This window comes from Ruditapes philippinarum, unplaced genomic scaffold (assembly GCF_026571515.1).
Source record: "Ruditapes philippinarum isolate M1 unplaced genomic scaffold, ASM2657151v2 ctg2715_1_1_1_1, whole genome shotgun sequence".
NCBI classification, from domain to species: Eukaryota; Metazoa; Mollusca; class Bivalvia; order Venerida; family Veneridae; genus Ruditapes; species Ruditapes philippinarum.
Genome location: NW_026856692.1, coordinates 299,896 through 371,984, shown reverse-complemented (window position 1 = coordinate 371,984; position 72,089 = coordinate 299,896). Strand labels below are relative to the sequence as shown.

At 30.9% G+C, this 72,089-nt stretch overlaps 1 protein-coding gene across 9 annotated transcripts; it reads right to left on the bottom strand.

Moving 5' to 3' along the window:
- Positions 1-11,793: 11,793 nt before the first annotated feature.
- On the bottom strand, positions 11,794-55,311 carry LOC132747378 (limbic system-associated membrane protein-like). Of its 9 annotated transcripts, none has more exons than XM_060736735.1 (14): positions 55,232-55,311; positions 54,587-54,640; positions 51,437-51,647; positions 36,243-36,284; positions 28,264-28,370; positions 26,109-26,313; positions 25,462-25,611; positions 23,520-23,585; positions 22,819-22,896; positions 21,278-21,406; positions 18,883-19,037; positions 16,830-16,974; positions 14,903-15,187; positions 11,794-12,907 (listed from the first exon to the last, which is right to left on the bottom strand). In XM_060736735.1, exons 3-14 carry the CDS (start codon positions 51,483-51,485, stop codon positions 12,783-12,785), a joined length of 1,536 nt encoding a protein of 511 aa, XP_060592718.1. In that variant the 5' UTR covers positions 51,486-51,647; positions 54,587-54,640; positions 55,232-55,311; the 3' UTR covers positions 11,794-12,782. The 9 variants fall into 9 exon arrangements, with proteins under 9 accessions (XP_060592718.1, XP_060592717.1, XP_060592724.1 ...); XM_060736734.1 differs by lacking the exon at positions 55,232-55,311 and adding an exon at positions 55,051-55,186; XM_060736741.1 differs by lacking the exon at positions 55,232-55,311 and adding an exon at positions 55,051-55,180 and having other exon boundaries at positions 14,990-15,187.
- Between the last annotated feature and the right edge of the window lie 16,778 nt (positions 55,312-72,089).

The window sequence follows — 72,089 nt, the reverse complement described above, 5'->3', positions numbered from 1 at the left end:
TTTTACAAAAGTCAATCATTATTAAAAACAGTAGCATCGCTAGAATAAACATGTAGATTAACGGTCTTTTCTATTAAGTATTGAACAGTGACCCCTCTTTAGAGCTATTAAATCTTTACAACAACAGAATCATTTCTTCCAAAAGTAAGAAACAAGAGCCAGTAGCAAAGAGCCCAGGAGGACCCCAAACAAAAACAGGACAGGGCACAAGACAAGCATGGGCAGGCTAACCACTAAAATCATACATAAGAATAAAAGTCTTCATCTCTAGAGCAAACCTCACCAATAACTAAGCATAAGGCGTTAAAAGATCAGTGTGACACATTAGCAAGACCTGTTAAATGTTTGGGCCGAACTTTCGTATAATTTTTAACACTCTTTATCTGCAGCAGGCTTTCATTTACAAGCAAAATACTTTATATTATTTAAACCAGAACGTTATTTGACGTCCCTGAAGACAATTATTTGTTAACAAGTTCATTCTACATATAATATAACGTTTCCATCAGCAAAGTATTATCATTTATTGAGCTTTTTGTTTTGTAACCTATTATTGCAAAGCCATCATTTATTAAATATCAAGAATTAACACCAATAGTCATACAGTATTAAACAATTAAAATGACAAGAAGAGTAGTTGCGTTTTACTTCGTAAGTATGTAATTATGAAAATTCTGATACTATTGAGCATCCTGCTGATACTATTGAGCATCCTGATTGATTCATTTGTCGATGCTTTGTAATCAAAGATATGTTTTGTACGCCTTTCATTGACAACAGTGTGAAAACTTAATAAAACCAAATCATTCGTTACGGAGGAACTATACATTACAAGAAAAGCAGTCGTTTACATTTGGTATTTTTATCAGTAGATATGAGAAATATTGAATCAAGACTTAAGCATGCAATATACTAAACGAATTTTATTCATATTTGGAATGAAAAGTATATCAAATGGACTGTTTTAAGGTGGTTCAAATAATTGAGAACCGGTATCCAAACTGACTTAAGACAGAAAGCGTTCTAACATGCCTAATATTTTAGAAAATTAAAGAATGGTGATGTGAATGTCCACGAGTTGGTAATCAACGGGGTTGTATTTAGGATTGAGGATGATTTGTGCAAAATTAATGCCACATCTGTCAATTTGCAATGTCGGTCAGAAAAGGGAGAACGCACAGTGTGCAAATAAACATTGAATAACATTAAAGAACCATATTTCAGGCAACTTAATGAAAAGATAACGCGTTAATAGCTAGGGATGAACTGCTTTGCGATGCATAGATTCATTAGTGTGATACATGCATTAAATATAGTTATATATTTAAATAGGCAACAATAATGCTAAATTCGATAAGCAATTGTTTTTGTAGACAGGCTACTTCTCACCTGTTTTATTAAATGATCGTTTATTCTAAAATAATCAATCAAAATGTTCAACCAAAGGTATTTATAATAATAAGAGAAAAAACAGTCAATGAGATTTGAAAGGACTGAAAAAGAAATTGGTAGATATTGCTGATATAACCGTTTTGCAAGAAAAACATACATTATTTAACTTTACTTTACTGTTTGTGTATGTCTGAAAGTTGAAACAATGAAGATAGACACTGATCTTGATAAATGTAAATATAAGTATATTTGGCAAAGGTCTTCATCATTAACATCAGTTTTTGGCATTGTTATCGAATATCTAACTACACTTCTGTCTGTCATTTGTGGATATCGATTTACCTATTTTTAGACTACAAATATACGGAGGTCGTTCGTTGCAAACAGAATCCAGTCGCTTGAAGTGTTCCTTTTGAAAACTGCTTAAGAAAATGCGAACGTGTAAGCCTAGCATTTTTTACTGTATCCGTGCTTTGCAAATAATATGCTCCTTAATCCAATCTATTTACTAAAGTTTCCCGCTTTTAAATAACAAGTTTCCATATAGATCTAAACAACCCACTTAATATGAAAAAAAAATTACAAGTTTATATCTTCCATTGCATATAATGCATAAGCAGATTTGCACACTTATAGCACAGGTTGCCGATACAAACCGGAATATTAAGCTCGATGGTAACTGGTTACCGCAAAAACAAGGCTGCGTCGAGATTCCGCTAAACAGTTACACGAGAGCTTAATATCCCCGTCCGTGACCACAGCCGCTTTTTGATTTTATTCCTGCATGATAAATATTAATCATGTTTCGGGGAAAAAACGAATATTGATAATTTCATATAGAAGTGTATGAATTAACAAATGCATTCAACGGCAAAATGACGTCATTCAAAAACCACAATTCGCTCTTGAAAGGTGCGCGGAAATGACGTCATTTAAAACACGCGACTCGCCTTACATGACGTCATTTCAAACACTCGACTTGTCTTCCACTAAACTTTGGAATCCTGTCTGATATGCAAGAAATATCTATCTGTAACTGAGACAAGACCCGTGTCATACAGAACTTAAAAGTAAAACTCAAATACACTAAAAATTAAAGTGTTTAAAAAAACTTGTTTCCAGTTGCAGAACTTCAAGAATACGTTTACACAGTAACATGTTTAACAAGAAAAAAAGTAAAATCACAAAGTTAAACGATTTTAAGTTATGCATGACGCCCGCTCCTATATGACCGAGTATTTATTGAACTTCTGTGACGGAATTGTACAAACCAGTTAATCATAGTCTAAAGCACGTTTGTTGGCAGTGGTTGTGTAGGTCAGACACATCAAACGTCTGAAATTTTAGCAACAAACGCCCTCCATACAAATAAAGCATCAGAGTGCAGTTAACATTTCAAACTTATATTCTTATTAATGAATGTGAAAAATTCAATCATTTCAGTGTTAGCACGGGGTACTTAAAGTCAATAAATTCCTTATGTTTGATACATCAAGCATTTTGTCTGTAGTATTCTTTATCTGAGTATATAATTATTTGTTCTTGTTGAAAGGACATTATAGCTTGGAATTTTTGATATCTTGTTTGCGAAAATTGTAATGTCTAGATTAAAACATTTGTGTGAAGAGTTTCGGATCACTTCCGTTTTTTCCAGATTAGTATTTTTATTGTACAAAATAACTCTAAAACTCTAATGTTCCATATGCGTTGTTGCTTTTTCAAATTATTGCAGTTAAAAACATATGATCGGATAATTATACAATAGATTTAGTATATATATGCAATATATAACCTCTTAAATAATATTCAAATATTGTTTAGCTTCATTAAATTGTAAAAGTAACATTTATAATGATAAAAAAGTCTAATTTTGAGACTCATTTATTGAAATGGCGTCTGAAAATTAATGTATTATTCTTTTTCTCTATAATCATGTCTATTATGCTAATATTAAAACAAACAAAACAATCTCCTTTTTTTGAAAACCTATTAGGGCTTTTTACATATGTTCGTAAAATTGTTAATGAACTAATCATTTACATATATACGAGTATTTATCTAAACATTATGTAACTAAATTGTCTTATTTCATTGATTCACTTATTTATAAATACACATTAAAGGAATATTGTATGAATAGAACTGAGCATATATTTTATTCAATTATGAAGTGAACTAAGGTCACTCTTGTTCTATACAGACATATCAACATCATGTAACAATGTCAAAATTATCTCAATATTCACCTGGTGTATATACATATATCTATGTATCAAAGATGATATAGAACATCAACATACGTAAACACACGTAGTGACCTTACACATATACATGAATGTGTTATACTGATGGGTTGTATCATTTTTGCTCGTTACCCTACTGGTTGCCTTACCGATCTTCTATGTGGTTGGGCAGCGTTTAGTGAATGTCACTCTGTCTTGTTGCCTATTTCTTTCATATTATATCACTCGAGTTGATCGTGTAAAGGTGTACAACTTTATGTAGCCAATAAATGTGTAAAATGACTTACATAAAAATCTGGAAACAAAGTGATCCCTCGGAAGCATTAATCACAACAAAATTACAATAGAATTGCAGACTCGGTTTGATTGAGTATGTACATGAGGGATAATGAATGCGTGCAACATCCCTCACGCCCCCTAGCACCGGCTTGAGCGGTACTCAATTCTCAACACTCAATAGTGCTGGCATCAATGATCCCGAAGGACCAGAAAAATATAACAACACTGATATGAAGTACGGGGCAACTTTTTACAGCTGCCACACAGCGACTCGGTCAATACAGGGTATCTTGTTTCAGTGAGAATTACAGTTTATTCATCAGACATGGTATATGATACAAACTTATTCATGAGATTGTGACATATTGATGTTGTTTTATTAGATGTTTGATAACATAATTGCCATGATAATTGTATTGTTAAGTGATTATAATTTAACTTGAATATCCAACTGCTTATCTGGACTTCATTCTGTTTTCAGTCATACAGATTATATTGTATATAATTTCACATACTGGACACACTACAATATTGTAATTGTGGAAGCAAATTCATGATAAATGCTGCTTAAATTAACTCTTCTAAAACATCCGACATTGGCTTTGATAAAATATAGAATAAATACTTAATTCCCTCTTGATTCCTTTATGTCATATCCAAAATTACATAAAACTATCATGTTTGTCATTTAATATAAAATTGACATTTTTCTAACGATATTATTAAATCAACATTTCTCAATGATAAAATCAGCTGTAATCATATATCACTGTTTAGTTTAACAATATCAAGGGAAATGTATTAGAATCAGCAAAAGTACAAATGTATATACTTTTTACAGGTTTGCTCTCACAAACATTTGAAACGGTCTTACATAATTATATCTTAGTTCGCTCGACCATACCTTGGAATTTTAGGATCATTAACCCTAAACTAATGGCATGCGCTAAACTTTGCATTAATGTGCTTTAAAACAAATCATTTAAGTGCTATATTAGTTAGAGAAAAAATATTTAAGGTTTTTGCCATTTATATAAAATATGGTGTTTTCTCTTGAGACATAAAGATATCAATTTTATTGATGTTCTTCAAATATGTCAAAATTATGCTCGAATTTAACCCTCAAATTAATAGTTCGGCGCCAGCAAAAAATAAAATTGCATCATAAAGTAGGAGTTTCAGGAAACGTTTGAATATTTAATATCAAAATATGACTTCATATTAAAGTTGAAGACTTCTCGGTTTTATGTATTACTCATATAAGAGACTGTAAACATAGACGTCTGATATAATAGCTTTAAGTTCACGTAAACATTTCTGTTTTAATAATTAGTCAATGACTATTTATCTTTTGAAAACATGCCATATATAACTTTATTCAAGCAAGTTTAATGATTTATTTTGAAATACTATGTAATGTGACTTTTGTATTACCGTCTGTACTGACTGTATTTACGATATAGTTTTACAAATCGACACTTATTATAAGTGTACTTAATGAGATTTAAAATGTGTTATTATAAATATTTTCAGTAAACGACAATAATTCACAAATAAGTCATGTCCTATGATTATGGTCTTAGATTGACAAATAAGTATGTTTTAAACTATGAAAAATAAATGGCCATATTCATTACATATATGTTACATTTATTTCACAGAAATGACAAATGCATTAATTGAAAATTCATTTATTTTGACAAAAGGGGAGATAATGTATGTTTAAACTGAAACGTCAAGTTTGTCTTCCTTTATGATAACCACTGAGGAAATAATGTTTAAGAATATGTACGTAATAAGCTTAAAAGTGTATCCAAATTTTTTTTGTTAAAGTATTTTTCTGCTAAATTAAGGCTGAAAAATCAAAAAAGTTATTACTGTTTTTGAACAACAGGTAAATCCCGGTGCAACTTCACGAGTAACTAATTACTTAGTACTGAATGTATGTAAATCTTACTCAATTCTAATACCTGAATTATAGAATCTTTTCTAATTTAGTAAGCAAAAAATATGCTACAGTTATTCTTAAATGTTCATTAAAAATCAGTGATTGAGATTCAATTTTTATTGTTCATATTTTATTTACAATCCATTGAATATTACTGTGTCACAGTGATTCAATAAAAGGTTATAATTCCGCTGTTAAATTTGATGCGAAAGAAAACTGTTGGCAATTTAAATGAATTATTTATTTCAGTATTACATGGAATTAGAATATTTTATATCAATTATTTTAATAAAAGCGTTATTTTTTTCTGATATATATCTTTTAAATAATGTTTAAAAGAATATTTACTTTACATTTTACCTAAAATTGACTTTAACATAATATGTGTAAACTATTTACTTCAATATTCCTACATTGAAAATAAATATGAATAATGAAATACAAGTACACTTTTCGAAAACGGAGTCTCATTTCAGATTTAATGTCAGCCTCATCTATGTTTCAATCTTGGGTATTTTCCCATGTTTTTTATTATTATTAAATTTAAATCGCATACCAATATCGGTATCGCACACAGTAAATCTCACATGAAAAATGGTCTAATACTAGTTGAATATATAGATCTAGAATTATTTCTGTTTCGCTATTTACAATTTTCTATTGGTTTTTAGCGAGGTTGGCTACTATATGAGTTTGGCCAATATATGTTTAGGACAATATTTTAACTTATCTTTTTCTTTATATTTTACGTTTTAGATAAAAAGAAGTATCGCTGTAAAACAATCAAGGACACATATGCTTCGCTTTAGTTTTCACTTATGTTTGAAGTTATACAATAGTTTTATATCATACCTTTCACGTACAAAAATTTTATGTTATTTAATTAAAAATATTATGATATCATATTTATGAGATGATAAAAAACATTACTGAGCGCTTACAACTAAAAATTGAAGTAAGTTATGAAAATTGATTGTTTTAACAGTTATATTTCTTTTAATTTAAATTTATTAACATAGTAAAATAATTGAATCCAAATGAAAATAGAAGATAGTTTCCCTCATGTTTATAAAGACAGTAAAATACCGACTAATTGGGTAGTTTATTGCATCTTAAAGCAATTGTTCTTAATTCTAGAAATATCTATCCTAAACACCACATGTCAAAAATGATCATTACTTTTACCGAGGCAGACGACATAACTGACAATGAACGCTGAGTTTCTACTTTTGGGTCTATAATTTATTTCGTTGTTCATTAGCTAATTCTATAGATTAATATAAAATGTGACAAGATCTTAATCAGGACCATTTATTTCACAGTCCTATATAAATCAGAGTCGTTTTCGTAGATTGAAGTTTTCGAAAAGATAAAAGCTAGCCTATTATCAAATCATAAATATATAATTGCAAATGTATATTGGAAAGTAACTTTAAATGATGTCAGAGAAACTATAATTTCTTCTTGATTCTGACATTATTTTTGACAAACAGAAGAAGGCGGCATACCGCCTCTTTGATGATTCAAGATCTATTTGGAAGAATGTGTATTATACCTATCATATAGTCGCCGGTAATCTTCCTAAAATTTTGAGTATATGTTTGATTTTTTTTTCAAATTAATTTGAATTGGAAAAAAGCCAATAACCAATAATGTGCTATTGTAAACTCTAAATATACTTGTATTTTCATCACTTCTAAAATACAGGGTCATATATCTTTTCTTGATAAAAATGATAAAAAATAAATAAGTGTAAGATTGAATTTTTAATATGACACATTTTATCTATCTAAAACAATTTCAAGTACGCGTTTGTTACGGGTTTTAATGGTAATGCATAATCAATCAGACTGAATATGAAACATAATGGTAAAAATGATTTGTTGTGTGCAACAGTACGCTACAAACCAAACTGTTCAAGGTCATACCTAACATTGTTTTCTTACTTAAATAGAAGATATTTAAACTGTCCGGTAATTCATAATGCAGTGATTGACCCGCAAAGAACAACTTTAGATGTGCATGTTAAAATACTTATAATTAAAAAGTATGTTTAAATGATTATGCAAGTAGCTAATTTATGACTCATCCAGATTGAATACCATGATACCATGTACAAGATGACCATTCAAAATTTAGTTCCATGCCTACGGATCTTTCAACTGACGTAACTATGTATGGGAGTCACCGAGACTACGAGCTTGTCAACAAAATATCTTTATAAAACTCAGCTTAGTTATTGTTTTCCATGTGAATCGTCCGAAAAAGCTCTCAATAACTGTGATAAAAATAATGTTATAAAGTGAACAACCCGATTTAAAAGCAAACCGCCAATATGTAACTCTATTTAAAAGGGTGCGACAATGCTCCTTTTATTATCTGTTTCATATCTTCTTTTTGCATTTTATAAACATTAACATTTTAAATAACTAATCATTTGGATAGTATATGTCTCAGATCAAAATAGCCTTCAGCAATACTAGATAGTTGCTCTACAGAAGCAGAGATAGCTGGAACACATAAATATATCTGAACAAGATTCCTCGATGATTTGGGGTGTCATTCCAGTAATTAAAGCTTTAATTTTCTGTTTGAAAAACGATTGCGTGTTCTTTTAAAAATGTTTCAGTAATTTTATCTTGGAAAAGTGAATCATGCCACTGTTAAGCCTTCTTAACAACAGAATCCCGAGACGTATTTGAAGGACGTCAGTGAAGTTCGTTTCAAAAAATAGAAGATCATGAAACGAATTGTTCGCTTTACTATTTGAGATATTGAGAGCTAGGTATTTGAACATTCAAGACTGTTCCAGAATTACGAGTCCCTTTCAAATGTTTCTGACGGAACATAATAGAATTGTAAATAATGAAATAAACAAATATTCAGGAATATCTATTGAATTATTAACATCACATTTGAATTAAACATAATTTAACGAATACTAGAAAAATAAGAACAGAGCTTGTTTAAATCGATGCTTTTTTGTTCAATAAAGTATTTCAAAATCAGACTTCGTTATTTCCAATCGTGCGTGCAGTATTAATTTACTTTCAAAAATTCTTTGATATATATGACACGACTTGTAAGTAAATTAAAAAGATTCGCCCTGAAGTTGCTAATACCTACAAAATAATTGTCGATTCGTAATTATTGCAAAATTGTCAATTTCAAGACTTATAATTATTGTCTCATTCAATAACCATAATGAAATCACTCGTCCCGAAACATACCTATTTCCATTAAGAAAACTGTCTACGTAATTGTTAGGTGGTTAGCAGGAATTACTTCTAATCTGAGTGGGCGTGTCTTTCAATTCCAGAACACCATAATCATGTGCAATTTATTGCAAAGACCGTATACAATAAACTTCCAACAGCAGCGCATTGTTAGGACTATGTCTGGGAATATATACAACAGCACCCCAGAATTTCAACACGGTGCTACGCTGAAACAGTTTGTCAACAGCCTTTTGTGATTTTTGAAGGAAACGGAAAAATTTGTGACAAAAAAAAACCCCGGCCCTAAAATTTTTATCTTTAAAAGAAGATGAAAATTGTTCTATTTGTTTTATTGGGAACAATTTAAGGGTTAAAAAACCCTTTGCTTATTTGGGAATCGGGAAAAGGGGGATTTTAAAAAAATAAAACCCCTTTTTTTGTTTAAAAAAACCATCTGCAACATATATATTTAAAAGACTTTAAAAAAATTTAAAATTATATTTAAATTTCCAGGGTTTCCCGGACGGGACCTTCCGGGAAATGATTAAAAATTTTTAAAAACCAAGAAATTTTTCCCCCCAAACGAGGCTTAAATTAAAAAATTTTTTAAAACCCAAAGGTTTAAAAGGGACTAATTCCATCCAAATGGGCGTCAACTACTTTTGTTTTTCCTACTAAAATTTAAATTTTCTTATTCAGAGATTTCCCTCTGTTTTTTTTCATGGTTTTATAAATGGGCAATTTTTTAATTTAAAGTGCCCCTTTTTTAATTCCCCAAAATAATTTTTTTTCAAAAGGACAGAAAAAATTTGGGAAAAAATTTCTAATGATTTAAAATCTAAATTCATCTTGTTTGTTTAATAGATAACATATTTACCATTAACAAAACTGTTCTTGGTAAAGTAAATACGTTAAAAGCATAAATCAACAAGTTTTATGAGCATTATGCCCATTCCCTTTCTAACTTATGGATCGTAAAGTATTAGGACATGCTTGAAAACATGAAGAATACCTCATAAGCTGTATCTACAGTAGAACATGAACATCACCAGTATTCATAACTGTGAGAAAAAAACATTATTCTGTTTCGGACTCGGAAAAAAGCATATTAAGCAAATTTTCGTTATTATTATACACATATATGTCGAGTTTAAACGACTATGATTTTCAATGTATCTCAGAATTTCCAAACTCGGTAGGGAGACCAGAGATATAGTTAAAACAACATATATCAGATAGAAAACGATACTAATAAGTCACCATAAATCGTCAAGAGTTCAAGCAAACCTGGCGCAACTCTGTTAGTAACAATAGAATTAAAATTACTGTAGAATATGCTGTTACATCATTCCCTCAGCGGACCATTACAGAAGAATAAATGAAAACAGACTATGTTATGTTTGTTTTATCTTTAATATATCAACTGAAATGCTGTTTGCATAAATATGAACACCTTAAAATAATAAATGAACATTTAACGTTTTATCTTGACTTGGTCAGTTACATGATAATAAAAAATGAACAAAAAATAATAATATGAGGTCAAGTAGATTCGCACTCCTGATTAACAGTATAAGACAAACATTATACATTAAGAAAATAGTATCACACAAAATCTATTTTAAATTATTTAAAAAAAAAAGAAATGAAAACTTCAACATCATGATTCGTACATAAAAAAGGGAATTTTTAAAGGGTTTTAAAACAACAAGGGAAAGATTTCTAGTACAAATTTTAATGAAATTGTCATACATGGGTTGGGGTTAAAAAAACATTTAAACCTATTTTTAAAAAAAATGTTTTTTTGTAAAAGGACAAATTATACCACCAAAAAAAAAATACGGGTCCAAAAATCAGGTTTCTAAATTTTTTTCAAACCAAATTTTGGAAACATGGGCACAAAATCCCTTTTTCTTAGGGGAAAAGGGGAAAATTAGGGGACAGAAGAATCAAAGTTATCCAAATTTTTAGTGGGGATAAAAAGTTAAATTTTTATTTAATTATATAAAGGAAAAAAACCCCTTTTCTTTCACAAGGTGACTATTTCATTTAAGATTTTGAAAATAGAAATTTTTATTCGGGGGGGGGAAAACAAGTTAAATATATAATAATCAAATATTAACAAATTTTCGCAACTTAAAAACATGTTTCAATAAAAAGGTAAAATGTACTACTGTACCAAAGTATTAACTGCAACTTAAAAACACGTTTCCATAAAAAGGTAAAAAAGTACTAACCAAATATATTTCTGAAAGTATTTACATTGATTTACACACAAAAATAACGTATTAAAATATTTTTTCTTCAAATATTTAAACAAAAACAATACAAACTTGCAAACAAGCGAAATAACCACAAGAAAATGAAATAATCATACAAAAACAACCGATTATTGTATAGATAATATTAAACAAAACTAAACAACCATCAACATACTAGAATTCCTTAATATTAATGAAAAAGAAAAAAAATAAACTTCTCAGAAATTATACTATTATATTTTATATGTCTATCATATCTAATGACAATACTAGAAACTTGCGATATAAACAATAATAGATATTTAGAACTACCTTTTCACTCTATTAGAACGATACCAATAATATTGTTACTTATATTGCAGTCAAAACATTTGTAGCCTCCATTTAAGCTACTGCTTTGAAGTCCTATGTTTTCCGTTGTTTTTTCGTTTGTTTTCTTTTTATAAAAGGAAAACACATTTTGATCGGAATGTTACATTTGATATAATACATGTTAGAGTAGTATAACAGATGGAGAATCGGTGATTTATTATAATGATTGATCTATATAAATGCCCTTTATGATTTCTATGCACAGTATCTGAAATACAAAGTAACATAAAATTGTTAAGAACGGGGTTCATTGTTCATACGGGGTTCTCTTAATATCGCCTTTATTAAGTTACTTTAGTGCAAAAGTTGGTACACATTTGGTTGCTAATACAGTATAGAAGTATTTGTAGAAAAGTAATGATTGATTACACAATTATAATGGGCAAGCACCTCAAATGTCTACAAGCAGTCGTAACATTTGCTGTCATGTAAGTATATCAATTAAAAAGCACAACGATGCACATAGGAAATAGAAGAAATATTGTTTTAAGTGTAAGAATCTGTAACATGTAATACATCTCAAGCATGCCGGGTTATTCTGACTGTAAGATACAGTTAAATGTTAAGATGTGCATGTTAATGATCTGATACTCTTCTAGTGTCAACATTCATCGCTTACGTCACAGAAATCCCATGTACAATTCATATTGTTAAGAATATAATCCAATTACATTTGGGTCACATAAAATCCTAGCACTCACACATCTGATATCCATATTTTCATCTGTGTTGACACACAAACGCATGTTTATTTGTAAGGGGGTTTTTTGACATATTTTTTAACGATTTACAGACATTCGTGATCACTAATTTACATTTACATAGAGGCACTTATTAAGTGTTCTCTAATGATCACGTCACAATAAATGTACCCGACGCCATTTAGTTCTTTGGCTACAGATATTGAAAGTTATTGAAAGTTATATTCTGAATCTTAACCAACAAACAATTTAAAACAAACACAAACTTTTTGTCGTTTAATTACGTTGAGCAAACTGCTTCGATTGTTCCTCTATTGTCTGTTGAATGAAACGTATCTTTTCTTTTAACTTACAGGCATTGTTTTAAGCTATAAAAGCATAAGTAGCACAAGGTTTGACGTAATAAGGCTTAAAGCGCATAATACTGAATTTAATGTCACGTGACCACTTGACTCACTGGCATGGCTCATGGATGCCGTACCTTCCCCTTCACCTGAAAATAAAACAAAACAATCAATTATAATGTTTTGGTTATCTACATGATAAAAATAATTAAAACCAATCACACGTTAAATGAAGTTCTTTTTTCGTAACCATACTAAAGTTTTTAACATTGTCATATACTCGTACTTGTGTACATATGAAATAAACATTTAATGTAATGAATAAGGGTGATATTGTACATGATGGAATACTATGGAAAACTTTTATGTGAAATTCTGTAAAATTTATATTTTAAATGTAACATAGGATTTCTGATAAAATGTCTACCTCCTGAACATGCGTTTATTATATGAATCTTGAAATGTTTCATATAATGTAATGTACTATATACAATGTATTCAATAGTTTACGCTGGTTTCGCTCATTTACCATTCCCTTTAACAAGTTTACAAAGTAAAAATAATAACATAATAACACCCAAAGTTTAAATTTAATCTACAGTCCATGAAAAGTAATCACTGGTTTTAGACATACTTTATACATAATTTAGAAATCACACGCATACGTGCTAGACAGGAACGCTTTAAATAAAACCAATTTACAGAAAAACGAAACCGCACCTCACAATGCAAAAAGTAAGAATTATGATTTCTTAGGAGGGAAGCTGAAAGCCAAATAAAGTCAATCATTTCACTGTGTCTATGATTTAAAAATTAAAAATACACTAAAATGCAGATCCGAGAATCCAGACTGGGGTGGGGTTTGGGTGCGAGCACTGTCTCAAGACAAGCGATGTACTCATATTTCTTAACAAAAGTTACACCCTTATCCAAATAAACAGTAATCTTTGACACAAGATGAATTGTTGTAACTTATAAGTTAGGCGTAAATTTATAATATTGCTAATAAGGTTCGATATATATACTAGTTTATCATTCAAGAAAGGATCAAAGCTTAGTTTAGAATTATGTGTAGGCGGAATTATATATTCTAAACACGATTATAAAAAGCAACAAGCATGTGGGATACTTTGAATAGCAGAGGTTATATATAAAAGATATCACAGCAATCAGAAATCAGGGGAAACTTGCGTTAATATCTGGAAACAATTAAATGAATAGTAAACTGACAGCATAAGGGAAACAAATCTCTAATCTAGAAAATCTGAACATCTCCGATATGTTAAACAGATATTGTGGTTATTTCCATGATTGATTCACAGCAAATTATCAGAGTATAAATGATTTTGTTAGAAAAGAATAAACTTGATTTGACATGTATAAATAAAGTTAAAGTTAAGCAATAATTATGTGCCAGCAAGTTTTTATTTTAATTAACATAAAATAGAAAAACATGGAAACACAAAGAACACCACTGAAAAGAACGGACATAAAATATCTACCTTAAAATTTTTAACTAAAAATAAACGATATCTTGAAACTGCCTTACCTTTTTTGGAGTCAAATAACACCATTTATAACATGATTTTAGAAGAATTAAAGTAAGTGTAGCAGGACTAGTTTTTAAAGCGGATGAAAAATGATATAATAAAAAATAAAGAAAAATTCGCCAGGAATAAACTTCATCAAAAGTAAAATGTATATGATTGCGGTTGTAAATAAATATTTTCGCACATCATATAAAAAATAAAATGTCAGGATAATTTTTCAGCATGAACATTGTCACATCAATTTTGAAAACGTCCAGTAAATGCGCATTAATTAAATAGACCATTTGCTTATTTTGCAAAAAAGAAATTATTGCATCTGATGTACATTCTGTGAAATATGTTTTGATTTTCCATGCAAAACAAGCCAATATCATCTATATATACTTAATAAAATTGTTACAATAAAACCTTAAACACGGGAATGTAAAGACACTAGCAAAATATCGTTTCAAGACAAAGAATAGAACAAAACAAAAAAATACATGGGTAAAAATAGCTGAAAAATAATAAGCACCGGCCCTTTACTTATTAAAGAGTTTGATAATGATGAACAGAAAGCTAAACAAAGGCAGACATGCAGTGCACTAAACATACAGATAGTAACAAATGTGCCAGAGCATTTCACAGCTCGAGATCCTGTGCGCTTTGCTACTTCATTTTCGTACACAGAATCGTCATTACCCGGTCTGAGACGTCTGTGGGCATCATTCCTGTTGGTATCGTGAAGAATAGGCTTTCTGGATCCATCTATTGTGATAAATGTTTTTCCTGTACCTCTTCCGTCTGAATGTAATGGAATGTTTGGTTTAGATACAGGCGGGTCAATTAGAGGAGGTCTTTTAGACGGTGTAGTCTTCTTCATTTCATGAGTAGCGTAATCTGAAATAAAAGTAATGATACCGGAAGTTATCACTCAGTTTACAAAAATGTTTAATCTTCTAACCAGTGTTAATAAATGGTATATGTTTTTGTATTTCAGATACGGGCAATGTGTATTTTGTAAGGCTTACTTTAGTTACATTTTTTCATAATTGGTTGGTATTATGAGCATTTATTACTAATTTATAATTATTTAATCAATTACTAATTTACTATTTTATTTAATTAATAACTAATGCCTAATTTACTTAGTTAATTACTAATTTAATAATTTATTTGTTGGAAATGAGAGATACTCTTTATTTTCTATAATATGTAATCGATGCATAGTGCTTTGTAGCTTCTAAGCAGAAATTACTTTCTTTTAAGACCCTCGAAAGTAGTAGTGATTTCAAAAATATCAATAATATCATATCTAAATTAACTTATATTATTTTAGTTTATGGATATGATCTTATATAATGGGTAAAGCTATTTGTTCTAGATAAGTTAGACATATCTATGAAAGTATTACGATAACTTATGAGAGTATATTTTGATGGTGTTAAAGGTAACGCCGATATCACGCTCCTTATTTGTTAACAGATACATCAAAAATTTAGTTTAACGGTTTATCTAATTTTTAGAAAGCTTTGCGGTATTTCGTGATTGTTAATGTAAAATAAATTTGTAGGGAAATAATTGAGAACGTTTATCATGACATCCATTGCAACAAAAGCATTTGTCATCAGCATGTCTTTAAAACATTTGAAACTTTTAAACATATCTTCGTAATAAAATTAATGAACTTTGTCTGGTAACTGTTTGATTTATGATATGATAAATGTCACCTGTTTTAAACTGAAACCTTTTCCACTTTGTAATGTGTTAATTTGTAGATTTTTTTTTCTAGTTACAAATAGAAACTTAAAAAGCGAAATGTTATAACATTTCATTTTGAATGAAAACAATAACACATTGTAAACAACATCCACTTATGAACTTTTTTTCAATTTCTGTAATTAAAATTATAGTGTTTTAAGATCTTATTACGTATCTATGCAATGACCTCTGTATTTGACACAGAATTTATTCCAAATGAAAGGCACAAAAGTATTATAATTCTGAAAAACATACTATTCAGTAAACTCAATGTCATGTAAATGAATAGGTACGGTAAAAGTGTGCTACTTATATAGTCAAAACTCGGGAAATGCTAGATTTCAGAGAGTATGTTTATGATCATACATGCTAACATAATATATAGCGTTTATGATCGGCAGTTGTTAATGCAAGCTACCATCAACACTCTCTGTTTATGAACGAAAGCTACGACAACAGTCTGTTTATGAGCGGTAGTTGTACATAAATGTTTCCATTTATTTCCAACTGTTTATGAACGGATGTGTAAATGCATGTTTCCATTAACACTCACCGTCAATGAAATGAAAGATTGTTGAAAATGCAAGAAAGTTTACGAACGGTAGTTTATAATGCACGCAAGCTACAATTATTAACCACTGTTTATAAACGGTAGTTATAAAAATTCATGAAACCACCAAAGATATATGTACGATAGTTGTCTATCCACGAGACTGGTTTCATCAGGACAAACTATGTTAAAATGAACATTGTGTTTTATTTAGAAACATATTAAACATACCATATAACAGCATAGTTTCCTTATCACTGCCAATTTTATTTTCAGCATAGCATGTATATTCACCATAATCCTCCTCATGAATATCCCTAACCCTTAAACTAAGTGTCTTCCGGGTACTTTCGTCATTTCCACTGTACAGTTCAACCTGAAAATATATATCAAAATATACATATTATTGCATTGACAATCCTATGAATGAACATAAAAAAATATTTCAATAAAAATGGTCTGAGGTGTCACAGTATACTAAATTGGCGGTCAAATCAGACATTCCAACATAATACAGACGGCTGACTAGATATGTTTAATAATATTATTTAACTCGTAAAATTAATAAAGGTAATGTACCTCACGACTTTGATAGAACATTTTCAGCGCCAAGCGTTCTAACATTAATTTGGGACTCATAAAATGTTTTTGGAAGGACTTGTTTTAGTTCAAAACCCGTGTTAAAACATTCTTGACAATCTAATTAACTTTATGTTGCATCAACCCTTTTTTCGTGCTATTATTAAGCGAAAACATTCTCGGCCAAAATGGATTTCGAGCCAATCCAGATTTTCAGTTTGCCAAATTAAAATTCATTGCCAAATTGAATTCGGTTATTTTTAGCGTTTCAAACTCCAGTTTTGTATTCATATGTGTCGTTTTAAAAGTGTTCACTTTTAATTTAGCTTGGTGTAAAAGTTTAAGTAAATGCAATGAATTTAGAAGACAGCCAAAGGAGTAATGAAGGTGTCCAATCCAATTTTGTCTCGTTTTTTCACATGTGATAGTTTGGCATTCCTAGAAAGGTATCACGTGATGCTAAACACGCCTTATTATCAACCAAACGTTACAAAAAATATAACTTTTCCATTTTTCCATATTTTTTATACCTGAAATTTTGAACCGAGCCGATACTTGACAGCTCAAATAAGACATTAACAGCTTTTTTTTGTTATATATTGAGCACGTGCACGCACGTGATCAGTTTAATAGACCCTTTAAAAGGATATGTGAGAAGAGAAATAAAAGGTCAAAGGTCGTTGTAATATCTGACAGCATAACAATGAGAGTTAACCATTCCACCACATGGGGATCAGCTGAGTTATCAACTCCTACATGATCGACTTTATTCGGCAAACAGCATTTTCATATAATTGAGCCGCGCCATGACAAAACCAACATAATGGGTTTGCGACCAGCATGGATCCAGACCAGCCTGCGCATCCGCGCAGTCTGATCAGGATCCATGCTGTTCGCTATCAGTATCTCTACTTGTAATAGGGTTTGTAAGCGAACAGCATAGAACCTGATCAGACTGCGCGGATGCTGGTCGCAAACGCATTACGTTGGTTTTGTCATGGCACGGCTCATATATTCAATGCCATGGGACAAAACACGTGATGCATGTCTGAAAGTATTGCTATGTTTATTTTATTTTCTATTACAATATTCAGCATGTTTGATATAAAAATGTTTACAAAAAAATCCTTATTCTAGAGAATCATTAATTATTCATCATTTCGTTTAATTTGTCTGACAGTGTATCATTTTTCTTTTTTCAAGGCGAGGTAAAACCATTTACCATATAGTAGTGAATAATAACTTTAAAGTGTCATTAAAACTAATCTGTCTTCATGAAATATTCATACGCGGTAATAAATATCAGTTCATTTTGTAAATATATTTAAGTCCTTGAGGTCTGCTTTGCAGCTGAAATAGCTACATAAAAAAGCCTTTTCATCGCTAGAAAAAAAAACTTCATTTCAAGAAATGTTTAACTTAAATAATGACTAAAAAATAGCAACGATGATAAATGAGGGAAACAGTTTAACACTTTAAGCAATTAATACATTTTAATAGCATAAAAAACATAAAGAGTTATATTGCATTTGTCTAAATTATCTCTTTTTCATACATATTGTATTCAGTTGTAGGGAAATTGAAAACAATTAAAAAATAAATCGTTATGACACAATTTTTGTTTTATTCAAAGTCACGCTTATTTATAAAAAAAACTACAATTTTGAGAAAATAAATTTGTTCTTTCACCCGCATGATAAAATACCTGATATTTTTCTTTGTTAAAAAAGTCAATATCCTCCTCGCCTTTCCTCCAGTTCATGATGGCGTGTGGATAAGCTGTTATTTCACAGTCTAAAATAGTCTCTCTCCCAAGAAACTGTCCTAGCCTTTTTGTAGGTAAAGATACTTCCGGTGCAACTGAAAAATATTAACAAAATTTTACATAAATTTGTTGTTGTTGTTGTTTTTTTTTTATTATTTTTATTTTTTTATATAAAATTTCAGCCTTTGAAACAGAAAATGGCAACCTATATATGGAACCTAGATTTGCAGATTGACCTGGCTGCCATGTAACCTGCAGTTACAGTCTGACCCGGTATATACCGGGGATTGCAAAGTCCTGTTATGTATCTTTTAATCAAAATCATTTATTTTTTGAAACGTTTTCGTTTGAGGAGTTATTGTTCAGTTAGCATTTTGTTCCACAGGCAGTTATTTTAAAACAAAAATATCAAAAGAGACGCCTGATCTTGTACATAAACTCTCAAAGCATTCAAAACTACATAAAATTATATATTTGCTGTTCCACTCCTTAAAGGCACATCATAATATCTGTTTCCTTCTTCAGAATAGACAAATATGATAATTTTAATATTTATGTTATGGTTTGAGAGCATGTTGGATGCTTATCATCTGAAGAAAGTAGGACTGAATTTGTAATTATCGGTCATAAAAGTAGCAAAAATGTAAATATAGAAGTATTTTGTCTTCCATACAAAATACTAAAGCATAACTACACTTACTGTCAAAAAGTAACATGAGTTAACAGCTTTAAGAACTAAAAATTAAAGTTTTCCTGTGGCATATTGTGCATCATTAAATTAAAATGTATTTTCTTGTCTTTCCTCAGCGTAAAAAATATTACTACGCATATAAACTCTGTGCAAAATTAAACAAAAACAGGGATGATCCTAGTCCAATTTGAACCAAATTGCATGATATGGATTATTTTAAGTTAGTTGATAGTTCTTCCAGATATGTCCCTAACGATATTGATATAAAAAGTAAACAATCAGTCGAAACAAAAGTTACTTAAAGATTTCTTTCTTGTGTGGGACAAATAAGATTGTTGATTTTTTTTATCATAAACAGTTATTATTGTTCAGGAGGCTTTAGAGCAATAAAAATTTCAACGTTTTTCACTTATACAATCTACCGAGAATTTATCTACCTTTTTAATGTACTAAAAGGTCAAATCCGTTTGATAAATATATTTGTATCAATGTGAAGGTACATTAAGAAAGAATTACACATGAAAAATGATTTTAAGGTTAAATCTAGTACTATATTTTTACGCATCGGTAATGGCATTAACACCTTGGACGAACGCTGAATTTCTCTTGGTCATAGACTGTTTCCTAACATAATTATAAATCAGCCGGCTATAATCTATCTTATGTCCTAAGATAAATATCCTTTCACTTCCTAATTTGCCTATGTTTCTTATTTTGATAGTTCCCTTTATTTCCTGCGACAAACCAATTTACTAATCGAGTAATACTAACGCTCAATTAGCGCCTAATTTTCTCCTGTAACAGATATTCTGTTATAATTCTGTAATGTCATATAACATACATAAATTTTATCATTACGTCATTACAAGAAAGAAATCTGCAATGTGTTTGATTTGCTGAAATATTGTATTCTGAATATAATAATCGACAAGCAGACATTTTCGTATGTTTACAGAATGAACAGATATGTGCTATTTGTTTTAGATTATCATGATACGAGTGCCGGAGGCTAAGGTGTAATTTGATGTTGGCAGTAAAATCAAGGCATTACGAATCAATTAACCACTTATATGATAATTATCACAATGGCGTTTCTTATGACGTGTCATTAACTAACAAAAACATATAATAATACGTCATATCTTCACATTAGCAGTTATTTATATCTTATATCAATAAAAAATATACACTATATGACAGACATGACATTTATACATCCGAAACTGATTATTCTAGTTATATCATGCTGTATTAAATATTGTTCTATGTTGTGTCTAATACTCTCTTGTGAATAAAACTATACATGTACATGTATATGGTGGCCCTTGGTTGGCTTTGCTTAAAACACTGACAAATCAGAGGCGAACCTATGTTTCAGTATGTATTCAGAAACCATACTGTTCTTAAATGAGTTTTATTTTGGTATGTTTTAGACTGTTTCTTGAGCAAATAATCTTCAAATTGCTTAATTAAACTGTCATCAATTAACTTTAATTGCAAATATAATATGATTATTTGAAAGATTTGGTAATCATAAGTCGAAACTTAGATTTGACTAAACATATCCGAACTACCTTTTTTCCAGATTAAGAAATGGCATTCATGAATGAATGTAAAGAAAATATATATTTTTAGTATACTTACACTCAACAAACACCTTAATCTGTCGTGTAACAGCCGGTTCTACATTATTATATGCTACACATTCATATGTACCGTCACAATATCTGGATACATTGTGAATTATCAACACTTCACCTGTTGTACCTATTCCTAAAACAGAAACAATTTTATTTATTATAGAAAATGATTTATCTTATTTAAATATGTTTATTTACATCAAATCAAAGGGTTTTAATGACAGGGTATTGATTGGACAGGATAATAAATGATTTGTTATAATTTCCTACGAGATAGAATAAATATCTAGCATGAATAACTTTGCATAACTTTGCATGTTATATAGCGTTTCATTGTCAACTTGATAGCAAGTATTTCCTTAAATACTGTAATTATTTTCCTGTCCAATCAAATTGTCATTCACATGAGGAAAAAACAATAAAAAATATTGTTTAAAATTAAATATTAGGGCAAATTAAATGGATACAAGCTTTATGAAATTATATAATAAAACATTTGTTATCGTTTTCGGGAATTAACAAAAACTACACGAAATTAACACGACATTTGGTTTGTACTAAATAAAACACAGAAAATAGAGTGAAAATCAATAGTAATAGAAAAAGAAGACTGATATTTCGTTCTTCTAAAACGCATAATATATAAATTTTAAATAAAGCTAAAACTTTTGGGAAGTAAAATTGTAAAAGTGTTTATAAAGTGAAAAGTCAAAATCTAAAATATTTATCATAAAATTGATCTCGTTGCGGCCTAAATCTAAAACACCAAGAGCAAATCTAAGCTAGTCTGCCATGTAGAAAAGTCTACTTTATTTCCACACACTGTTTTGTATTCTTCAGTATCCTACCACACAGCTAAATAGTTAGCAAACAACAAATCCACACAATTCTAATCTAGAAGGCAAATTTCAGAAAAAGTTTTGGAAAACAACTAGATTGTTTTAATTTAAATTTGTGTTATTTTTTTCCTGCAACTACACATTGTCTATTTCATTAAGATGTCAAATGTTTTGAGAGAGCCTGTATGTCTTAATTTTAAAAAAATGCATAAGAATATTCATTTAATGTATTTGTATTTATGAATATATATCACTTGTTAAAAACAGATTATAAAATAGAACAGTGGTAAAGAAAAATTGTAGTAACACTAACAAATAATTTATAATATAAAGTTTAAGTGTTTGCATCTCGGAAATTTTGAGGGCATAAAAGCGGGGACATACAGACTTCTCTACTATAAAAACAGCTTTCTAAGTTGTACAAAGCAAGTCTTACTTTTGAATATTTAACTAATTCAAAACCTGGCGCTTAAGTTATGATATTTCAAATAGATTTTTCTTGATAGCATAAAATTCGATAAAGACGTCAAAAAGCAAATATGAAGACAAAAAGCCAGATTCTAAAAAAGTCTGCCTACAGAAATGTAATGTTCAAGTACATTTTGTAGTTCTACTGACGTAAAGTGTGACGTAATTTGTGACGTAATGAAACACGTGATTCAAAGCGGTTCTACAGCGACACTCTAGTGCAACATTAATTCTATACCATCCATTTCTGTTGAAATGTAACCTATCACGTTTACAAACATATTACGCCCTTCCCTGTTATCCTCAAAAAGGTACTCTGTAATGTTTAATAAATTATTCAAACATCTAAAATAAATGACGAATTTTAATATAACACAATGCAATTAGCTGATGCACTGTTCAGTTAATAAAAAGAATGATTTTAACTGAAAATGAACAAAAAGAATTTACTTGCTTAACAAATATTTGGCGTTTATTTTATCTTTTATTTTATTATTTTGTTTATTGACAGAGTTACCCATAATTCAGGAAATATTGATGGATAAAAATAGAGCATTATAAAAAGAAAATAATATCTTTAAATTAACTTCAAAATAATAATAAAAGTGTAAGATATGACCTGAATATCCGACACTGGTTACATAAAAAGTTACCTAGTTTGTTGGTTGAATACACATTACTTCATTCTAAACCTCGATTCCTTAACTCCAATAAAAACGTACAGGTTTACGATTTTATAGCGATGTTTACTTTATAACAGAATGATAAGCAAAAAGTGTCATTTTAAATGTGAAAGAACTTAACTTGTTTGAGGGATTGCTTTAAGAAAGTCTTGAATTCTAAGATAGATTAGTCTCATAAAGTGTTACTTTAATTATCTGATGTCAAAGCCATCTAAAATTTCTAGACAAAGACAACGGAGCCGAAGGCTGAGTATACCTGTTTGATGGAGTGTGTACGCACAGGATCTGATGAGTGTATAAGAACCGGGGTCCAGGTCTAGCCCTGAGGGAAACAATAGAACAAAACAAATCAATTAAGAGGAGACCTGGGTAGAAAAACAAACAAATAAATGGATTGATAAACATGCAGGCTGAGGACATAACATGCATAGCCACTCTAGGGAAACTAGAAATTGTACACAAAAATGACGAAAGGACTAAAAAGGTCTTCTAAATTAGCAAGAAAAATATATATTATTTGTTAAACAAAAAAGAATAATTTGAAAGACGTGTGTGATTTTCTCTCAAAAGCAAAAGAAAACGCTAGAAAACGATAGTGGTTGTTTCTATGTTACTTGTATACTTGAATATTTCAGTACTGTTTCTGCCCAGTAAACATGTTCTAGTAAACATGTTATTACATATACTGAAGTCTGTATGTCTCCGTTTATTTTAAATCATGATAGTATTGTTTACTTTGTATTAGAACATAAAATATAAATGAAGTCCTAGAAATTAGAAATTTCGTGTTAATCATATATAACTAAGATATGCTTCAACAATAAATCATATACATCTATTTCCTAAATTAAATAAATGAGCAGCGTCACGACAAAACCAACATAATGGGTTTGCGACCAGCATAGATCCAGACCAGTCTGCGCATCCGCGCAGTCTGATCAGGATCCATGCTGTTCGCTTACAGACCCTATAACAAGTAGAGAAACTGATAGCAAACAGCGTGGATCCTGATCAAACTGCGCGGATGCGCATGCTGGTCTGGATCCATGCTGGTCGCAAACACATTATGTTGGTTTTGTCGTGACGAGGCTCAAATATCGTATTATATATGCTTGATTGCTGGTTGCTTGAGAAGACCAAAAACTGGATATTATCTTGTAATATCATTGTCATTTTATTTCCTGTAACTGTGTAGTCATTGAAAATACTTTGTCCTCTTCAAATGTGCTTTTTTTCAAACATTGATTCTACAAAAGCATTGTAGCTGAATTTCAGGACATTAATGCTACTTCAAATTCTTGCGCCTTTAAACTTAACTGAATTTGTTCAATTAACATAAATAAAAACAAAGTTCAAGTTTGAACAAATTCTGTAAAAACAAAAAAAAATATTTAAGTTCTTGGTAAAGTGTCTATCATAAAACAAATTAGGTCGTCACAGCATTTCGTCAAAGCACCATGATAGGTGAATTGCAACGATTCGCAGCGTAGGTGTCTGGCGTTAATACGATATTGTTTATAGCGCACCTGATCTTCCAACAAAACATTATATCTTTTAAATAGGGTTTCTTCAAATTTTATTCTATTTTGGAAACAACTGATTATAGCTTTTTTGAACATCTACAATGTTAAAGTTATACGGCGACTCTAGATTACTTGTAAAGAAAGATATTTGTTCTCTGACGAGAAAACTACTGACTTTAGGTAACCAAAATGGATTTATTACATCAACACATGAAACGACACTAGCTAGATTCGAACCCACAGTCATTTAATTCCTGACTATCATCGTGCATATGTACATGAATAATTTAGAAAAAAACGACGAACGGGGTTTTTCATTTGATTTGAATCAAGATAAGTAAATTCAGTAAAATAAATATTCAATAAAGTACTAAATTAGTACAATGGTTGCATGTGTGAACGAATCTTTTGTATTAGCAATTATCTACATCATATCAGTTTCTGATAAATAGGGAATTAATTGTCTTAAAATATGAAAAGCACAAAATGCATTTTGGCAGCACAATTTATCAACAAGTATGTTGTATGCAAAACATATCAAATATCGGTTTAATATAACAAGACAATCAATTAGAAGCGATTGAGAACAGTGAGAATGTCAGATGTTATGTTGTTAAGCATAGAAAAAGTTATTAATTAAAAGAAGGGTAAAACAACAGGCAACAATCTACAAACTTTCTTTCTTCTGTGAGCCTTCATTTGGTAATTTGTACCACGTGACATCCGGTGTAGGAACGCCGGTAACGTTGCAGACGAGAGTCACTGTTTCACCCTCCCGGACTGTCTTGTCACCACTGGATAACTCATTTATAATTTTGGACGGAACTATAGGCAAAATCAATTCAAAGGTATGTCAGTTTGCGAATGCAAAAATCGTTCATACTTTTATTAAACCTTTTCAAACATATATCTAACGAAATATGATTTTCAGATACTAGGTAAAGACATTCAAGCTTAAAAGAAATGCACGTTTATTAAAAGAAAGCAAGAACATTAAGGATAGACCTTGGATGAAGAACTGTTTAAAGTAATATATTTAGAAAAATAACACTCCGCTTATAACTTTAACGAGTCATAACTTCCTTATTTACAAACATTTGGACAACAATTGATTGTAATTTCGTTCAAATATGGTATAATTAATCTTTTTCGTCATGAAATGAAGATAACGTGACCAGGAATAACAAAAGATTGCATATCGTCAATCAAACATGCAAAGATATTTATAAGGAATATAAGTATTATTCGACGTATTTGAAAGTATCAAACGAAATATCTGAAGCCTTAGGAGTATAAAATAATTAGTTCACATGTTTCCGTACCTAGGACTATCAACATGACGGTTTTTGTCTTGACAGGGTTGGTGTTGATCTGACATGTATACTGGCCACGGTCAGCATAGCTTGTCTTTCTGATATGAAGGTTCCAGTCCTTGGTGTAAGGCCTCTCTATGCTAATTCTCGGATCATCTATTATACGCCGGTCATCTAGTGTCAGTAATGTTGACCATTGGTCAGTCCATACAACCTAAAGTTGAAATGACGACACAAATTATCACATTAAATAATGTTGTTATAATTGACAAAGGAATACGCGTTTACAGAAAACTGATTGTTCTAAACGAAATATAGGATACACAAATAAGCCTGGCTGTTAATAGATAGCTTATGTGAACAAATAAAAATCTTGTTCAAGATACATCGCACACATATAATTTGTTAAAAGTACAAGTTTAATACGTTACATGAAACAAAATCTGTCATAGATTTATTCATATCATCGAAACTTCCTTCAAATGTCGACGTTAAAGAGGGTTCAAATTAAGTTTGAAAGCAAATGTACAAGAATTGTTTTATCAAAATTGATAGATCGGACACGCAACTTTCACTAAAATGTTTACCAAGATAGATGTCAGATAAAATAATTGACGCATTATTCAATTACCAGAAATAGCGTCGACTTGAACATAGTGCAGATCTGAAACTTCTTCAACAAATCATCATATTACTTCAATAAAAAGTTTGTCAAACGGACATATAGCGAGTTAATTGACTTATTGAATTATAGGCCTTCCTACACTGTTTGCATACCGGATTGCAAATGTTTACAATGTGTTTAAATGACAGGGAGTACACTCTTGCTAAATTGGTTTCTCCTTAGTAATGCTCATCTTACAACGTTTATTTACATAAGGCAATAGAAGCGACCTAAAATAACAGTCCTAAATTCTTCCTTATTCAAGAAATGAAATTATTGCTTCGTGTATTTTGAAATTTTTATTTATTTAAGTTACCGGATAATTCATGAGTTATAGAATGTATATAAAACTTAGAATGTTGCTGTAATATAGATAGTTATACCTCGTGTTGCAAAGTACATTTTTAGTGTGACATAAATGATTAAATATCATGTTTAATTAGTTTTTATAACAGTGCAGAACATTTATATATGTGTAAACAAGCAAAAACCGTTGAAATGAAGAGACTTAATTATATTGATAAATTATGTTTTCTCTATTTAACAAATTTAAATTTATCATTCTTTTTTAAAGTAACATCCCTGTCACACAGCAGCTAATGATCGTGTTTTCTTGTACATGGAAAACTATTTTATCTTATGATAAAATCCTCCCCGGAGTGTAATAAAATTTTATTATACAATTTCTGAATAACTATGCAAATGGGGGTCTAATATCACTATTAAAATGATCCAAATAGGAGCCAATTTCCGGAATTAAAGTAGCAACATAACGTATCCGAATGGATTTAATTTCATGAGGCAAACGCTTTCCAAGTATTTTACGACTCACTGTCATCTAACAGGGAAAAGACATAATTATATATCAACTTTTAGAGATGAGGAAAACTGAAGGAATATGCAAAGTTGTTCCGAGTGAATATAATATGTCTGTTGACATTCACATTTGTCCAAATATCATAGCTCGCATATATCTCTATACTGTATAAATTATTTTATAAATCAGAAATAAAGATAAACAAACCAATTGCTAAAAGGTAAACAAATGTACCACATACTCATTGAAGTCAATGGAATAAATATAGAGGTTCACAATCCTCTCACTTTGTTAAACTATGTTTAATCTAAGGTAAAGAAATTGTGAAGAGAGAACATCCGGTCTATCTAGCTCTACTGTATAAGTATATACCATATGTGAAAATTGCAGACATTTAGAGCTCCCGTTTCGAGTTCAGACAAACTTACACAGACATTGATTGTTAGCACAAGAACGATATAAAGGATGCGATAATCGCCATTTGAACACATCTGTTTCTAAATTTAAAATTTCACATTTTCATGTTTTAATATTGAATTATACTTAAGTCGGTGCTACGGGCGTGGAAAGTAGTTTGTACTTGATAGTACCGACCAGGAACAACTCAATCAAACCGAATCTTGCAACATTTTCAATGTCGCCGCTTTGGACTTCTTTATGGCTTCTTATTTTCTCTATTTTACCTTGTGTTCCCCGAGGTAGTCAACAGAACACGGCAAGACGCCAACATCTCCTTCCTGTACTGTTACATTGATCACAGGGACATCAAAACTTGGCTCCAACCCAAACGCTAAAACATACATAATTAGTAGATGAGTGTTTAAACTAAACAAGAAATGTGTGTATACGGAGGTTTGACAATAACAGCATGCACTAGAGTTAGGAAATACTGAATTTATCATGGGAGCTTATGTTATTTAATTTATTGTATTTTTTATACTTACCAATTTTACCTACAAAAAAGGATGTTTATTCATATATATATAAGAACAGTTCAGTTAGCTGCATAATGAAATCTGATTAAAAATATATTAGCATTTGTTATAAAAGTAAACGTTTAAATATAAACATTCAAAACGTTAAAATACATAGACATAATTCACTCCTCCTTTCACAATTTAAGCTGTGATTTTTATTAAATTATATTAAACTGCAGTAACAAAATTACCTTGCGAGTTTTTACATTTGATCTTAAGACCTTTAAAATCAATATATTTAGAACTATTTAATATAGAATCTTGTACGTTATTTATTTTGGGTCCGTCTTTAAAAAATATAATACTGCAAATAAAGTATGTACCAATCTAAAATTGATTGTTATTCTCAAAATATGTTGCCATTGAATATCATAAGAAACGTTTTGAGCAGATAGCTACAGACTATGTACAAGAAGAAATATGATGGTAATAAGATTTCCTAAATGTTGAAATCATTGAGTATGAGGTATTATTCATACAAAATTGGCCTGTTGCCTTTTACGGACCTGTAATTTTACATCGATTTTTCATCTCCGAAAGCTATCATTTACTTCACATGAATAATCGTTCATATCCCGCATTGTTTGTTATATCTCAAACATACATTACGTTGTGGTTTATGCTCACGGTTCCCCGTAAACTAAATAACGATCTTTAAAAGTGTATATTTGAGCATAACCATGAAAGTATAGATATTTCCTATCAAGAAAATAAACGAAAAAAAAAACGTTCAACTATCGTCAAAGAAGAAGTAAGAAATATAAAACAAATACATCATTAAAAGTATTGATATATCAATTAACGACACATACTTTATTTATCTCTTCACCATACACAAAATATTGTCGAACAACAAAATAGCTTAATGATTACGCATAAACGTTCAGCCGCATTACACCAATCTCAAACTTTAATAGCTATGTTTGAGATTTTTTCCCCTTTCAATATTGATTTTAAACGCCAGAAATGGAGCCAAATAACAGTAATATCAAAAATTGAGACATATAACCATTGTGCCTGCGTAACCCATAGAGCGACCATCTATCATCCCAAAGCCGTGCCACATCTTAATATATCAATACGTGTATTTCTTTCTCAATTCAAGATTGTCTAACATAAGAGAACTTAATAAATATCGAGTAGTTTTCTAGGAAATATACTAAATTGATTTATCTTATAACAATGGAATAAATGTGTTTTATGATGCCAAAAGTCGCGTCAAGCATTTTTGTTTATTCAGAAAAAAGGAACAATTTACATTATATGGGAACACGTGATCTTGTTCGGGAAGATTAAGTTTATCATCTTGCCGAATATCGCAGAATATCGTTATCGTCATAAATATCTCTATCAGCATGATTTATGCATGATTCATGCAAAACAACATTTCCTCGTGATTGTTCAGAACTGCAGTCTTGTTTATCATCACAAAAATCCGAACAAAATGGAATTCTTCAGAAGCGGAACTAATAGAAGATATGATTAAGTGAAAGTAGAAGCACAAAAAAGTTTTAACTATTTTAGAAACAAAGAATTCGTAACATCGTTTACACAATTCCATTTAAAACAAAGAAAAATAATTTAATCAAGCGTTCTGATATAACTAAATTAGATTCGTTAAACACGTTTAATTTTTTTTTCTGATTTATATATGCACACGTGTCTCCAAGAGTGAGGATAAATAAAAGATCACCCTCTTTTGCACTGACGAGGTGATAGTGAATGAAATGACATCACCAAAGAAAAAAGCCATTTAATCAAACCTAGGACTCTTCCGTTCGATTACTTTACAAACTTATGAAAACAGGCTATTCAGACCAAAGAAAAGCATCATTCAATTTTTCCTTGTGAGAATTTTCTAATTTCATCCGCTGCGCTTTTCATTGGAGATATCTTAATGTTTGGAGTGGCGTTTATCCTTTCATGGACATCTTCAGTCTTATTGATCGCTCTTCAAAGCGCGTGGCTCCAAGGTGATCCCATATTGGAGATCGCTTCTGTAGACCGTGAAGTGTTCTTAAATCATTCTATCATGCCATCCGCAGGCGGTTCGTTCTCTAGTATCATGGAATGCTATCAAAGCGTCCAGTGATTTGTCAGACAAATATGGGAACAATGATATCTCGATATTGTTCTTATTATATGTAAACAAAAATATCGACGCGAACCTTTTTTAAATACAAATGTATTCTTCCGTGTTGTTATGTTTTTGAATGAAAGCCTTTACTCTGAACAATCATTTCTATAATCATCTGCGATTTGCACTATACTGAAGTGAAAATATAGCTATATCTAATCAAGAAAACAGCATAATCGGCCTTTCGTATTTTTTAATTAAAACATCAAAGTAATAATCAACAGTTATAATTAACAGTATTTATAGTAAATATCTGTTAATAACACAACTGTATTTGTTTTTCGAATACTTAATAGTATATATTTATATATATATACTATTATATATATGCAATTCCACTTATACATTTCTTTGTTTATATATTACAATTTGAGTAAGAGAAGATAGAAGGTAGAGAAATAGCGGTACACATGTAACAATACTTGAAATAATACTGAATGTACTTGATTAGTTCACATCAATACAATTTGTATTCACTATGACCAAAGATATAAATTGTGCGGTGTAATACATGTTAACTCAACGAATGGACCAGACAAAAAAGGCTCTCCTCGTAAAGTTAAACAAATTGTATAGAAACGTGTATAATACATAAATCGGCATGCCTCCAGATTCATGATATTTTTTTGAAAATGTTAAAAATGAATTTAAAAGCAAAACACGGTGAAGTAACCCAAACGAAGCCATTAACATTATCAATGGCACGTTCAACCCGCGTAAAATGCCAAAAAGAGGTAACAATATGCAAAAATAACACATACTGTGTTAGTAACGCAGTAAAAATATTGTTGTAAATACTGAAAAATTAGTCATTAATCGCACAAAACATAAAAATTATTACTTGAATCTTGATTTTTTAAAACTTTTTCTTAAATATTAGTACATTTTTCTCAAGTTTTATTTTATTGACATACTTTGGCTCATCTGGTGGCAAGCTGCTTTAACATAAAATGTTATTAAAATAACATTTTAGACTGATCCATTCGTTAAGCAATTAAACATTGTAGTATGAGACCAGCAAAGTAGAATGTTAAATTACTGCGACTTTGAAATATTATAAATATAAACACGTTTACATTCGGTAGCCCCACCTTGATATAACGGAATATTACGGAACTTGTTTTGTAAATCAGTATAAAAATATTATGAATTCCTCAAAACCAAATATATGCATATTTACTTAATGATCTTTACTTTACTGGACTCATTTCAGTGCGATCGTAGTTTTTTCTGTGAAAGAAAAACCGCAAGGAGTAAACAATACAAATCTGTAAAATCACACAATTGACAATTACAAGATGTGCTTATATATAAAAAAGTTCAGAAGTCGGTGCAGATGAGTATACATGTTATCTGAAAAAGAAAATATAACAGTTATAATTAGTTTACTGTATATACAGGTTAGACACAACAAATCGCGAGTGTAAAAAATTACGGAAATACGGGCCGCATATTTACTACATATCCGCATTATACTGCTCTTACGCTTTAGTTGCGCAGTCAGTGCATACAATTTCAGTATAAACTAAAACCTTGCGAATGAAGTTATGCCGTTTCAATTAAAAAAAAAAAAAAACAACAAAAAACTTCTTTCCTTTTCTGCCTGAACGTTTGCACTCTTAGAAAATTTATGATAAATTCGCTGTCAAAACTTCTCTATAAGGCGATACGGTCATCAGTCATTGAAGGATGAGATTATTAAATTATTTATGTCACGTGGGTACGTCTGATATACACGAGTTATACATCCCCGGCCAACACGAGATGATAATTTTATAATATTCATTCACGTAGAAGTCTCAAACCAACGACAGAAATTTCAAAGTAGTAATTATTGTCAGATTTCATCTAAGTATACTTAAATGTTGTTATAAAGTTAGTTACGAAGTTATCAGCTCACTTTACCTTATCATTTAAAACATGTAAATGTAAGCGTAGCTGATATTAATGTTGTAAATGCTGTAAATCATTATTCTGATACAATTATGTTTAATTTACATAACATCAATATACGAGGGATGATCAAAAATAAACCGGACTGTGACTGTCAATTGAAGAATTTTCAACACATCACTTATTGTTATATATCACACTTAACCGGAAAACAATACCTGTAAACTGATGCTTTATCTAATCTGATAACGTTAAAAACTTGTCCGTTACAGCAAATTCAAAAACCATGGTAACGCATACCCGGCGCAGTGCGTACATTCGCCTTGACACCAGGCGCTTTAAGCTGCGTATATTTTACAATATGGCACATTTAGATTTCAAAATACGCCAAAACGTCATGAACCATATCTTTGACGTTGTCAGTAAAAATGACTTCATTTAAATCATTTTTATATTTGCAACCACAATTCAAACGTCACATGTTAATGAAAAACTCCCGTTAAAATTATGTCGTCTGAATGTCTCGAAAATCGATCAATAAGAAAAATTTGTCAAAAGTAAGACGAGAAACTGTTTAAAACGTAGAAAAAGATTATGGCTATCAAGGGAAAAGTTCCAGAAAGCAACAGCATATTTTTTCATTAGCATAAAAAATTAATTAAGGGTAATAGAGAAATAGAAAACAAGTAAGGGAGAGACGAAAAAAGAAATTTTCAAGGACGTTGGTGACGTCAATCGCCAAGACGTTGAAAAATGACAAGTCTATTGACTGAGGACATTGTCAACGATGTTCGAAGTAGCTACGGGACGGTGCAGTCAACTCTAAGGATTTTAAAATGATAATAGTTAATGCATTAATTACATATATTGTATTCTTGGTTTACAATTGTATCAATTATTTTCTTATTTTACGCAGTAATTTTTTTTTGAGAAATTGTGTCAACAATTAGACAGGTACAGTTCAAACTCGGCTATGCGTTTTATTTATATTAAAATAATGACAATTTTGTTCATAGTTGTATTATCCTTTTATGTTTTCTTATGTATGATACAATATCATTCAGCAACATTATTTTACATTATTTGTAATACAAAATATAGTTTAGTGCATGTGCAATTTTTCCAGCAATCAAGTTACAGAAGGAAAGAACGGAAATTTGCGTCATTACAGGAGTTCTTTATCATCATCCATTCTTTTACGATACAATATGTTACCCACTTGTACAGAAATATATATAGGCAGTGGATCCGCCGCATCAACAATATGACTGTTCCACTTATTGGCATACTATGTGAATGAGTAAAAAACTACTCCGTTAGGGAAAATACGCTTGTGACGTCGTTAACGTCAATTTCAAAGTTATACCGTGCGCCGCATTGCTTTACATGTACATGACACTAACTGCATAACTTTTTTATTTGTTTATATTTCTTGTTGGTATTTTTTGTATCATTTAGGGAATAGATTCCGATTTATGTTCCGTGTATTTTTATGTAAATTCATTAAACAGGTAACGAATCATTTACAAAGTCCGGTTAATTTTTGATCATCCCTCGTATTAGTGTAAAAGATTGTGAAATCTTAGGATCAACAAGATCACTAGAGATAAAAAAAACTGTTGCTGTTAGGACATTTACGTCTGGTGCAGTTGTTTTTTTTCTTTTGGTTTTGCATCGCACCAACATAGTATGGGCCATACATGTATAGCGACTTTCCTTCTTACATGGTGGAGAAAGAACTCAGGTGCCCCTCCGTGCATTATTTCAATTATGAGCGGGTACCCGAGTAAAACCACCGGCGTTCTGTTAGATAGCTTCCTAACATGAATGAATCTAGAGTCCCTAGCGGAACTCGAACATACACTGGTGAGGGGCAAGTGATTTGAATGCAGCGACCGTAACCACTTAGCCATGGACGGCCCATACACGTTCATTTAACATTTACAGCTAAATAACTATAATCTATTCTATATAATACTTCGAGCACCCTGTCGTAAAAGCTGTAGCAAAATATTTCAAACGATTTAAAGAATTGAGTAAGACCACGTGTAGCGAAGCTAATTATGAAAAAAAAATCAAATTAATATTTATTTACAGCATTTGTAACAAATTGTACCTCACGCGGTTAATTTCTATATAGAAAAGTACTTTTAAAGATGTCAAGAGTGCTTTTGATGATTCGTTTATTCTAGTAATTACTCGTTTCATTTATAATGTTCTAAATAACATGCAGGCTTTTAATTTGTATTCTCAAAGACCAGTGTAAGATATCATATTAATTAATTTTCCGATAATCGAAGAGCCGCCCCGTGGCCATTTTCAAACATGTGTCTTGTTCCCATTCATTAAACGTGCTAGGCTTTCCTCAATCCTATTATCTATTTCTCTAAAACCATTCCTTTACCTCCGTATGCTTTATTTGCCTTAATTTGCAGTTTATTATTTACATTTCTTTTACAATTTCCTATAAATTCATGTAAACACACATCAAACTGAGTCTTTGTGGCAAACAAACAGATGAGCATGTTCCCTCATAATTATAATTGATTTCTAGTGTTTTAGTTGTTAAACAGGAGAATTTACGACAGTAATCAAGGCCCCTGTATAAAGTTCTCTGATCAATGGTATAGTCGACGTGGCACTGGAACAGAATATCTCATCCTGAATTATATATTAGTTTCTCCGTAGGAAATTTCTTATCATCTGTCAAAAATTATGCCAACTTCCATATTTGGTGTAAAATTACATTGTTCTGTCTGCAGTGTCAAAGTTACTTCTACAATTTCTTATACAGAAGACAAATATTTGAACAGAGGCTATTGACAATGTCTTTTCGGTCATAGAACGCACGATCAAGATTAACTGCAAATCTATATTTATTCTTATTGCACATTTATGACTTAATATTCGCTTTAGGACAGCACTGAATATTTTATGAAAAACCTTGTGTTTTTATGGTTTATCATGTCTCTAGTTTTTTCCTTTTATGTTATTCTTATAAGAAAGTATATTAAGACTTTAAATTCAATCTGTTTATAATTACTAAACAATTATTACGCAACATGATTATTTGAACGGTCATCCGCATCATTCAAGCCTCGAAGAAGTTCAGTAACATTTTCGGCGTTTATATATATATCAACTTACATTTTGTGTATTCAAATATATAAATTTCAAACGAATATAAAGAGATGAGTAACACTGAAAAGATTACAGAATTAGAGGTAGGCAGTAGGAAGAGGAGATATTAGAATATAGGTAGAGCATAGAGAGAGATATATATGTAGATATACAAGTAGGAACAACAACTCGCTGCAAGCATGCATAGATATTGTGTCGAACGCTTGCCCGCAATGGACCACGCAAGTAAAGAACGTAGATGACAAATGAATTTTGTATGTAACCTTATGTCAAATATTCTGTATTAATAATAACAAAAAGACATCAATCAAATTCAGATAAATGTTTCTATATGATTCCATTTGAAAGAGTACTTAGCTCAAGAATTTGAATTATAAAAAGACTGTTATTCAAAATATGACCACCAATGATTTTAGCGGGGGGAAAACCCACAAAATTATCAATTAAAAAAAGGAACTTTGCACTAAATTCATTTGCCATCAGTATCAGGTCAATAATTCGCTTCATTGGCTACCTATACTCTCAAAACTAGGTATATTTTCAGCTGCAAGCAATCCTGAAATGCAAAGGTATATAATTACTATAATGTAGGTAAGTTCAGTAAGGTATATTTATGATTTAGCAGATACTTAGACTGTATAAATATAGATAGGAAAAACAACACAAGAAATTGTTACACTATAACCAGGAATAAGAAAAGTACAGCTTAGATTAAAGAGTACGAAGGTATTATATTTTGACAGTACTAGATATATTATCAAGTAAAAATCTAGATAAAATGTAATTATAAAAATCTGTTTTTCTATTAATTTTTAATGTACTTCTGTAAAATGTAATCCGAAACTTAAATCAATTGTAAACAGCACAGATATGACGAGGACTTCTACCAAACACTTATCATAATAGTAAATATCAAGTGTTTAGTCTCATGTTGCCAATGGAAAACAATTAACTTCTATTAAAAGCCAACAATAGGCGTTTACAGATTTATATATCTTCAAAGTTGAATAATGATCAATATCGTATATGAGATCATCACCGCCAAACTATACAGTGTATAAATGATAATTACTTTAAAGCGATTATATCGGAAAACTATTATTATTACAGGCAATATGTCAATCTAATATCAAGAAAGAGACATATTTAATTTGATTAATAACAAAATGGCTCTAAAGATCCTTAAAATTGATACAGCCATGAGAAAATAAAAATTAGGAGCACATTTGTTGAAAACGTATATCAGCTAAATTGTGATACGTATTACTGATCTTAATTTAAGTATTATTTGTATCATAGCGATGATAAATTGTGTATATACATATCATGTCTTTATATGCTTATAAATCTACAATTGACAAACGGAAGGAAGGCCGATCGTGTTTTACTGGACAATAAGCCGTACAATGAATGTTTTATTATTTTTATATAAATGTGAAAGATTCTAAAATTGATTTTAGTCTGTATATTTGCAAGTGGGTGTAAGCTATATGCAATATATTCAACCCTTATTACTTCTGTATATCCCGGTTCGCTAATCCAAAATATAATATAACAAAAAATAATAAAAAGAATTTTTTTAAAAGAATCGGAACTACATGTATTTCAAGGCATGTGTATTGTACCGGGTCTAGTATATCTCAATCCGTAAAAATACACATAAATATGCACAAATTATAACAAATAACAATTTTGTTGACAACATCTTCTAAGACACTAGGCCATTATAATGAATTCTAACACGACCCGCATTTTTCCCTATTGAACATAGAAGAACAGAAAGTGTGTGTTATTATGCAACAGATGCACAGTTTGACGTTCTATATTTAGACATGTGACGTAATCATTATACACGCGACGTAACCACTAAAAATCCGACGCGCTGAAAATAAGTACGGAAACAAATCAGGCGCAATTTTGCTTAGCTATCAAGTACGGCAACATTTATTTGTTGATGTCGTGTTAGAATCGAAATAATATATCCAAATTAGTGATTTTATCGCTTGATAACATCACTGTTTGTCGTTCGGATGCGCATCATTATATCACTCGGGCTACGCCCTCGTGATATAATTCCTCGCATCCGAACTCCAAACAGTGATGTTATTGAGCGATAAAATCACTGTTTGGGATATATTATTTCTTAAATAGCATCAAAATGTTAGTTTTAATATGAATACAATCTGAATATTACTGTTACATTTTGGATGAAGTATTTTTCAAAAATCGATCCGGCATTCCAGTTGTGTATGTTTTATTGTTTAAATATTTTTAAATAATAAAAACAAACGATAAAAAACCAACACCAACTTATGTCGAAAGGTGCACTTTTAAGTGTTATTTGTTCTTTAAAAAAACAACAACAAACAAACCCCCTCCCCGAACTCATAAAGTTCCGAATATAAAAAAATGGAATAGTTATTATTGTATGGCGTCATACGGAAAAAGTGATAATATTTCTTTAGAAAAAGTCCCCCAAAGGACATTTTAAACGTTGTATTTAACTCATTTAATTACAAGACACTTGTTAAAGAATATCATGTACAAAATTCTGTAATATGTGATCTCCTAACAGGCACTTTGGAAACACGCTTTAAAATTTCATGTTAAAACAATTACTTTGACGTCATTTTAAACTTCTAAAAAAAGATGATTGAGGCATTTATCGTTTATTTTCAGGGAAAATGTTTAATATTTCACATTAAAGTATTTTACGACAGTGAACATGGAGTCTATGAGACTCTGAGTCATTTCCCCCCAAAAAATATATAAAAAATAGAACAAGGTGCGACTTAGTGGGATTGAATAAACGATTTTACTTAAATTGTCATGATTATTAATTTTCTTTTTGTTTCAAATCTCAATTCCTATAGGTGTTCAATCAATTATTATATGATTCAGTGAAACTGAAGTAAAATTACGAACATAAGAAATTACAATTTCATTAATGAAATATGATGATTTAAAAACTACAAATATATAAGTACTGAATGTCATAACAGATTTGATATTCCATCATTATTATTGGGGAACGTTTTTCTGTTATCATTTTATATAAATAGGTCAGTCTATATTACATAAATACTGCACATGTCATTCGTTAAGTATGAAATGCGTAGATAGTACAAATGTCATAATATATTGCACGGAATAATTTACATTCTCACTTCCGATTAGTTACAAAATGGTGTACAAGTCAAATGTACGAGCTATTTGTCACCTTTTTTCTCGGCGACATATATTCTTGCACAGCAGACTGGCGTTTCCGTTAGTTTTACCCATGCCGGAAATTTCATCTGGCATGGGGGGTTCCAGATGAGTCGCGTGCTGTGAATATCCGTCCCTCGGTCACCCGCCCATGGGCGGTAACTCGGCAAGCCTCGTTACCGCCCAATGGGCGGGTCACCTCGGGACGGATATTCCGATCCGAACCGCAAAATATGACAGATATTATAAATCCGTTACTATGTTATTATAAAAAAAAGCCGAAAATATGATGAATTTTAAAACAAAAGAAGTGTTTATTGTGTAAATTTACAAAGAATATTTGCGTATAAATTAACAAAGAAATAGATAATTTATTGTAAGCATTATAAATCATTACTAAAATGGAATTATTACAATTTCATGTTATCTTAGGTAATTTTGTTGATGATACTGTAGTGAATTTGTTAGCGAAGATAAACGTTCAGCAAACTTGTTAGTTTGTTGTTGTTGATTTTGTTTGTTAGAATACTCCAATGTGTAACATTTTAATTTTGAATTTAATTATTTCTAAATTAATAACATTTCAACAACTTCATTGAAATGCGCTGTAATGTTTTGCAAAGCAGCGTTATTCAGATTAACAATACGAATTCCTAATATGTAAAATATGGATAAGCCACCACAAAGAGAATTTCATGGTCTAATGGATATAAATAAAAAGTCTAAAGACGAAAGGAAGATATTTGCTTTTATGCCAACTGTTGTCTATGTTGCATTGGAACACATTAAAACTAATCATGTAGAAAATGTATTCACCAATCTTTACTAGTTTGCATAATTTTGATTAAGAAATACTTGATTTAGTGGATACAGATGGTTATTACGCAAGGATCTTGTCCACATCAACAAGCATTAGATCAAGTGCAGATATTTTTATTGATTCACTCATTTGAAATTTAAATTACCACTTATGCTACAATTAATACGAATGTCTAAACTCCCAATCGGGCACGATATTGATCGGGAAGTCGGAGTTCAACAAGGCGTTTGTATCCCTCTGGATTTATATCTACATATTATAACAAAAACCTGACGCTTAGTGTCTGTTTTGGCGTGAGCAAAGAATTAAACTGACAGTTATTCATAGCCAAGGGAATGTGCTTTTATCGCCGTTTTAATTGTAATAATTCGCTACAAGGAGCCACAAATCAATTATTGTTTTTGCAAGCGCCTTCTTGTAGTTATTTTTCTCTGGCAACAAATGCGTTTTATTTTTAGATACTATGTAAATACACATTTAATAATTTTAATCGACATGACAGAAATTCAGGAAATTGATTTTCTAACATTCTCTAAAAGCTATGTTATGAATGCTGTAAAGTGTTATCAAATATATTGAGGGGATTTATACCACCCACTATCAACACTTTGTTTTATCAATGATAGCAATTAACAAATAATTGTAATGCACATTGACAGAAAATTTAATCATATTAGTTTTATATCTACACACATCTAATGATTTTTTTTATTATTAGTTTTATAGTAACATATATTTATATTTTAATATAACATATAATTTTAATATTTGTTAAATATCTATCTACTGTTAGCTTGTACAGGAAAAGTATTGATAAATTAGTGAACGGAAACCCGTTTTAGGCCGCCCAAAATGGTAACATAAATACAATGTATGTGGCATTCACGATTTGATTGGAAAGGAAATTTCCAGGTATTAAAAACTGACATCCGTGCACATTTTACAAGAATAGTAAGTTTTATCTGTTCTTGATACTATACTGTTAATTTCTTTGCATAAGAACACATTTTTATGTGAAGAGCACAAACACACACTATTTTCTATAAAGCCGCTTAATTAGAAATACTAGCTCTTAAAAATCAACTTTGTAGTTCGCCGACAATTAATCGGATTCCACAATTTATAACAATGTCCCTGTACGTTCATAATTGCTACGACATGATGATTCTCAATGCACTAATTAAAATAATGAGAGTTTTCTTGTTTACAGGAACAGTAAATGAATGCAAGCAATAAAATCTGATTATATTCAGGAGTAATTATAAAGAAAAATAAGACAATGTTTTAAATTTATACATGTTCATAAATCAATTTTGTGGGATAGAATTTCGTTGGGCAGTCATTATGTTAAAGTCCTAACACATACATTCTACAAAATAAGGACTTAATTAATTTGTGTATTTTCCCTTCATTTATTTCTCCTTTTGGGGGGTGGGTGGTGGTTGGGGATAAGTGTGGTCTTATAAACTTCGTCTTATTTTGTATTGAGTATTCGTTTAAAGAACGCGCGAATTTGACCTTTATAAGACATGAAAAGCGACGACGTTTGCCGAATGACAACGGATGTGTGAAAAAGTTTATTATCATATATTTTTTTCATATTGTAGTTAAAAGCAGACTGGATGTTAACGTCCTAATATGCAACGTTCTGTTACTCTGAGGGAATACTTTAAATTCAGGGGAGTTAATTCATCAGTAACGCAAATGAATTCCAAAGTTTTTATTCTTATTTAAATCAGCCATATGCTCGCTAGACAGTATTTACAGACCGTTATTACATAACTTATGTTCTGTAGTCTATATTGTTAATTGATTTTCATAGAAGGTGGCGGTCCCAGGTTTTCACTTTATAACACAAGCAAACAATCAATATGTACCAGAAACTTGACTCCCTGCGAAATAGATGTATTTTGTCACACAAAAAGCCAGACGACATTGTTCATATTTGCCTAGACATTACGCTGCCCTATGTAAAACGGGTTTCCAAATTTTCAAACATTAACACTTGCATAGCACATTCAATAAAATACATTAATGTATTTATATACACAAATTCGTCAAACAGGTCATCACATATTTCCAGACTAGTTCCTCCAATCTAACAGAATAGCCATCTTTTGAACAGGAACTTATTTACTCTATACTTGTTTATATGTAAGGAACACGACTTAATGTAAAAACTATTCAAAAAGAGTACAGAAATAAGCCACAGGGGATCAGCAAACAAACTACCACTATTGTTAGGTTTTAAAAGCTGTCTTGCTTGTACGGCGCAGGTCTTTTGAAAATATACAATGTACAAAATTGAGTCGCGACAATGAAAACAATCTATAAACTTTATTTCGGAGTATTTATAATATTCAAATATATTTACTATAAGAACATTACACACTTAAATGAAGGAACAGGTCGATAAGTTATTATATTGTCTGGTAAGTATTTTAGATCTAAAGACATCACATGTGGAGTACCTGTACAAAAGCATTTTGAATATTATGGTGGAATATTTCTGACAACAATTTCATACTTAATGAGTACGTTAGTTATTTTACTATCTACTAAAGGGTATAACGCTTTATCAAATGAAATGTGTCTTTTATAAAATTTATTAACAATAAAATTATATAATTTCCATAATGGTCAATTTTTAAAAACAGTTGTAACACAGAATGTCCCTCTTATTTAACTACATGAATAAAGTACGTAAACAAAAATTCAAAATAAAATGTTCAAGGACATAATGCTATGCTGTTACTTTAAATAGCGTTAAAAAACCGTTAACACTCATTTGGTGCAAGCATGCAACATTCGCTTTAAAGAAAAGATACTTTCATATTTGTTTCATACAGCCATTTCGGAGGTATACTTTGTTCAAAAATTAAAACAATATTTTTTGCAGCAGATATACAGCTTTATACACTTTAATTTTCGTTTTAATAAAGAATGATATATTTTCTGTTAAATAGTTATGTGACGAATAAATTAATCAGACATGTGTCCGAAACTTCCGGCAACACTTTACAATTAAATAAAACATAAGTATATGCTTATCTATAACACATTTGTAAGAGTTTGCTATGCACTAAGTATCAGACAATTATCTCTGTAACTAGATAAATGTTCATTTACTTTATAATGTGGAAATCTTTGGGCCAAGTCAAGTGAATTTTTCTTTTATTACTCGCAATTCATGTTATTTAAACAGTTATTAAATATAAACATGTTTGCATTAATAAAGCGAACATCAATTTTGCTCCACTGTAAAATAGACTGACTTCTTTAAAAAATTATTTTGCAATGCTTTAAGTGGCACTAACATTTCAAACAGATGAAATTTGACAATTTCACACTCCCAAACTCTACTCTATTCTAAACAAAGTGTTTATGCACGCAAAGCCTCCTTTAAAAATGACAGAAATTACATAAAATGAGCAAAACCTCTTCTTTCTGGCAAAATATCACTTTTGAATATGAATTTGATTTTTTTTTTGGAAAATTGAATGTTGTATTCTATTTTTATGACTAAATTTTAATATATTTTTCAACTTAATATTCATTCGTCATCATGTAAATTGATTGTTCATGTTATGAATATTATTAAAATACTGGCTTGTTATTACATTTTTATTATTCTATATATACATTTTTTACTATATAATTTAAAGTTTTGCGGAACATGAGATCACTATCTTCAATTAATAAACGATGATATACTATACATTTATTTTACTTAAATATTTATTAGAAGAAATGTTTGGATTTGATTTTCAGTCTTGAACAGCAACTGTTCCGTGTTTGTTAATAATTATGGTGTACTGTCATTATGGTGTACCGTTATTGTGGTGTACTGAAATTGTGCACTGTATTTGTGGTGTTCTGTAAATGTGGTTTAAAGTAGTAATAGTGTTCTGTAAATGTGGTGTACAGTAGTAATGGTGTTCTGTAAATGTGGTGTACACTAGTAATGGTGTTCTGTAAATGTGGTGTAAACTAGTAATGGTGTTCTGTAAATGTGGTGTACACTATTAATGGTGTTCTGTAAATGTGGTGTACACTAGTAATGGTATTCTGTAAATATGGTGTACACTAGTAATGGTGTTCTGTAAATGTGATGTACACTAGTAATGGTGTTCTGTAAATGTGGTGTACACTATTAATGGTGTTCTGTAAATGTGGTGTACACTAGTAATGGTGTTCTGTAAATGTGCTGTACACTATTAATGGTGTTCTGTAAATGTGGTGTACACTAGTAATGGTGTTCTGTAAATGTGCTGTACACTATTAATAGTGTTCTGTAAATGTTGTGTTCACTAGTAATGGTGTTCTGTAAATGTGCTGTACACTATTAATAGTGTTCTGTAAATGTTGTGTACTGTTATAATGGTGTGCTGTAATTGTGGTGTACTGTAAGTATGGTTTGCTGAAATTGTTTGTACAGTTATAGTGGTATACTGTATTTCTGGTGTATTTTATATACAAGTTTGGTGTACTGAAATTGTTTGTACAGTTATAATCGTGATCTGTATTTATGGTGTATTTTAAGTACTTTAGTATGGTTTATATTTATAATTACTCGTATTGTGGTGCACTGCAATTTTGGCTTATTGTACTTTTATTGTGGTGTACTATTTTCGTAGTTTACTATAAGTATAGTGTTTAGTTATTGTGGTGTACTGCAAGTATACTTCAGCTTTCATGTAAATGACAGTTACATTTTGGACGTTACAACAAATATATAAACTGTTTTAGGTATAAATTATTTTCAGCTTTGTCTAAAGTCTAAGGAGTGTTTCAGTTAAGTGATGAAGAGATGTAATCTGCACGAGTTTTCCAGCTAGAATTTTCGTGTAACTAGGTATAATATAACGTGAGTTTTCATGTCAAGAGATATAACTTCCAAGCATATGTCAAGAGATATAACTTCCAAGTATTTTCTGTCATGGGATTTTAACGTGCGCAAGTTTTCCTGTCATGAGGTATAACCTGAACACGAGTTCTCTTCCATGAGGTAAATCTGCACGAGTTATCGTGTAATTTGGATGATCATAAAGATATAACTCCGTGACGGTAACAATTTTACCACGAACACGTGGAGGCCTCTGCGGAATCTTTTTAACAAAACTTTTAAATTTTAAAACATCGGCGTTGTTTGACATTCCGTGTAGAAAAAATAATTGAAATCAAACTAGGTTATAAAAAATTTCAAAATGGCATTAAGTTTAATAAAAACATTCAACGCAGAATGCGCCAGATTGAATTAGTTCGTATCATAATTATATGATAGATTGACGACTGAAAAGTGGTCTTTAAAATGCTCTTCTATCTTCAATATCTTGAGTTCAAAAGTATTTATTTAGATTTGATATGAATGGCTTTTAATGAGAAATGATAACATATACGTTGTATAAAATAGACCCTCTGAAGTGTTAAACGCTCGACCCATACAATGGGCGTATAAGTTTTCAAACAACCACATGACTGACCTATTTTCAAGTTGAATTCATTGTAAAGTATGCCGTATTTTATCATATCATACATTAAGAAATCAGTATCTTATTTCAGAAACGACCATGTTTTCTACAGACTAGGTGGTGTATATTCGTGCTTATCTCCAGCAGTTTTAGAAATTGTAATAGAACTTTAGAAATCTACGGAAGAACAAAAAGGGCATTGTCTTTTCTTATACTTTACATTATCAAGATATGTTTTTGGAAAAAAATTGAACAAATAACTGTTGTTATCGCATGGCTGTGAGCTTTTCCTTTGTTCTTTCCAACCCATTATACTCAGTACACTTCAATAAGCATTTCAAAACTGTATTGATATATAACAGTACAGTTTTTTCATTGATTCATATAGGAAAAAAACTCGACTGTTATATATCGGTCGAGTTTTTTTCGCACCTTGTATATATCAATACAGTTTTTTCATAGAGGCTCCAATGGGACAGTGGTAACGACCATTCCCAGTAGCAAAAAAAAAAACAAACAAAAAAACATAAGATAATAAAAAAATGAAATCAATAAAATAAATATATAAATACAATGAAAAATATAAACAAAGATAATTAATGAAATGAAAAAAGCCCTTTAATCTTAAATCAATCTTGGTAACAGTATACAATCCGCCTCTTATATTGGATGTCTTTTGCATATTTTTTTTGCGGCAGCGAAAACAACTTGAAAAACTGCCTTATGATAAATAACTGTAATGTAGCTAATTAATTTATTTATTTGTTTCTATACAAAAAAGAAAACATTATGCCATTGCGATAAAACAGTTATAGTATATGAAACTCGTTAGTTACGGGGGTATAACACTGGCTGGGGCGACATCTCGGGATGTTTCTGCAAAAAAATTGTCTCGGCCTAACGGCCTCGCCATTTTTTAGCAGAAACACCCCTTGATGTCGCCCCAGCCAGTGTTATACCCTCGTAACTATCTCGTTTCATGTACTATAACTATTACTTAAAATACCAGTTATGTGAAGCATTTCAGATAATCGTGTACGATATTAAATGTTACATGTATATCTGGATGGTAACCAGATAAATTATACATGTATGTTATTCGGACTCGGCAAATGGTCTCACCCGTGTTCGGAATTAGACCCAACCCGTTGTAGTCTAGAAAGTAGATCTTTTAATTTTTGAAGTGGCCCAATCTAAGTTCTCACTAGTTTGATTTGTCATAATTAAAGTGTATTTATTGCATATGTGAAGTTTTTGTGTGGTTTGATGACTTTAAAAGTTTTTTTAGTATTTTCCAGGAGCTCATTTATTGACGGAAAGTATTAAAGATGTACTACCCACCAGCAGTCGTGAGTTTTTTAAAGTGGTGCATTTAAACAGTGTTACAACAGAATAAAGATTTCTGAAACAAGTAGATGGCTAACAAATATTTCGGGCCTCATTTGACTAACATAGTGTTGATGTTTAAAATTGAAGACAGTATTGAATTCATCAACAAAAGTAGGAACGAGAATAAAGCCTCGAATGTTACTGATTTACTATAGAACAAAGAGTAGGAAAATTCATTAGGCCGGGACCAAATGTGGGTTTTTCCAAGCTAACTTCATGGTTATTGTTAAAGCTTTACGGTACACTAGCAGTTACAACAGATAAGCCAACCTGATGCTCTTATTTTCAAAGTTGTAACTGAAAAGGTTCGTACCCCCGCATTAGCTTGGTAAAACCCAAAATATTGTTAATTCTGTAGTAAGTCTACCGCTTTTTATTTACATTGTTTTTACACTTGTTGAATTTATTTACTAGCCTAGTTTCTCTATGAAAATATGTGTATCTTTTGTTCTAGTTATTTTATGTAAATCTTTGCGAAAATTATAAAATTAGTGCTTTTTAAAATAATTACGTCTATATATACACACAAAACAGTTATAATTATGACGTCTATTAACTTAGACGTCTGTCTGGTACGTTTACGTCATTTCTTTTATTTATCAACTGTTTGAACTTATTAAAGCGAAACATGCTTTGATCAATTGTGTTAGTTTTTTTTTTTTTGTCTTTTTATCCTATCATTGTTTTTTTGTACAGCAAAATTATCATAATGAGTTGTTATATTGTTAGTTTTGTAGATATGTGTATATATAACCAATTCAAGTCTGTATGCAACCGCTGGAATATAAACGGTGGAATAGTCGTACGAGCATCAATGAGCGTCTCCTACTGTTAATGGGGCCAATCAGTTTTCTAAGAAACTTTTCACTATGAACCAGCTGCGACAACTGATGTCCGTTCATTGATTGGTAAATGATTTAAAGCTCCCACTACTGTGGGATATTCTATTTTTAAATCATACCACAACATGAACGTGCATAGAACCTAATAGGGAAATAGGAAAACAAATTATTGAAAAAAAAAGAAGAAAAGGGAAGAACAAAAAATTATATAGCCCTATCCAGCAGTCGGTTATTTGTTTTGACAGGCAGCTGGGTATTTGTAAAATTTAGGCGGAAATAATATCTAGAAAACGGTTATGCACTAGCCGTTTGGTACCGCCATCCTTAAAACGATGTTTTAAGACCCACTGATACAAGCAAAACAAAAGAAAAATACAGTCATCTTACAAATCAAAGATAGAAAAAGAAGATAACCGGAGAAGCATGTGCATTTGTCTATTCGTCGGTCCATCTGTCCGCCCCTTTAACTTTCCAAAATATAGGTAGGATAAATAAGAAAAAAAATTATATAGATTTACCTATATACCTAAATCTGTGTTTTTTCCAACACTGAATGTAAAACAGTAAATAAAAAATAAACAGTAGGATATTGTATTTTATATTTCACTCCGTTCTTATCATATGTAACACGCCATGAGAGTTGTAGATACGCATTCCGTATAACATTCTGCATTTTTGTACTGTATCATGGGTCAAGTTTATTTTTGTATTTCTCAAAGTACTTGATAACACTGGATGTTGTTTACTCATGGGTGTTTTGTTAACTTGGCGAAAGAGTGTTAATAATTGAAAATATACTCTACTTATATTTACATACGTGCCAAAAACAACACTCACAAAAAACAGACTTCTGCGAAAGAATAAAACGCATACAATATTTAGTTTTGCAAGTTGTTTACAGTTAAATTAATTAGTTTGTAGATTAAAGTACAATGTTTTGCAAAATAAAAAATATAGCATTATCCGCACAAGTATATATAAGAATGTTAGTATAATTGGAAATAATGTATGAATAATGATTTCTCTATGAAAATGAACTTTTCTTATTTCCGACCCACAGTTATTGAACAGATAATTTTAATTAACAAATTTAACGTAACACTCTCTAGTTCATCCTATTTAAACATAAAAAAATAATTTATCTGTAAATAATGTTATAATTTGGAACACATTATACAAATTAATACTTTAATTTTCAAAACTTTATCTGTCGCTTACATAACAGAATACATCTGAAAAAACAAAGTTATCTTAGGAAATCATTTTGGTAGTAAAATTTAATCGTTCAAATCTGAGTAGCAAAATTTGTTTTCTAATGCCTGTAATGTAGCTACAAACAAAATTGATTTAGCAATTACACTTTCTATGTAACAGACTGCAAAACAAACGTAAGAACTAAAACCGTTCCATCAATAGTAATTTGGATAAAAGTACCGCTATCTTAGACATATGTCTTAGTAAAATTCAAGCAATTTGATAACTCGGATAGCACAATTACTATCAGATTCTGACAGATTCCTGGAAATAAATGTTCCTTAAATGATACGTAGCCGCTTTGGAAAGATTACTTTTGTTTAATATAGTTTTAATGTTCTCGGATAGGAGAATAAATCTAGAACGGTAATAGAAATAGATTTTATATAGTATGAAATGTCTTATGTGCGTGTTTGGAAACAATGATTTCGTTCCACCTGATATAAATGAAAGAAGCCATCGGTTAATTTTTCACAAGATATTTATTGAGGGTTAAAATATGATATTTGACCCTTGATTTAAAAACGGATTATCACCCGACAAATAATATTAGACTATAGAGAATTTAAAATAAAATCTACTATTTGGGGCACAACAGATCAAACAATAAAATGTCACGAAATATATTGTTTCAGAACATAAATTATAATATGATTAGGATTAAAAGGAAGGAAGAATTGTTATCAAAATTTATAAATACATGTATGAAGCATGGCTTATGAAAGGTATTGGTACATTACTCATTGACGAAAAACGTCACTAAGGCACATGATGTCACTCATGGAAAACTTCGCTATCATTTTAGCCAATATGTTTTCGTGCAATTGTTGAGAGAGGTGTTGAAGTGAGGTCAGTTATAGCTTTCAATCGTTGAAAAAAATATCAAGTATGTTTACATCAGTGTAGAAATTCTTGACTGCCACATTGTTCGTTCAAAGACCTAAAATATTTGACCCATGTGTTTTGGTAGACAAAAAAAAGTGTAAAAAGGACGAAGTAATTACGATATGTTTTAGTCATACAATAAGTCAACGCGAGAATGTATATATATAAATAAATGAATGAATAAGAGAGTTGGCTAAGGCACAACCAGGGTCAAGGAGCAAAATTGTAAATTTGTAAATCGTAAAGATGTAAAACAGAACGTTTGATTATTTATATACTTTGTTATTCAATATACTGTTGTTGGGATTAGAACAAAATTTGATTCTTCATTACTAGTAAACAGAAAATGCCAGAAAACAATATATTATTTAAACACCGGTTACCTTGTGCAGATACTCTGTTGAAAAATAGCAGAAGAAAAAATAGCTCCATAACAAAATTTAATATTAATTTCAGTAAACTACTTTTCTATCTGATAAGTTGATTGCTCCGTGCCAAAAACTTAACTGAGCTGCAAAGAGACTTTACTCCTCTTTAAACATCTATTACGTTGTTTTCTTTCTCAAGAATTTACGTCAATGGTCATTTGATGTTTATAATTTATTCCTGTGCTCAAAGTTCAAGGCAGAAAAACTTGAACTAGTTGCTTTATGAAATTGTTTATCATAACATGTTGACATAATACTGCCAACAAAGAACATACTACTCGTAACTCTTATAATTAAATAGAATAATACAAGTGTGTTGCCCTAGTATCTTCTTTTATAAACGTCATCACAGAACTTTTGTTATTAGGTAATTAATCTACAAGTTTATATCTAAAGAAAACAAAAATATGGTATATGACAGTTTCTGAAATTAAACTAAGAAAGAATCAGATTTAAACTAGCCGTGTGAGCATCTTGAACTAATCATCATCCAAAATCATCATCATCATCATCATGGTCATCATCATCACCATCATCATCATCACCATCATCATCATCATCACAATTATCATCACCATTATAAAATAACAATGTAATTATTATTTTTACAATAACTATAGCTATTATGGTCATCCTTTAACACTCATACATCATTAATTAATACACGATACATCACAGTTAATTATCGCCCTCGACTATATTCACAAAGGGCACATAACTGTAAACATCAAGTTTGAATGTTGCAAGAGTTATCTCACTATAACTATGGGAAGTGATCAACAGTACAACATATAAATATATACATTTCATAAACAACATTAATATTGGTAGATACACTTTAAAATTAAACATTAACAGTATAATATAATAACTCATAAGATATGAAAAATGTGATGAAAATTAACCTATAAAATGATAAAATTATATTTAAATGAAACTCTTATCACAAAATCTAAATGTTTTACATTTGCATGTGCATGATAAGAAGCACAAATACATTACATCTATTATTTTTTCTGTCGTTTTATATTTATAATATATGTAAAAAGGTACTGGATCCGAGCTTTCTTTTTTCAAATTGTCAATTTGTAAAATTAGAGGAATAAAATCTCATGCAAACGTTATATAATTATGTTCCGGCGAATAACACAAACTTTTGAAACAAATGAGGTCATCCAAAAAGCTAAGTAATTAACCTAAAATTACCGGAATTTTAATATAAAATTGATGATATTCTATAAATTATTAATATAGGGGTGCTTTTAGAAATCTGAACGTCTCAATTTATAATGCAGGAAACGTTCTCTTATTGTTACCTCAGTGTAAAATGAAAGATTATGTTGAAAATTATTTCTCTACAAATAGTAGACATATCATGCGAACAAACAATATGTTATTTTAACACCACTTACCATGTACAAATACTCCAGTAAAACACAGAAGAATCACGAACAAATCCATTTCGGAACTTGGTCTATATTTCCACGTTTATAACACGGCTGTCGATCCTTATATTCCTCGTATATTCACATATCCAAGATATATAAAAACATATCCTGCGCGTTATGAAAAATATCAAATGTCTTTAAAAATCCATCTCGCTCCAGTCTGTTAAATTGTCTTCTGAAAATAGAATGAAATTAGAACGTGAGCGTTTTACATTTTGAGAAAATGCACGTGAGCTGGTGAGCACGGAAATTAATTTGTCTGTTCTCTTCGTTAACTTCGAATGACTTACGAAACCACTGGTAATTGTAAACCAATTATGTCGTAGACAAACCCAAAGAACTTCTACAAGAAACAAGTATAAGCCACTAATGCGAAAACAAATGTTTCTTTATCCTAGCTTTATCACAAATCTTACATAAAGTGTTTATTCACGTAAAATATTTGTACTTTAATTTCGCGGGAACTTGAAATAAAAACCGTCACGAGATTATCATTTTCCCGAAATGTTCACCAATCACCCGCTAGCATAAAGATTTTTAATTACCAAAATACACGATGATATTGTAGTTATTTTGTCGGCTTAGAAGTATTGTTAACCGCGTGATTTATCAATGTTTCTCTTCAAAATAAAGCTGCCTTCACAATAAATTACTATAAACAAGATTTAGAAATTTATTCTCCTGAAAATCAGCAAAACAGTAGAGGAATCCGGGGTATTACTGAATAAATGCACGAAAGGGCAAGCCCCCGTATTTAGTAAACACTCAAATGGAATTACGACGAATTCAGAAATCAGGGATTATATTGCTATGCCAGGAAATTAGAAAATATTCATTAATGCCAATTTTACGCACTAAATAATAGCAGAGATTTCGATAGTAAGGCCCTTTCATGAGCTTGAAAGTAGAATGCTGATTAAAAATATTGATCTAAAGACTGCAAATGCATAATATTAATCACTGAAACGATTACCGGTTGAATGCAAGTAATTGTGATACGAAATGTTAAGCATTTTGCTAGTTATCACCGTTTTATTTGCGCGACAATAGCGGAATATGTTCCCGTCGCTTGTAACTTCCGGTATGTGACATATTGATACAATTCAATTAAAATTCGATTAATTCCTTATTCAATATTTGGCATACAGTTATTTTGTAATACATTCATGAATGTTTAAATAATGTTCCTGATTAAGTGGGACGATCATTGATCATGTTGTCTTCAAGTGCTTTTATATCAATAGGTGTCCACATTTGTTTTATTTCTTTTGTTATTTTTACTACACACATTTAAAAAATATCAAAAAAAAAAAAAAATAATAATAATAATAAAAAAAAATAAAAAATGGCGGGTCAGATATATTGTTGTTTAAACTTAAATGTGACATTCAGCTTTGTAAAACATTAAGTAAATTAGCTACAAATTATAGTTTTATATAAATGCCGTCACCTACCGTATCATATATTTATTTTAAAAAAGCGGCATATTTTACTTTATAAAAGATGGAAAATGACGAAGTCTATGATATAATGTCTTTTTAATTTCAATGCAAATTTAAAACAGCGTATATTCAAGCTTCCAGTAAATAATCAGATATATGTTAATTTTTTTCTTTTACTTTTTTGCTTCAATCGTTCGGTTATGAAGATGTAATTAAGGTAAAATGATATTTTTCAACATAAATCATTTATTTCATTCTGATATAAATTAAATAAACATAAATTTTATTTTCCGACATTAGAACAGATTTAAAATAAAACTTACTTTACTTATACAAATCTGGATCAAAATATGCCGAACAAGTAAAAAATCCTGACTATATCATATCCGAGCACTGGCCAATCGGTAAACTTTTAAGAAGGCTGTCAAGCTTTATTCTTTACAAGTATCATTAAAACGCACTTTACTCGGCAATCTCGTATTAACTACCGGAAAATCCCCTCTTAAGCAAAAGCGATCCTGTTTCCGGTGGTGTCCTTTAAATATATCAAATATCTAAAAAATGTACACGGAAAAACCCCGTGAGTACCTAAATTACCACAATGATAGTAAAAATCAAAACCTAATACCGCTATAATGTTAGTTCAGGGAAAAAGTAAGTTTTTTTTCTGGATTTACTTTTAATTTTATGCGTAAAGATAGTTCGATGTTTTGTTGCTGGAAAAACAGTGTTACGAGGAAAGAAATATAAGTTGTCAAAATGTTCACTCAAAATAAAACTTCTGAATTTTTCTGTTCTGTTAAGATTGATTACCGAGAGCGGATTTCTTGAAAGATGCATGATTTCTGTTGAAAATGAAATCCCCTGGTGGGTTTAATACGAGCTACAAGTGTCAGGAAATTCAAACTGTAAGATATTTACGGATCATTCTGTCTGTCAGGGACGTGTGACGTATCCGTCAAACAGCCGGTTCTTCCAGTGTTGATCTTTCATTTACTCTCTTCGGAGAATTGTGATTTTTTTTTTCGTCGAATGATGATAAAATTTAGATTAAATAGAACCTTCTAGTAAAATGATTTGGAACGCTTAAATGATGATAATACGGCGTATTGAATTGTTCAAAATTCCTAGTACAATTTCTGTCAAAATTAAGTAAAGACATAGCATAATTTCCGGAAAATGTTCAAATAACTTGTAGGTAGTTTGCGCTTGTTAGCAAAATAAGTATGATTCACGTAAACGGACAGTGTTATAAATAACATTTAAAACACAAAAACGATAACAAAAAATAGAGCCGTGTACAGTAAGTTTTTATCCAATACTTAAAACTTGATATTTGGTAAAAAGAGGGAAATGTGATTTTAGGTTTTAATAATAAATCCTTAATTTCTACAAATTTATTTTACGGAGAAAACATGGACGTGATGACTTATACTTAAATAGCAAAAACTTTCGTTAATGTGTTATTCTTTAATGAAATTGCAAACTCATTTAAGCAGAAATATTTAATTGAAATATATCATCTAAGTTCAATACTCAACTAAAGTGCTGTATATATATTTTTTAAATCACTGTAACTAAAATTATATTTAAAATATCGTTAAGATCGCTTTCACAATTAGATTTTGAAACTTTTGTAAAAGCGAATTAAATATCAGAAAAAAATCCTTACCTCGCTACGTCATTTTAACTTTAATAAAGCCGAGGAATGTATGTTCATACAAATCTAAAATATAAAAATAAAAAATATATATCAATTTATTAGAGATAGACGATAAATATATATTTATTAAAAACTTATTTATAAAAGCGTATGACTTTTTTCATACATATTTAAACGTCCGGAATTTATTCACACATAAAAAGTTCATTTCAATTAAAAGTTAGAAAATTTCCAGTTTTTGGAAGAATATATCAGTACATGTATATATTTCGAAATCCTCTTAAAGTAAGCGCGCTTATTCTTCCATTTTAGCCACTTGTTTCTTTATCACACATATAAAATTATTTCCGCTAATTTAAATAAACTTTAATTCCTTTAGATTATTCATCTTAATATGAATTTCTTTAAAAGCGAATCTGCTCCAAATTAAATTCCATTTCTTGTAAAAATCCATGTATCTCTAATAAACTCACAAATCCTTTTTTTCCCCAAATCAATCACAAAATCAGGCCCATTTTTCGCCCGTCCTTTTTCAACGGAGAGAAAATCTCCATATAAAAATAACTATACGCACGCATTTCCCATAAAACGTCAAAGTGACTAGATGACTCCACAAAATTACCAGCAATGCATAGAAATTATGTATAATTTTACCATTTATCCGCGAAATTTGTTATAATTCAATAAGACTCCAGCTATGGGCAATTTTGCCGTGCGCGTTACTAACCGGGAATCAGATGAGCGGAATTGAGGCGAAACGGCCGAGAGGAAAAATCGCGCCAATAAGAAAAACGTACGTCTGCGATTACCCTTGTATCGACCCGGCGGGCTTATAGTAAATATTTGTAGAGAAAACACGTTTAGAGATATGACAACATTTATAATATTGTCTTCGCTGTCGGTACCTCTTTTTGTTCTATAATTCCGTGAATAACTACATTTTTCACCCGACTGTAGGGCATATTTACCTTACATACAATACATCAAGAAATATGGCCGGTCTTTCAGCAGAGAAAACAAGCCTCCTACGATACTGAACAAAGGGATTGTCGGTTAAATATTGACTGTGAATACTCATGTATATTGTTAGCTTATTATTCATTATATTAGATGTGACCAGATCAAATTGGTTCATTCGCCTGTATTAATTTAACCATCAACGGGATTTTATACAAATCCGTTAATCCATTTGCAGTTGTATCAACTTTCCAGAGGTCGGTTTCCGTTTAGTTAACACGTCTATAGAATTAATACCGCGTATGAATAAAAGCCAGCGTTCTGCCCTATTGTTGGTTCATTTCCGGGACGTAGAATTATATAATACTCACTTAGCGGTTATAGCAAACAACAGAATGCTGTAAAGAGGCTGTAAATAAGTTCAATACGAATCTATAATAACATACATTTGTAGAAAAAAAATATTGCAATTCCGATTCAAACGTATTAATTGTTATAGCTTATTTTCCGTAAATGAAACCACCTAAGACTTTATGGGGTTAAAATGTATATAAATTAAATTTTTACTTACATCTTTTCTCAATTCTTTTGCAACAAAACTGTTTGCTACAAGCGAGGTATGTGCATAAAGATAACATTACACTGATATGAAGTGCAATAAAACATTAATGAAGCGCGTGATCGGTAGACCTTATCTATGTCGTGTGTAAAAAGGAGTTGTCCGTTTATTATTGGCTTCGACATTGAATGCCCGCCCCTTTTGATATATGTCAATTGAATAGAATACAAAACAATTCAGCTGCTTGCATTGCCTACATGGTGCAACTATTTATGCATTGTATACACACCGGTCTCTCAAATCAACCTGTGACGTACGACGCGTTCCTAATCCCCATTTGCGGTAAAATGAATCTGATATAAAGTAGTCCGAGTAGGTATGGCGATTTTTTTATGAAACACAATTAATCTCAAAGTGATTACATATAGTTTACTTATTTAGCAGTGGCCTTAAAATTGAAAATAGAATTGTTACTCTTTATTCAAATATGTTAAACTATGGACATTTACTTTCGGTTTAAAACTAACAATTGACGAAATCAATGATGTATAGAAATATTAGATTTATTTCAACAAAATACAATAAACGAACAGTTAAATAAATTAAATTATATCATCATCTGTTGTAGATCCCACAAACGGCATTTAAATTTACTTGTTTTTCGCTTTACATTTGAATTGTTAAAATCATGTCAGTGTTCAAGCCGCCATGATAAAAACGTAGTGTTTCCCCATCATGCTTACAGTGGTTTAACACAGGTTAGTTAGACCGGTGGTGTTAATAGTTTTCACTCCGGATCTCGGCAGTAAGACACATTTAATTTACCAGAGCACAGTTCAGCTGTTGCACCGTTCCTGAAGCAGTTTACCAGTACTAGTTGTTGCCGTCACATACTCAAGGAAGTGAAACTTTTGTACATTCAAGAGCAGAGGTGCAGTGCGAATGACAGTAGAAAATATTTCATGATAAATCACAACGATTGTGATCTGCGCCATCCAGGAATTGAACTCGGGTCGCCCGATTCACAGTCCAACGCTCTACCTATTGAGCTAACCGGATGGCTCCAGTGAGACCGGTGTACACAACGACTAAATATATACTATTTTGCACCGGCTTAACAGTACACCGACGGCATATTTATAAGTATGTTTCTGGATCCGCCTTCGCAACATTTTTCAGAAAACATTGATGCAAAGCATCAGTAGTAGCCAAGTAAAATGTTGAACGAAGCTTGGGCCTTAGTGTAAGAAACAGTTTAAATAACGCCTCAAGTTCGAATTCTCATCTTAAAATTTTGGAATGCTATCTGTTATAGAGATTAACATAAAATTAAAACATACAATGAATAAAAGAAATATTAAATCGTAACAATGTTTTATGAGTTAATAAGTTAATAAATAAACTCGTGAATCAGTCTAACCAATTTTCTCAAATTCTTATCTTATTTTGTCACCTGTTAAAAAACACAAGTATGATTGCCAAAGGCATCATCGGAGGGCCAAGGAAACACACGCTTTGACACCGTTGTAGGTATAAATTAAAACGTTAATAAAATAGAGAACAAACTAGGGTACAGTTTAACTACGAATGATTAAATTCTAATGAAGTCAATAAATAATCTCGTGATCATTCTTAACCAACTCAGTCACATTTCATATTTATCAAAAAAAAAAAATGTAGCAACAAACATGACAAAAATCTGTAAACAGTGATCCTCCACTAAAGAAATGAGAACTAGGAGACGTCAGTTTGGATTGACTTTCTTCTACCAACAAGGCAATAAAGATAAGAGCATAAAAATCCTGAACAAACCCAAGCTTTAGCACCGATTAAAGACTGTTTCAATCTGTACATAATCACTTAATAGTGCTGACACATCAAGGCTGAGGTCTCAAGTTTATTTATATTTTTCAACTATTGCTAATGTAATACTGTATTACTTTATTGATACTTTCAAACAGAACCAAAGTACAAAAACAAACCTCTTCTACCAGTACTAAAGAAAAACCCCCGAGTATAGAATGTCACAACATTAGTCTTGCGCCTACAAGGGTTGATAACAAAAACATTACATATAATATTGTACAACGTAAAATCCACGTAAAAAATATAATAAACTACTTCACAAGAATATATACAAACCCCAAAAAGTAAGATTTTAAGAGGGGTTTTAAGGGAATGGGAATATATCATATGACTGATGAGAGTGTGTGGGGGAGGGGGGTATTGTCCTACCCAAATCTTTCATAATGTACGAGTTTACACCTGGAGGATCACGGAAGCAACTTAATGAGTTGTACTTGTCACACACCAAGATAAAAAGGTAAATGTCAAGGCCACAGCCCACAGGTATATGTATGAAGCAATAAATTAAACGCAGTTTCTCAGACACAATTCAAGCTACTAATTTGGTATTTTAGTCACGATGAATGGAATGTATTTTAAAGGGCAGATAGCAACGAACGTCATTTTGCTTAATATATCCATTTATATATGACGTAGACTTCTGCTGTTGCTTAGAAACAGGTGGTTTAAATTTAGTAAACTATATATTGAATAAATCAGAACATTTAATGAATAAGATAATATAGAAAAAGTATATGCCTTTAAAAGTGCGCCATGGGATTCTATGATAATAGTAACACGTAGACGGCGCACGCAGATTTTGCGTCACATGATAGGTTTCATATATCTCTATTTAAGACAAAAACACGTGAGAAAAGTGTCAAACGAAGCCACATCACAGTCTGATATGCTGATGTTATTATGTCAAAGTTTGACGCGATTTTAAAACACCAACATTCATCGTGCGGTTTTTATAGCTTGAAAATGTCAGACTGACAGGAAATCCGTGAAATTATTTAGTTCTACAATTATCTCATGAAAAATAAAAATAAACGCTAAGGGAAAATGACTTAGCAAAATGGAATAACTACTGAAAAAGAAACTGTTGTTGAAAAATAAAATATCGGTTTAAGACGGCAAGGGCAGCATAGAAGGGCATACTAGTCGTTGTAGAAAGACACATTATGACGTAATAGATGTGACGTAAAATTCTGCTGCACGGACAACAGCGAATCGGAAGCCGACAAACAATCTGCTAAACTATTATTGTCAAAGGTTATTCTGGTTTATGTTGTTTATACTTATATATTATCTGTTTCCGATAATTTCAGATTTTATTGATTATATGAATCAACACAGTGTGCTTGCTTTTTGTTGAACATTCAAAGTTGAACTACTTTTTAAATAAAATTTGAAGTTTCGTTTTATGGAACGCTTTAGATAAACAATACTTACACACTATTATTGAGCTTCTAAGCTGACGCACCCCTCCCTTATAATGTTGATAAATATTATATATTCTTCTTAATGTGGTAACACTACTAACACTTCTCGATTAATTGTCGTAATGAGACATGAACCAAAAGGTAATTGAAATATTTCGTTGTTGTGTAGTTGTAGTTGTTATTGTGACGTATTTGATTTTCATCCGTGGATTTTGTCACCTGATCATTCACGTCTTTTTATTGACATAGTAACCAAATTGTCTATTGATTACTTAATTCAATTTATCAATCATTTGCAACTGATACCTTCATATAAATTACAGTGCACTTAAACATTCAAATTTCATCCGTCAAATGCGAAATGATTAATGTATTATCAAATAGAAATGTACACAGGCATACCAATGTGATTTTATAGCACGTGGCAGATGTCCACTTTTTCCCTAGACTGTTCACATGCTTTATTGCTAAGGTATTTCATTACATCATTGTCAGTATCACAATTTAAATAGTTGACAATGATTTTTGTTTTTATTCGTAACACTTTAACATTCATGTACACTCCAAACAATATCTGGACATTTCATTATCTCTGGTAACCTTTAATTTGTAGAATGACCTAAATTATGTTGGTAACACTCAGTTTCATAGGTATGAACATTTGTTATATAAATTCTTAATTGTCCAAACACACATTTCCATGCCTATATCTAACCTTGACCTCAATGTGTGACCTTTACCTTTGGAACAAATACCGGTAACAGATTTCCACGCGACGCTCAAAGGCATTGTTTGTGGCATTTTAGTGATAGTTTAGTGTATTATAGTGTAGAGAGGTGAGGTATAGTGTGATGCGGTGTGGTGCGATGTGGTGTGGTGTGGTGGTAGTGGAAGTGTAATGTAGTAAAGTTGTCATGGGAGTGGTCGTTGAAGTGGGGGTGGAGTTGAGTTGAGTGGAGTTAAGCGGTATTGTAGTGGTAATGTAATGTAGTAAAGTGGTGGTGGTAGCGGTCGCTGATGTCGGATTTGAGTTTAGTTGAGTTGATTTAAGTGGAGTGTTGTAGCTATTGGTAGTGGTAATCTTATGTAGGAAAGTATTGGTGGTAGTGGTCGCTGGAGTAGGAGTGGAGTGGTATTGGTAGTGGTAGAGATAATATAGTTTAGTAAAGTGGTGGTAGTAGCGGTAGTTGAGTGGAGTGGTATTGGTAGTGTTGTAAAGTGTATCCTAAAATAATTTTTAATCGATGAATCAATCAAATATACCCATTTATCATTCTGTTCAGCAACAAGGTTGTATTGATTGGTATAATATAAGGTAAACATAATCTGCAGAATGAATATTGAGTTTGTCATTTTAATACCATTTAATAATGCCACTAAAATCATCTTCCTATTTTACGATGTATTTTCCGATATTCCTTCTTGTATTGCAAATATTTTCAAGGCCTACACAAGTTTTATTACAGAATTAACATCAGATATTTAATCATCTCGATCCCAGATGAGTTCTGCAGATACACACTACATGTAGTTATGTGCATGTGTCAAACTGGCGTTATTATAATTGTATCTGCAAGTTTTCTTGTTAAAAATGGAAACTTTGTCATAACATCATTGCGGGTACTAGGGTGAGGTCATAAGGTAGAACAAAAGGCATAACATTTGCTTACTAAAATTCATCTACTTATCATTCTTCAAAGACGATGCTGGTCACAATAATAAAGAAGAGGGAAGAAACTTTATCCGCCTTTCACCGGTAAAGCTGGCATGTCCTTTTAATACAATATACTAATAACAAATAGATAGAAATTTTGCAAAATTATAGATAAATATGAATGCATGTAATGTAAACATATTTCGTATAGTGATATTCCAGACGTTTGTGGTGAAAGCTTAGAGTTTGAGTCACTCTATTTTTTATGAATGGTATTCTTTCTGTTTTAGGTTTTGCATACAAGAATGTTGTTAAAAAGATCGCATCAAAAAAAAAAGACGCTATATAAAATAAAATTTTAAGTCATACGTAAATAATTTATAAAAATCTTAACTAAATATTTATATATTTTAAAGCGGAAGCTCCAGATGAGTGAGCTATCGAAATATGATGTTAAACAACGATTGGGAGCCAGGCCAGACTAATACTATCAATTGCAACTTCTTGCCTTTCTGGCAAACTTCGGAAAAGGACCCCGAGAACAAAAGTATAACTGTCTAACTTTTAACTCGAAAACATTTAGTAAGTAAGTAAGTACAGGGATTTGTTGGGTTATACCGTGTAAGAGTCGACGTAAAGAAAGTTAATTTAAATATATACAAGGTTAGCTTTTAAAAAAGCTAGTAGCGACTCGCTTCGTAATTTTTTTCCAGGGGTGTGTTTAAATGTAAAAATGACAGTTCTGTTAGCTGAAGAGACTTCAGCGAACATCAAAATAAAAGTGACATATAGTTATGGAAGCCAGTTCTCTCAGTTTAACAAAGAGGAATATGAGTATATATGAAGATGCATGTAAACAGATAGAATGAAGTCCCTATGTCTATGCACATTTACTATATGGCCTGTTGACCTTGACCAAACAAGAAGACCTTTTATATAAATCGCTGAATATTGATTTCCCTTCCTAGATATAAAATTTTACAGTAATTTCAACTTGTCAAACAGAATCAGATTTGTAATGTTCAAATAATTTTACTCCTATCAATATATGAGTATATTGTACCTTAAAAATATTAAAACAAACGTTCCAATAGGACATATTATCATTTTCCCGATGAAATCATTACGATACGTGTACCATATTTTAAACAGAATATCTTTGATCTAGCATATCACATTCAGAAAAGCCGGGATGGTTTTAGATATATAGCGATCCCGGGAATTAACCACTGCCATGTCATATTCAGAAAAGCCGGGATCGTATTAACCCATTACGCGATATACACACCTTTTAACGCCCTTTTCACCCCCTTTTTTGTTGTCTCATATATTTAAATAAATGCCTTATTTAAGCCCCCAACACTTGTTTTTGTTTGAGAAATGTTGTTTAAAAAAGGGACCACTTTTTCGGCGCGGCCCCCAACCAAAAGATACATCAGGGGGTTGTCAAAAGGGGGATGTGCCCCCTTCTATTTGGGGGGTTTGAAGGGGGCGGCAGTCCCCCTCATCGCCAAGAAAATTTTGGAATTGTGACAGGCTAAAAATGACCCCAGATCGATCATAAAGTAACGTGTAACCAACGCTGAAAAGCATTTGACTCTATTTCATGCAGCACTTTGAAATCAATTTGGATGGAAAAAAATCTTTTTGTTATCAATTATGTTAAGTATATCTTATGATCTTTTCTAAAAATAGTATTTTAATACAGGAACATAAAATTTAGCCAAACATTATATTAACAAAAACTTTGATTTTTTTCAATTAGGCATATAATTACAAGTATTGCGATTTCCGCATTTCAAGTTTGTTAATAAATAGCTCTAAATATATTTAAATATTAAGTTAAATTAATTTACCATTCATTACATACAAGTTTTCGTTTAATCGCCTTTCATTACGACAATAATCAACACAAATATAGTTTATTCCTTTTCCCTATATATGGAGACGGCCCACTGAGTTTTCGTACCATATATCCTATAATAAATCCATCACATTTAAGGCTAAATTCTGAGCAAAGCAAATCCGGTACCGGAACTTCATGACCATTTCTTTAAAAACCAATGCAGTCCAAGCAAATTTAGCACAAAAAAATAATACATTAGCCCTTAGAGTTTTTCTGCAGCTTTTAATTTCTGTAATCACTATAGAATATTCCAAATAGTAACTGGTGTGTATTCTTGTGCATAGTGCCTCCTGAAACCTTCCACCCAGAAATGAAATTCTGCAAAAATACATCAAAAACAACCTTTAAAGTACTCACAAATGAAACTTTTTGTACACAATTACTAAAGATATACTTAAAATATAACCAGTATCAATTAACATGACTTGAAATAGGCCATTTCAAAATTTAAAAGAACTACTTTCTAGACTACAACGGGCTGGGTCTAATTCCGTACCGGGGTGACACCATATCTAATACTATGCCGGATCCCGGGCGTCCCGGATCCCGGGATTTTTCCCCCACCCTAAATACCGGAATGGATAAAATGACCGGAAAAAAAATGCACAGAATAAGATGTACACTTATGTTAAATAACCAAACGAAAACTTACTACAGAGAAAACAGGGGAAATCGCTAAATCAAAAGTCAGTGTAAATATGATTTATTGAAAAAAAATTCATGAAAACAAACATTTTAATCATCATTATATCTTTGCGCTCAAAGCAATACTTGTTGCTTTTTAAAAATGGCGTGAAAATTGAAGGTTTTTTGACGCTATGTAAGATTAAATTTGATTGGCTAAATAATTTTGGATTCCAGCCCTGACAGATAAATTTTGTATGAAGCTGGAAGCCAAGCTTCGATTAAATTTTTGGATGGATTCGGAGTTTAAGGTTGTTTCTCTGTAAAATCCTAACGTAATACCGGCTCGCCACGGCGAGCCGGCAAAAGTAAACCATACTATAATTGTTTTTGCTAATTATTATGTCTAAAAAGCAACGACAAAATTGTTTGCAACATTTCAGGTTTAGATATACTTGTTTACCATCATTATCTAAAATTATTATGTATGTCAAACACAGTTTTCATTATGAAGAATAACATGTACGAAGAAACTTTATTCTGTCACAAACAGCACAATTCACAATTGACAAAGCCAATAGCGACATTTTATAGCCACATTTTTTTTGTATATCAACATAAATATGTATCGAATTAATATTGGCATTAGTAAATAATATATTGTAAACCAATATAGTAAAACAATGAAGTGTACTTTTATGTAAACATTGTAATATGCAAAATTATGAATAGAAAGCTCTTTTCAGAAGAAAATAATTTTTCGGCAAATGTCAAGTGATATAATTGTTACCTTTTTATACAAAGATTACAATCTCTGTTTTTGTTATTAAATGTCACGTGGTTGAACTTTTTGTTCAATCTGTATTTTTTGAGATGTTGCAGGGTGTTCCAAATCTGCTTGCATAATCTTTTTTAATCTGTTGCTTGACGACAGTTAATTCAGGAATATATTTTATGAGTAAGTTGTGTCAGGGTAGAAAGTTTACCATTCCACATGTAAATAAGACTATTATCAAGAGTTGAATGACTTATTTTATTTCGATATTTGACCTAATGGAAAGAACTCGTATTTTGCTTTATATCGTCCAATATCGTTCTTGATCAAATATATATTAAATACACAAGTGTATTGTTGTTGTTGCTGCTGCTGCTGTTTCTCTATTTTCTTTTTGCTGCATATTGAAACGAATGTTATACAAACTTTCTTTTTTTACAACAACATAAAAGTATGGTTTGTATTGTTTTTCAAGGATTCTTATTCCTATCTGAATACAAAAACTTGTCTTGTTCATATCGCATTGTTTATATAGGGTTTGTCTTATATAAAGAAGAACAATTTTGCATAACATATCGGTAAATTGTTAAAACTGTGTATAATGCAGTTTCTAAATTTTTTTGGTATTGCAATTTTCACACCAAAATGATATACGTGTATTATATTTCTACTAAAGTGATCAAAATGTATAGCATTGCGACGTAAAATTCTTTCAAACATCTTAAAAAGGTGACAGGGTATACCCAATGACTTCATCGCTGAATTTGTCCACAAAACATCATACGACAAGCTTTATAAAAAATGATTAAAAGGAATTAATACGTGTGAAAGAGCAACAACACATTTAAATATCAAAGTTATGTTCAGAGCTTAAAGCTAGTAGAGTTTGGGCAGACTATATTCTTGCTTATTAATAAATGTACAATACAATTAACTGAGCAGAAAACATGCAGACACTAATTAAATCAAGTTATGAAATTATAAGATATGAAAAAAAAAATGGAATTTGAAATATATATGACTTTCATAAATGTCTTACATGATTTCACTTTTGATATTCCCCAACTCCTCTACCCCCACGACCCCCTTAAAAGATTCAAAAGAGAGAAGTTATCATAGTTCTTCTATGAAAAAATCATAGAAGTAAAGCAAATAGAGAAACACAAATACACTTTTATTTATCTCATTAATCCCTCGGTCTTGAAAGACATCGTTCTGCTGTAGGTGATAATGCACGGGAAAAAATGATGCATAAACCCTTATATAATGTCTGGTCTTGATGGCATAATACAGGTGATCTATCATGAAAACATTGTTAAATGTCGAAGTCATTCAAATTCAAATATATGAGAGTCTGTATAATTGATATTTCGCAGTTAAATAGGCATTTTTTATTGACGGATTAACATTTTGATGCTATAAATAGCATAGAACGATATCATTATATTTGTTTTATCGGATGATGCACAAAAATTAATCGGGATAAGGGTATTTGCAAATGAAAAAAAAGGTTATATCAACGTATGTTATTCTTGTGAGGTTTCTTTACGGAATCCAAATCGTTAAAATCGCCTTATAAGTTTTGAAAGCCAAAATTACACTTTATTCACTTAGTTGTAAAACATTTAACATCAAACTTTCTAATATTAAGTAAAATTTTTGCAACAATTCGTTCGTTTACACAATTAACGTAAAATGTATGATTAACTTGATCGAACCTTACACCTTGAACAAGTTAAATGTTTTTTCATTGTCTTCCGATTGAGAGCTGTCATTCTTATTTCCCTTCTGACGTTTTTTAATGTATATTGCATGTCAAATGAACTGATATGTAATTTTAAACATCATCATGAAAAACGACGCCAAAGGAAATCATTCAATCATTATTGTGAATTCAATCATTGAAAAAAGACATTTTATTGTGATTTAATATTATAATTATTGAAGATATACGTATATGTACAAGTATCATAATAGAACCCCAACAGATGTTCAAAATATTATTAGTATGATAATAGAGAATTGAAAATCCATTTTGGTGATATTTTGTTCTACTGAAATGTTCTTGGATAACATATTATGCATATAAAATGGAATTTTCATTTCTGACCAACGGTTTCTCGCGACGAGTAACAAGAGTTTATTAATGAGAAGAAATGGTATACGATTGTCAGGGGAACAACAAACTGACAACTTTCTTTAACCTTTCCTTGAAGTAGCCCGTATTTCTCTTGTATATATTTACTGGACTTTTTCAAGGCAGAATATTGATCAATTTGTGCTAGCTGCATTTATTAGTAGTTGGTGAAATGTACATTTATTTTGATGAAATCCCAATGTGTATGCGTAAGAATGCAATCGAATTATCAAATTGTATTTGATTGCTTTGTTTAAGATAGAACAACAAACTTGAAAACAAACAACAAAATGGTTACCGCAAAAATACACAATAAGCATGCGACTTAAAACTGAATGTTATGTATAAATCTCAGGCTAAAGGTGGAATAACATTGAAGTATTATTCTCTTTCCGTTTTAATACTATTAGTTTTTTTGTATAGCTCCTTCGTACAAACTCTTGTTATTGGCAATGAATAGATTCATGCCTAACAAAATTATAAGCATTATTATCTTATGTAATTGATCGATTACACCTCATGATTTGTTATTGTGTTTTGTTATGTGAAGAGAGTTTCTATAACTATATTTCAGTCACCTGAGAATGAGAAAGTCCTGTCTTCAACATATATCACACAGTGATTTTCATACTATCAGGTTCATACTATGCAGGACAAGCCATTGTGGTCACTTGCGCATTCTTTTTTATGCTTTAATGATGTCTTTCAAATATATACGAACTTACACATCTTGTATTGTCATCATTAGTTTTGATGTAAATATTTCTTGTTAGTGTCGAAAAATATATTTTGTATTTCCAAGAGTATTATGCAAATCATTTCAAACGACATGTTGAAAAAAAAGTCTTGAAAAAAGCTTTTGATAAGAAGATTCTTATAAACAGATAACAAACATGAATTACATTTATTCTATTATTTTGTTAGATAATGACCTTCTAGCAGCATCTCTTTAAAACTGCTCACTGTTTTCAGAAATTAAAAATTGATTTAAATTACTCTCAACTCTATTACGACGATGATGTAGTGTATAAAACTAGTAATTAACTTTCTTGAAAAGACAGAGAAACATTGAGTGCTCGTTTCCATCTGTTAATAGAAAAAAAGAGTCGCTCCTTATGATGTGTTTTGTTTTTGAAAATATACTTTTGGTAACATCATTATAATCATTATTTCATGTTATAATGGTTTACAGTTTAACCGGATAAAATCAGTTTTGACAGTGTATTAGAATTTTCCACCGGATGCTAAGACAGACTGGAATATCTAACTCTATGTTGATCGTATACGACAGTACAAGTAACATGGCTGTACTGAGTTTTTCTAAACAGTTACTTGAGAGCTAGATATATCCGCAGTGATGACAGCTGGTGTTTGGTTGTTCCTCTTGTATCAATTTTAGCATTCTGACCCTTACGAATTACTGAGTTCATAACAATGACGAGAGAACGTTATCTTTTGGAATAACGTCATTAAAAGTACGCGACGCGACCTGTTTTACACGGTGATGAAAAATGAGCTGCAAAAGATGTAAAAACAGTAGAAAATCTTGTCTGATATGCAAGAATATATTTTACTAAACCAAGTGGTTATTAGATTGCAGATATTTTTAGATAAACAAGGCTTATAAAAAGCAGATGGTTATATTAAATTACAAAAGCGGCATCATGTGATAACATGCTTTTAAGCCGCCAGAAAATGAATCTTTTTTCAAAGTGAAATTATCTAAACATTTACCGATCTTAATTTGAATGCAGATAAATTAATATATTATAAAAATAAATAAAAATTCGCAAAATAACATTACGTAATTATTTAAAATTTGCACTTTTACGGAAATTAAATACCATGCATAAAATGTAATGAATAAGAAAATGTTTACGGAAGCAACATTCTGACTGATGAAACTACATGACATTAAGCTGAAAAATAGTCAAAGTTACAAAGCCACTAACAACCATGAAATAATTTGAAAAACGTTTTTATTAGTAACTTAACTTATATCCATTTCTTTCATTTTTACTCGTGGAATATTTCACTCATGAAATATCCAGAGAAACAAATTTCGATCTTACATGCAAATAAGATAATCATCTGAGATTCATTTTACGTACCCTCAGTTCTGTTATAGTGTAACAGAGGAGGAGCGGATGTTGTATTTATGAAGTATGTTTTACTTTGTAACACAAATATACGTCTTGATATTTTATAGGACATATGAACAACAAGAACAAAAATAGGTAAACTTCCAGCATTATAATATGCTTACACTCATACACTATACCGATATTAACTGCTACAAGCATATTAAGTTCATCAATTTGTTAACATCAGTGATCATCATTGAATAAAACTCACGACAGCAGATTTCAGACTGAAATATTATACACATCAGATGTTTTTCGCTCGATAACCTAATAACCGATGTAATCATCGATAAATTTATGAAATAAATCATTCAGAAATCACTGGCGTGTCACAACTTATTACATCACAAACTACATCTTAACTTACATTCAGGCTTTTCCTTATCATACATGACTCTCTTTAAGTATTGGTAAAATTAATGTACATTAACGTGTAGATTTTTAAATACGATGTGAAATGTTCATTTAAATAATATGTATAGTTAAGGGGAAGCTACTATTATTGAAGACAAAGACCTCTTATCGTTATTTTATTCCTGACAATTATGGCATCAATGAACAGTCAATAATATATAGCATCAAATTATCTATTAACTATATCATGCACTAAATAAAACACATTATTCGTTGCATAGAAAATATGCTTTATTTGTATAATTGTTGTTTATGTAGAAGACGCATCACTTTGCTATTGATTGATAATTTGATACTCATTTATTTTGTATACAAGATCTGAATGGCGATTATTGTAAAGTATTTCATATTCAATGATGCACTTTAAAACATAAGTCTATGTATTTCAGATATTTCTCACTGTTGTGGCACAAATTTCAAGTTCTACAAATCAAACCAATTGAATATTGATATTGAAAAAGTCAGACAAGATCGTATATGAAACGACCAAAAGGCATTTAAAAATAATTGATAAAATATCTTAAATGCAAGAATGAAGCCAATTTATGTGTCCATCATTATTGACCGTTTATTCCTTTATTTTATGTCATATTGAAGGGATCAATACAATAACTATGTGCAAGTATTGCAATAGAAGCTATAGGAAATGTACCAAGTAGATATTCTCGCTATTGTGTAAGTATGCAGTTATTGAATAAAAAATCTACTTTGTAGACCTTTTCTTCTAAAGAACGTCCTTGGATACCAAATTATGCATATAGTTAGAATTTTCATTTCTGACCAAAGGTCTCTCGTCAGGAGTAACAACAGATTATTGATAAGAAAGTAATGGTATAAAATTGTCATGGGAATAACAAGCTGACAATTTTCTTTAACCTTTCCTTGAAGTAGTCCGTTTATATTTACTGGAATTTTTCAATGCAGAATACATTCATGTGCCCGTCGCAATTACTAAGTGAAATGCAAATTTATTTAATGAAATCCTGAGGTGTAAGAATGAAATAAGATGGTATCTATGTACTCACACCATAGACATGTGTTCAATTTCCTTTTGTAAGATATCAGAACAGACATTAAATATACTACCAAAGAAATGGTGGCATTACCATGATCTAAAAGTTAAATTAATCACTTATTATCATTTGAAGACAATATTATTATACGAGGGTCGTCAGGAAAGTTCGTAGACACCTGCTTTAATAAAAATATTTCGCATCACAATTTAAATGAAACTTTCTCCAATCACTCACCAATGTTCTGTGACCGATGCTTCAAAATTTCAAAACTTTCAGTTCTTAAACAATGAAACGAAATGGGTTTATGTAAAAGGATGTACAGGGGTGCGGAACGTAAATCTTCTTTAGTTTCAACTCTACCATCACGAAATCGCTTGTACCATTTGTATACAAGAGCGCGAGAAACACTTAGTCTCTTACTGTTTGAATTACACCATCGTCTCTCCAGGCGTTTTCCAAAGCTCCATGCATATTTTACAAGCACACGCTGTTCCGCCCAAACGTCTGACGTCGTCATTTTTGGCGAGTTTTCTTCCATGATTTATTGGCAATATTTCTCCTCACTTTTTTATTTCTAAAGCGAAAACGTTCAATTCATAACAATATGGCGTCATGGAGTATTTATCACCTTACCCGCGATTTTTACAGGTAAAATACCCAAAGAAAGAAGCACATGAGACCGGTAAATATCTCCCGTTTTGACGTGCTCCGTCTTTGACTTTGCAGATATTTTGTTCTACAGAAACGTTCTTGGATAACATATTACATGTGTATGCATATAAAATGGAATTTTCATTTCTGACCAACGGTCTATCGTGACGAGTAACAAGAGATTATTAATGAGAAGAAATAGTATATGATTGTCATGGGAACAACAAGCTGACAACTTTCTTTAACATTTCCTTGAAGTAGCCCGTATTTCTCTTGTATATATTTACTGGACCTTTTCAATGCAGAATATTGATCAATTTGTGCCCGCCGCATTTTTACAACTAGTAGGTGAAATGTACATTTATTTTTATGAAATCCCAAGGTGTATGTGAAAGAATGCAATCGAATCATCAAATTGTTTTTGATAACACACTTGTAAACAAACAACAAACATCTGAAACATTAACATGGCAAACTTGACGTGAATGAAATCAAAGTAAAAATAATCATTATAGAATCAATTGAAGACAGTATTGCAATTAATGACTGTGTTTTAAACACATATTGTCCCATATATCTGAGCGGAAACTTTAAAAAACAATAAAATTATAGATACAATGTATATCCTACAATCTGCTGATAATTTGAGTTGATCTTACGAATGAGATATTTTAATTTGACCATCTGATCTCCAAGGACTAATCTAATGCTATTCTCATTATCAAGGCAGTTCGACAGATGTATTACGATAGCATAGGAAATCATTGTGTTTATACCATGTTATCGATTGTAGCAAATTCATCATATATGTACTCGCAAAATCATGCTAGGGGCGATTTCATGTTATAATGGTTTACAGTTAAACCGGATAAAATAAATTTTGGCAGTATATAAGAATTTTCCACCGGTTGCAAAGACTGGAATATGTAACTTTATGTTGACCGTATACGACAGTGATATGGCTGTACTGAGATTTGCTCAGTTACCCGAGAGCTAGATATATATCCGAAATGACGACAGCTGGTGTTTGTTTGGTTTTCTTGTATCAATTTCAGCACTTATTTCTTAAAGATCCTTATGAGTTTATAACAATGACGAGAGAACGTAATCTTTAGCAAACAATACAGTCACCCAAAAACAGTGCACGGGACTAACGTCATTTAAAGTAGGCGACGCGATATGTTTTACATGGAGGTGAAAAATGATATGTAAAAGATGAAAACAGTAGAAAATCCTATCTGAAATGCAAGAAAATATTTTAATAAATTTGGTAATTAGATTGTAGATATTTTAAGATAAATTAGGCTTATAAAACTTGATAGTCATATAACATTGCGGCATTATGTAATGAAAATGTTTGATAACATGCTTTAAAGCCGCCAGAA

Excerpts from the sequence above, each read along its gene's own strand:
- LOC132747378 (XM_060736735.1), bottom strand. The coding sequence starts at position 51,485 with ATGGATTTGTTCGTGATTCTTCTGTGTTTTACTGGAGTATTTGTACAT. Across the intron at positions 19,038-21,277 it reads GATTAAGGTGTTTGTTGAGT|TTGCACCGGAAGTATCTTTA; the intron begins GTAAGTATACTA and ends AATATTTTTCAG. Across the intron at positions 15,188-16,829 it reads GGAAACTATGCTGTTATATG|ATTACGCTACTCATGAAATG; the intron begins GTATGTTTAATA and ends CTTTTATTTCAG.